Source organism: Crinia signifera, chromosome 2, assembly GCF_055691185.1.
Source record: "Crinia signifera chromosome 2, ASM5569118v1, whole genome shotgun sequence".
In the NCBI taxonomy this organism is placed as follows: domain Eukaryota; kingdom Metazoa; phylum Chordata; class Amphibia; order Anura; family Myobatrachidae; genus Crinia; species Crinia signifera.
In genome coordinates, this window is record NC_139218.1 from 90,327,142 (window position 1) to 90,399,230 (window position 72,089).

Below are 72,089 nucleotides of genomic sequence, written 5' to 3' on the forward strand. Positions count from 1 at the left end.
AGCTGCATCGGAGAAAGCCGGTTGTCCCCGCTGTCAGTGCAGGGGTAGCCGGCTCTGCTGCAGAAGGGAGACCAGCACTGGATCCTGCATCGGTGAGTATGTGGTTGTAAAAGTGAGGTGTGTGTGTGTATGTAATAAAGTTTTACTTTTCTGTGTGTGTGCTTTATTTTAACATTCTTTTTACAGGTTGACTACAAGTCCCAGCGGGCCCATTAATGCCCTGCATGCTGGGACTTGTGGTTCTCCAAGTCCCAGCATGCGGGGGAGGTCTGCTGGCACTTGTATTTCTCCTGTGTCAAGCAATGTTAGGAATGTGAATTTAACACTATCAGGCCGGCGTCCAATGGCCAGGGACGCCGGTGACAGCCCCGGGCTTCAGCCCTGGATGGGTGAAGCCTGGGGGGGACCCCTTTATTGGGGGGTCCCCACTCCTCCAGGTACCCCGTCCAAGGCTGACCAGCCACGGTGCTCACGGTATGGCCGGGGGACCTTGTGTAAAAAGTGTCCCCCGGCTGTGGCATGACACTGCGGGCTGTTGGAGCCCGGTGCTGGTTTCAAAATACGGGGGACCCCCAGATTTTTTGTCCCCCGTATTTTTGGAACCAGGACCGGTCCATGAGTCCGGGGCTGGTTTCAGAAATACGGGGGACCCCTACGCTTTTTGTCCCCCGTATTTTTGGAACCAGGTCCGGCTCAATGAGCCCGGGGCTGGTTATGTACAGGAGGGGGGACCCCACACCGTTTTTTTTTTTTTTTTTTACTTTTACACATATTTTACCAAAGAACCATACACAGATCACAATGATCTGTGCATGGTTCTGACAAAATCGCCATGTTTCAGACAAAATCGCTAGTCAGGATCAGGTCTATTTTTCTTTGGCTGTTTAGACCATTTTTTGGGGCGATTTCCAAATTCGCATCTCATTAAAAATGCGAATTGTATATTTTTCAATGGGGAAAACATCTGGATGCGAATTCCGGAGTTAAAAAAAATCGCACTTTCAGAAAGTGCGATCTCGCGGCAAAAAGTGCGATTTATGCCGCAAATCGTCACCCATTATGTAGTCGATTTGGGGAAAAAAACCGTCCGTTTTTGCGATAAAAATCGCCAAAAACCCAACATCGATCTCTAATAAATGTCACCCATGGAGTGCTCTGTTCATTCCTAGAAACAGTCTTGCTGCTTACAGATCACATGACCATAGTGGCTAATCAGCATTCAGTTCTCTCCTGCTACTCCCCTGCTTGCCAAGACGCTGTGCTATTAAATGAGGCCCATTTGCCCAGTACAGGCATCTGAACAACAGCACATTTTCAGTTGTTTGCAGCGCTATCAAGTCTTCACTTGCTAGAGTTTTGGCTGGGATACAGTAAATTTTCAACCCGACTTAGGTCGACAGTCATTAGGTCGACACCGTTGGGTCAACAGGCAACAAGGTCGACAGGGTTCTAGGTCGACATGGGACAATGTCGACATGGTTTTATGTCGACAAATGTGTTAGGTTGACATGGGTTAGGTCGAAATGTCGCGAGGTCGACATGGCTTTTTTCCACTGGTTTATGAGCCGACATGTGCTGACAGGCAGTATTTAATGCCCTACCATCCACTAGGGCATGGTGGGAGAATAAAATAGTGTGCTGAGCGCAGCGAGGCACCGTGCCTGAAGCATCGTGAGCGAACTGAGGGGCTGCGGTTGACTTCCAACTGTGTCCATGTTGACTGTGTTGACATTCAGGTAAAAAAAACAGTGAAAAAAACATGTCAACCTTGCTCATGCCGACCTAACGCATTTGTCGACCTAAACTCATGTTGACCTTGTCCCATGTTGACCTTGTCCCATGTCGACCTTCGCCCATGTCGACCTAGAACCCTGTTGACCTTGCTGTCTGTAGACTCAACGGTGTCGACCTAATGACTGTCGACCTAAGTCAGGTCGACAATACGATCCACACCCTTTTGGCTTCCTAAGTCAGTGGCGTAATTAGGGCTCCGCAGCCATAGCGGTGGCGGGGGGGTGGATTTCCCACTAGAGAAGGCAGGCTGTGACCAGACAGCCGCCGCCAGCAAGGCAGGCAGAAGTGGCAGCCAGCTAGGTGTTTGGACATGCTGTGCTGAGCTCCTGCAGTCTTCTTTACCTTGTGCCTGTGCTGGCTGCCCTGCGACCCAGGTGTGCGTCGTGGAGCCAGGGGACTGCTTGTCCAGTCCCTGCAGGGTGCAGCCTACCCTCCGATCAGAGGTCAGGACCTGGAATGTTTTGCGGAGAGCGCTGGAGCCGTCTGCGGTAGTTCACTCCCCTCTGCACTGGTCCTCCGCCCATGGAAGCTCTCTTCTCCCCCTCACTGGTGCAATTCTCGCCTGCCTGAGCGGGGAGGACACTGTGGATAGTGTATGGCGGCAGCCAACTTGGCTGCAAGTACCAAGGACAGACATGTTGCCAGGGTGTCGCACCGGTGCTGGAGACTGTGGGATTTGTCGGCCTGTCATTTACCCGCAGAGGACATCAGGAGCAACCCTACTGAGATGCCCAGCCTCAGGTAGGCACCGAGACATCAAGCATCCGCCCTGCTTCTATTTGAAATCCGGCCCTGCCTGCACCCCAGTGACACTGGGGTGTCAGCAATAGAAGTGTGGGGGACGTGAGGCAGGCAGGGGCCCCTGCACGCAGAGCCGGATTTCACACTAGGGCAGGCAGGCCGGCAGAAGTGAAAGCCAGGCAGAGAGTGGTGGCCTGCCCATCTGTCCCCAGAGCAGGTTCGCTAAGCTCCGATTGACTTGCGAGTCGGCATGAAATTTCAGATAGCCGAAAACCTGCTCTGGGGACAGCCAGGCAGGCCACCGCTCTCTGCCCTGCTGTCACTGGTGTCAATTCTGCCCAGCCGATGTAGGGTGTACAAGTTCTGCCAGGTTCTGTGCTGGATAGTGATGCTTGTTGTGTACAACAGCCCCCTAGAAGACGTGCAGCGCTCAGGTGGGGAGAGCCGGGGGGTGTAGATGGATCGTCATGCTAGCCTGATCTTCCTGTGGCTTCAACTAGGGCTCTGCACTATGGCAATGCTTCTCACAAGGTACTTCGTGGGAAAGACGTGTATTCTACTTCACATGTAATGTTGCTATGTGCAACCAATCAGACCCTGTCTACTATCTTCTAGACCAGGGCTGGGCAACACCGAACTACACATCCCAGGATGCTTTGCATGAGTTTTGCTTTGTGGCCATGCTGAAACTGATGCAAGGCATGCTGGGATGTGTAGTTCATCAACATCTGGAGGGCCGGTGTTGCCCAGCCCTGTTCTATACTCTAGAACAGTGGTAGCCAACCCTAGCCCTCGAGAGCTACCAACAGTTCACATTTTCCAGACAACCTAGCTGCTGCACAGCTGCACTCATTAATCACTGACACATTTTAAAAGATACACAGGTGGAGCTAATTAGCTCACTTGTGATTCTGTGAGGAGACATGCAAAACATGCACTGTTGGTAGCTCTCGAGGACCAGGGTAGGATACCCCAGCTCTAGAAGATAGTAGACAGGGTCTGATTGGTTGCCCATAGCAACATCACATGTGAAGTAGAATACACATCTTAGTAAATTTCCCCCTTCATGTACAGTATGTCATGCCATTATGTGTTATCCAGAGTTATCGTACAGTACACCTGGGCTGCAGCAATATGAAGATCGCAAGTTATGCACTACATACCCTCCAACATGACCCATTCCATTAGGTAGAAAATGCTCTGTCCCTGGACTTCCCTCTTAATGTATGATTACCATCACCTGTGTTGAACTAGTTACATAGGGGCAGATGTACAAAGCAGCGTTAAGTGCTTAAGTAGCACGTAACGCCACTAAATGTACTTTTTAACGTTTTGGGGAAATGTATGAAGGGGGCTTCTAACGTCCCCCTGAGGCAGCCCTGAACTTAACGTTCAGGCGCTGTCCTCCTGCTTTGAGTTATAAGCTTTAATGTCGCAGGCAATGTATTATTGCCTTCCCCGACGTTAAGCCAGATTTTTCTCTTCGCCAGCCTCAGGCTGGCGTTAGGTGTTATTTTTTTTTTTTAACTCCTTCCCCCCCCTCCGATCCCGCCGGCATGCTGACACCTGCCTCTCCTATCAGCATGCTGGCGCCGCCGCCTGCCCTGCTCGAATCCCCCCCCCCCCTTCTAATTTTTTTTTTTGTTGGGTCCCTGCTGCTTTAATAAAGCTCTCCGGCACGCAATATAGGCAGGTGGATATATTTAATTAATTAAAGTGCTCTGTAGGGACCCCGCAGGGTTCCCAAGAGAGCGGGGACGCTGCGGGAGAGTAGACAGAAATAAAATGTAAAAGTCCGGGCGGGCATGCTGTGCTGTCTCTACAGCGGAGAGGAGAGCCGGAGACGCGGCGGGAGAGTTGTGAGAAATCAAAAGACCGGGCGGCTGATGATTGGCTGAGAGCTCAGCCAATCAGCGGTCGCCCGGTCTTTTGTATAGCGGGGACGCAGCGGGAGAGTTGTGATAATTCATATTCAAAAGACCGGGCGGCTCTCCCGCCGCGTCTCCGGCTCTCCTCTCCGCTGTAGAGACAGCACAGCATGCCCGCCCGGACTTTTACATTTTATTTCTGTCTACTCTCCCGCAGCGTCCCCGCTCTCTTGGGAACCCTGCGTGGTCCCTACAGAGCACTTCAATTAATTAAATATATCCGCATGCCGGAGAGCTTTATTAAAGCAGCAGGGACCCAATGGAAAAAAAAAATTAAAAGGGGGGGTGGGATTCGAGCAGGGCAGGTGGCGGCGCCAGCATGCTGATAGGAGAGGCAGGTGTCAGCATGTTGGCGGGATCGGAGGGGGGGGGGGGAGGTATGTAGCTCCCTGTTCCTGTCTCCTGCTTTCCCTCTTCTCTGTTTGATGCTTCCAGTTTGCAGGTGAAAGCAGGAGGGAGCTCATTTTAATAAAAAAACACCATAAATAAAACTCACAAAAAAATGGGGACATATGCTGTGTAGCAGGCGGCGTATGCAGCAAGAGGGGGGAGCAAACTGGCAGCATCAGAGAAGAGGGAAAGCAGGAGACAGGAACAGGGAGCTACATAATAAAAAAAAACATACTTTAAAAAATTAAGAATCGGAACATGACCTGTGCAGAGGCCAGCTATCAGCAGTGCACAGAGAAGGGAAGAGGAGCAGGGAGCTTACATCGGAGGGGGGAGGACATGCGCAGTGAAGACAGACCAAGACGAAAAACTGGGATCGTAAAAAAAAAATGATTACAGAGAACAGGTGAGTTAACGATTAACGTTACTCACTAGCGCCATCTTCATACATTAGGGTAAAATCAGTCCCTGCTTCTGAGCGTTATGCCAGGAGAAGTGGCAAACGTTAAAATACAAACGTTAAGGGGAGATTGATACATCTGCCCCATAGTTACATAGTCGGTGAGGCTGAATAAAGACTTGCGCCCATCTAGTTCAACCTATGGTTACAATAGTTTATCCCTTTTTGTATAGTACTGTATGTTCCAATAATTTAAAGAAAGATTGTTACTTATTCGTACCCGTGGATATTTTTAACCAATAAATGTTTATCCAACCTTATTTTAAGTTTAACTCTTCTGACTGTAAATAATTTTTTTCTTCTAGATGAACAAAATCTTTTTTCTTCTAATCTCAACTTATGCTCTCTCAACCTAGATTCCTGTCTAGCAGAAAAAAGGGTGTTTGACAGTTCCTTATATTGGCCCCTAATGTATTTACACATATTGAGCATGTCCCCCCTTAAAAGTCTCTTCTCTAGTGTAAATAGTCCCAGGTTGCTTAATCTTTCCTCGTAGCTTAAATTCTCCATCCCCCTAATAAGCTTTGTTGCTCTTCTTTGGATTTTTTCTAATTCTATGATGTCCTTTTTATAGAGTGGGGCCCAGAATTGTACTCCGTATTCGAGGTGCGGTCTAACCACTGATTTGTACAGAGCCATAATTACTTTTGAGTCCCTAGTTTCCATGCCCCTTTTAATACATGCTAGAGTTTTGTTGGCCTTTTTTGTTGCTATATTACATTGAGCACTACACCCTAGTTTGTTGTCTATTTGGACTCCTAGATCCTTTTTGAGTACTGAATTACCCAATGTCTCCCCGCTTAGGTTATAACTAGCACACTGGTTATGTCTTCCAAGGTGCATGACCTTGCATTTGTCCACTTTGAACCTTATCTTCCAGTTTTTTTGCCCACTCATCTAGATTGTCAAGATCATTTTGAAGCGTGGTGACATCTTCTGATGATTTAATAACTCTGCTCAGTTTTGTATCGTCCGCAAAGATGGATACATTGCTGAGTAACCCTATCCCAATATCGTTAATAAAAATGTTAAATAAAAGTTCATTTACAAGAAAGGTGTGTGTCAACACAGGTGACAGCAATCATATAAGTAAGAGGGTAATACTGTAAAACAGAGCATTGTGTACCTAATGGAATAGGTCATGTTGAAAGGTATGGCACTACAGGTCCCAGTATGCACTGTCCCCAAGGGCTGACTGATACCATGTTCTTACTGCCGCAAAAACCTGGGTATTTGCCGGGGAAAGCAGTAATTTCCTGTGTCTTGTCTCAGTGTGAAAGGGTCTTTGTGAAATTCCCGGGTGTTATGCCCTGGGAATTAGACACTGTTTTTTTGCAGGGTTTTTCCTGGGTAATACATGGGTGTATGGCAGTGTGAACAGCACAGACCCAGGTTTTTTCTACAAAATGCAAAAAAGCAAGTTCATTGGGGGATGTAATCATGTGATATGTGACAGCCAGCCAATAAAAGCTGTTTTTTTTTAAAAACTCTTTATTAAGACATGTAGAGCTAAGCGAACATTTTACATGTTAGAACAATGATAGCTATACGCAGATAGCTCAAACGTTTTGATACAACAGTTGTACGGACAAAGAAGACAGAGGGGGGGAAGGAGAAGGGGGGAGGGGGAGGGTCAGGTCGTGAATGAAAGCAATAAGTAGGTTATGATGAATTCGTAGGTGCCAGAAAGCTCGAGAGCAGTGCTGAGTAGCAAAATACGAATAGGACTGAGGATTTCAAATGAGAAGACATACAAACGTTATAATAACCATATCAACAGGGACATAGTGGCAGGAGGAGGATCCGAGGGCAGGACATCAAAAGGGCATCGACAGCTCTCATGTGGCCTGATAGACACGGGTAGAGCAGAGGCGTAACTACTTTTTTTGCGCCCCCCCGCCGGACATTTCGGGCGCCCCCCCCCCCCCCCGAAATATTAACCCCCTCCTTACCCGTCCCCATTGCCGCCGGCGCTTCTGCCTCTAACCCGACACGCAGATCTGTGTCGGGTGACGGGCGGTCCCCGGCTCCGGCTGCAGTGCTAATATAATAACAGACACTCGGAAAATGGCTGCCCCCATACAGCATTATGGGGGCAGCCATTTTCCGAGTGTCTCTTATTATATTAGCACTGCAGCCGGAGCCGGGGACCGCCCGTCACCCGACACAGATCTGCGTGTCGGGTTAGAGGCAGCGGCGCCGGCAGCAATGGGGTAAGGAGGGGGAGGGCAGGAGTCGGGAGCGGGACCAGGTGGTAACTATAGTCCCGCAGACCCCCCAGGCGCCCACACCTGCCTAGCGCCTCCCCGCCACCGCGGGGGCTGCGGGACTATAGTTACGCTACTGGGGTAGAGGTAGGGTGGTTTGCTAGTAACCAGGGATTCCAGATTAGGGCTAATTTATGGGGTCAGTCGTGGAGGTAATAGCTGATCTTTTCCATATTTGCTATATATCCAATATAGTTATTTAGTGCCTGTAGGGTAGGGGGAGAGGGTGATTTCCAGTTTTTTGCTACAAGTGATTTTGCAGCGGCTAACACATGAGAGAACAGTTTATTCCTGTGAGGGTCTAGGTTCTAAAAGGGACGGGCTAGTAAAAAGGACCATGGGTCCAGGGTAATTGTAATGCCAGAAAGAGACCTCAACAGGTCTAGAACCTGGGACCAAAAGATGACTATGACAGGGCATGTCCACCAGATATGGTAGGGAGTTCCTCTTCTCCCGCTGCCCCGCCAACAGACCGGAGTAGCCTAAGGAAAGATTTTGGACAACCTATCAGGGGTATAATACCACCTATAATATAGTTTACAGGAGGTTTCTTTTATGCGTGTGGAAATTGAGCTTTTGGCAATTCCCTCTCTCACCTCGCCCCAGCACAAATCATCTGGGGGGGACTACCAAGATCCCTCTCCCACTCCAACTCATGGCGGGTCCGCTTGGGAGCTGTAGTTTCTATCAAGATAGAGTATATTCGGGAGATCATCCCCCTGCCCATTGGGTTCACGATACATTCCCGTTCAAATAGGGTAGGAGCTACAATCGGTCTGGTGTGGTAAATTTAATTGACAAAGTGGCGGATTTGAAAATACTCATAAAAGAGGGGTGACAGTGAAGGGTACTTAGTTTTAAGGGCATCTAGAGAAACCAGCGAGTTCTTAACATAGAGGTCTGATACCTATCTGATACCCACTTTAGACCACGATTTAAATTGGTTAGGTGCACATCCCTGTGGGAACTCTGGGTTTTCCCAGAGGGGGGTGATGGGGGAGGGGAGGAAGAGAGGCTAAATTTGGGGAAGGAGTAGTTCCAGAGATTGATGGTGAATCTAAGGGAAGGAAGCAGGCACCTGATGGGCTGTCTTGAGGTTTTTGATAGGCCCCAGATGGAGGCGAGGGAGCGGATCCCCAACACTGAGGATTCTAAGTCTAACCATGCTAGTGTACCCGTTGGCGCGAATGAAGCAGCTATTTGGCTTAAGTGGCTTGCTAAGTAGTATGACTTGACATCAGGTAATCCTCGACCATCTGCTGCTCTGGGAAGTTTAAGAGTGTTAAAAGCCAGCCTAGGGGGTTTATCGTTCCAAATAAATCTGGATGAGGATGCTTGAATTTCCCACAATACTTTCTCTGGGACTTTTACTGGGAGTGTCTGAAATAGATAGAGAAGTTGGGGGAGAATAGTCATTTTTGTAGTAATAATCCTACCTAGCCATGAGATAATATAGGTTTTCCAGAGAGCAACATCTTTTTGAGTTTATTTAAGAGACGTGGGTAGTTTTCAGCATATAGAAATTCGTAACCTGAGGTTATAAAGACTCCCAGGTACTTAATTTTACGAGGTTGCCATTTAAATTGGAATGTAGTGGCGAGGGAGATTTTTAATTCTTGGGGGATATGTAGAGACAGAGCTTCGGATTTAGAGAAGTTGATCTTATAGCCAGAGAGGTGGCCATATTTGTTTATAATGGAATATAGAGCAGGCAGGTAAGATTGGGGGTGGGTGAGTGATAATAAGACATCGTTTGCAAAAAGCAAGATTTTAAAGTCATGGGATCCAACCTCAACCCCGCGAATATCTTTTGACATTCTGATTATGGCGGCAAGAGGCTCAATAACCAAGGCAAACATGAGAGGGGATAACGGGCATCCCTGTCTTGTGCCGTTGGTTAGTGGAAATGGGTCTGATAGGGTACCATTTGTCAAAACTCTCGCTGTTGGGGAGGAGTATAGAGCTGATATTGCTGAGAAAAATTCCGCTTTTATGCCAAAAGATTGTAGGGTTTTGAATAAGAATGGCCATGAGATGCGATCAAACGCATTCTCAGCGTCAAGGGCTAGGACTAGCGAGGGGGACTGTCTATGATTTAGAATTTGAATGAGATCTATTGTTCACCTTATGTTATCTCTGGCCTGTCTTCCAGGAATGAAACCGACCTGGTCATAGTGGATCAGACCTGGAAGAACGCCATTCAGACGAGACAAGATTTTGGCATATATCTTAATGTCGACATTCAGCAGTGAGATTGGTCTGTAGCTTGCACAATCTTGGTAATCTTTACCTTCTTTGTGGATGATAATTATTTTAGCTTCTAGCATGGATTGGGGGAATTGAGAGCCATGTAATACAGTGTTAAACAGGGTCCTAAGGCGGGGCGATAAAATGTGGGCACATTTCTTATAGTAGGACGCTGAGAAGCCGTCGGGGCCTGGGGCCTTTGACGGCTTCAGAGACTTCAGGACATTTGCTATCTCATCCTCAGAGATATCTTTGTTTAATCGGAGGGACGCCTGTTCAGGGAGGCAGGGGAGGTTGGCTTTCCAAAGAAATTTGTCAATGGCTCCATCAGTGTGACTGATATCTGCTGTGTTCTTGTGCAGGTTGTAGAGATTTGAGTAGACTGTTTGGAATTCCTTATTTATAGTGTTGGGGGAATAGGATAATTCTCCTGTTCCATTTTTAATTGCTAGGATATTATTTTGTGAGTTTTTAGTTCTAAGCCTGGAGGCAAGTAGCTTATCGGCCTTGTCCCCTTTTTCATAGAATACCTGATTTAGTTTCTGTAGGGATTTGGCTGTGCGTTCTGAGAGAAACGTAGAAAGATCTAATTTGACCCTGTTTAACAACTCCAGAAGGGACTGGGATGGGGATAACTTATGTTGCAGTTTAAGGGAGTGTAGTTTAGTCGTTAATGAGGTCAGGTGGGTTTCAATGAGTTTTCTATGTCTAGAAGCGATACTAATGAGGTGTCCTCGGAGGACTGCCTTGTGGGCCTCCCATAGAGTCTGCGGTGATATGTCGGGAGAGTCATTAAGTTGGAAATAATCTAGTAAACAGGTCTTAATTTGGTCTGTGTATACAGGATTATGTAGGAGTGAATTGTTTATTCTCCAAGCTGTTGAGGGAGGGCGTGCAGCAATCGAAGCTAGTTCAGCAGTAATAGGATTGTGGTCCGACCATATCATGGTATGTATGTCAGCTGAGGTAATTTTAAGCGAGAGATCTCTACTTAGCAGGATCATATCGATCCTAGAGTAGGTTTTATGCATCGAGGAGAAGTATGTGTAGTCCCTTGCTGAGGAGTCGATAAGTCTAAAGGAGTCAAATTGTAGGTGACGCTTGAGGAGGGAAAGTAAGGTCCTTGAGGCTGGGGATATAGATTTTGGTGCTGTCTTGTCAGGGGTAGAGGAGCGGTCTATACTATTATCTAATACTTCATTAAAGTCACCTGCCATAATTATGGCCCCTTGAGCGTATTTAGATAGTAAGGCGTCTACTTTTTTTTAAAAACGTGCTTGGTTTTGGTTAGGGGCATAAATATTAACTAGCGTGCATAAGGTTTAGTTTAGCTTCCATGTCAAACTAAGCCAGCGACCCTCTTTATCTGCATATATGTTATCTTGGACAAATGTTAGATGGGAGGCTAGCAGGATCGAGACCCCTCGTTTCTTCTGGGAGGAATCACATGCATGGAGAGTAAGTGGGTATAGTTTAGATTTTAATTCTGGGTGTAAGGATTTCTTGAAATTAGTTTCCTGTAGAAAAACTAGATCGCTCCTAGAGCGTTTGAGTGACATGTAAAGTTTAGTACGTTTGGAGGGGCAGTTCAAACCTTTGACGTTTTGAGAGTATATTCTAAAGGTCATAGTTGAGGTTGTTGTGGTCCGCCTCGGATCCTCCTCTAAGACATCCTGCTGCACCTAAGGAGCAAGGGGAGAAATATGCAACATATACAAACAAGCCTATACAATATAACATGATGGAGGTGACCCTGAGTCTAGGGAAAGGGGAAGAGGGAGAAAGACAAAAATAAACAACCAGGGGTAGTAAGGGGTCTAGGGGAAGTGGAAGATCAGGAAGAGGGGCTACTGGTCTAGATTGCCGGTCAGGGGAGACGGGGGGGCGGTCACTATGTGACTGAGACAGGTCATGGGCAAATAGCCCATCTAAGGGGGCATGGCCTGGAGTGTCCAAACTGTTAGGCCAGAAAATCCAGTTCCGGCCCGGAGCCAATAATAAGTTATAAGTAGTATATATGTAACAAGAACATATAGTAAAGTTGAATTATATATTTATATGTATAACAACTCTATTTCCACCATTGCATAAGGTATTTCCCTATGGGAAGGACTAACTAGTGAAGGGGATTAACTTCTTACAGTAGCTAACAAGAATTGTAGCAAATATTTAGCCAAACCTTAGCTATATGTAGTAGTCCGAAAGCCACCGAACATGGCTGCTGGCCAATGCTAAGTCTAGTGCTGTAACGGAGAGCACAGTAAATGCTAACATTCTAATGTTAGGGCAGTGCCATAGGGGCAAACAACATATCTAATAAACCTTCATGTCCGACTGACATTGTGCAGGTTCTTCCGGACAGAGTAACTTCGGAACACTCAATCGCTGGTCCACAGTTCAAGGTGGAGGTCCAGAAGAGGCGGATAACCTTGAAGAGGGGATGTGTGACCAATTCCGGTTCAGGGACTTCCTAGGGGTATTGGTCGGGGCAGATGCATTGGAAGACTGACTTTCGGGGATGATATCGTGGGATGATATTGTTGGTTGAGGAAGGCATGGATAGTCCCATGGATGTCAAGAGGTGCTGGGCCTCCTCCAGGGACCTGGCGGGGAGGAATTTGTTTTGATGCCATATTAGGATGCGGAAGGGGAATCCCCATCTGTACCGGATATTTTTCCCTCTTAGGAGTGTGGTAATTGGTTTCAATTCTTTGCGTTTGAGCAGGGTGGCGGGTGCGATATCTTGATAGAGTTGGAGGGAGTGGCCCTGGAACGACACATTTGGCAGCTTACTGGATTCCCTAAGGATGTCCTCTTTGTGATTTTATTGTGTGTTTTTTATATATTTTCATATGATATATTATAATAAATTGTAATACCCAATTGGTGAAATACAATTTTTATTAGCGCTCCACCACCCCTTTCTTTTTCCAGGATGTCCTCTTTGGCCTGAAAGTAGTGACAGTGTAATATGACGTCCCTTGGTTGGGAGGAGTCCTGTGAGCGAGGTCGAAGTGCTCTGTGGGCCCTGTCTAGGAGTAGGTGATCCTCTGGGGTAGAGGGAGATAGGTGTGTAAAGAGTTTCTTGAGGTAGTCGTCCAATGTTGAGGAGTCTATTTCTTCGGGGATGCCTCTAATCCGGAGATTATTACGACGTGCTCTGTTCTCCTTTTTTTCCTGGCGCTCTTGTAAGATTTGCATTTCTTGTTTTAGGTTATGAAGGTCTGTGGAGAGGTCTGATTGGGCTGAGACGACATCGTCCATTTTGGCCTCCAAGTGCTCTGTCCTGTCTCCGAGGTCGTTGAGATCAGTCTTGAGAGTGTTAACTGCTTCTCGTACTTCGGCTTGGTCTGCCTGGACAGAGCATCTTGTCTCCTGAACCTCACGGAGTAGAGAACGAAGGTCGCCTCTAGTGAGAGGGGAATTGTTGGATTCATCTGAGTCCGACTGCTCATGATTTGATGAAGTAGAGCTTTTCTGTGTTTTGTCCGCTGAGAATGCGAATCTTCTTATACTCTGAGCGGAATCTGAGTTCCCCTGTTTGCGTTGGTCTTTAGGCATGGTAGATGCCGAGATGGGGGTGTTATGAGCTGTCAGAATAAATCGGTTGTAAGACTGTCGGGGTTGTGGTAGGACAAAGGGTTAATTATTGCGTTTTGCTGGAAAATATTAACAAGGCTCCGGGCCTAAGGACATCATCAGGAAATCACATATTGAGGGGTCAACTGCTCAGGAGCATGCATACTGCCCCTGTAGGTAATTACGATGAAGGGTTTATGGAGGGGATAGTAGAATGCATAGGCGTGCGCAGCCCATTTTCTTAGGGGATGCACCATTGGAGGGGCGTGGCCATCACTACCTGCTGGGCGTGTCCATCAGCGCCTATTATTACACATAATGCAACACACTAATGCCCAAATATAATGCCACGCACAATAATGCCCATCACAAATGTCATACACCGTAATGCCCATTATACATAATGTCAGGGCTTAAAGAAATATTAGTAAAACAGGGACAATAGGGACTGTGCGCGTCGAAGGCGCGCGCCAAAAATTTACACCGTAATGCATATTACACATCACATAGCCACCACATTCCATAATGCCCATTACACGTTACGCCTCACACCGTGATGCCCATTACACGTTACGCCTCACACCGTGATGCCCATTACACGTTACGCCTCACACCGTGATGCCCATTACACGTTACGCCTCACACCGTGATGCCCATTACACGTTACGCCTCACACCGTGATGCCCATTACACGTTACGCCTCACACCGTGATGCCAATTACAGGTTACTCCTCACACCGTGATGCCCATTACACGTTACGCCTCACACCGTAATGCCCATTACAGGTTACGCCTCACACGTGATGCCCATTACACGTTACGCCTCACACCGTGATGCCCATTACAGGTTACCCCTCACACCGTGATGCCTATTACACGTTACGCCTCACACCGTGATGCCCATTACACGTTACGCCTCACACCGTGATGCCCATTACAGGTTACCCCTCACACCGTGATGCCTATTACACGTTACGCCTCACACCGTGATGCCCATTACACGTTACGCCTCACACCGTGATGCCCATTACAGGTTGCCCCTCACACCGTGATGCCCATTACAGGTTACGCCTCACATCGTGATGCACACACACACACATACATACAAAGACCCCCCAACACATATGCACAGCCCCCCTTTGCGCACCCATATATACACACACAGCCTGCACACATACAGATGTAGTATACACATACACAGCCCCCACACACATAGTATACATATATATATATAGCCCCCCCTACAGTATGCACACAAAATATATACTATATATACATACATATACATACACACAGCCCCTCAATACACACACACAGTATACATAGGCACAGATATACACAGCCCATACATATATATACACACATAGTATACATACAGGCACAGCATGCACACACACACAATGTACTGTAGTATACACAGTGCCCCCTCCCACACACATAGTATACATATACACAGCCCCCCTATATATATACACACAGTATACTTACAAAAAGCTGATAAACACACACCTTTATGACATAAAAGCAGCCAGCATTATTACACCAATAAAAACACAACATTTTATACCATCCCCCCTCTCCCTCTAAAACAAAGTCATAGCCTGCTCATATAACATAACCCCCCCCCCCCTATTCTAGCTCACCTGCAGCACATTTCATATACCAGGAAGTCCAGGCTCAGCCTCACTCTTCACCCGGCCAGCACTATTCAGTAAGGCCTGAGAGGAGCTGTCTGTGCACTTCAGCTCCCCCTACAGGCAGCCGGCTCCAGGAAAAAAAAATGCTTTTCTGTGCTGTCGGACCTTACTGCAATCGTGCGTGCGGGGGTGCTTGTCATTAGGAGGTGCCTGTGCACCCCCGGCACCCCCTGTGCACACACCTATGGTAGAATGTAGTAAGTTGATGGTAGCCGTATCCACTAAGCTTGTGGGGAGCCGTCAGGCCGAGCATCCAAAACCAGTATGACTGTGCAGGGGATAAACAGGTGCTGGATAACAGAGCAGGTAGGGGAAAAAAAACTTACTGTGTTATCCTGCTAGCCCCAGCAGCTAGGCTGGTGAGGTGGTGCAGGGGGAGAGATAGGAGGGGGGTCCCCATGGCTGCAGGTTCCCCACACAAGCAGTACAGATGTAGCCTTGCCTGTGGATCCAGAGGGCCACGGTGCCGTATTGATGGTCTCGGGGAAAGCTGCACTTCCACCTCGGCCCCAGGCACCCACAACGAGGGATGGGGGGACAGGAGCCACAGGGGAACCAGGGCAATCTCTCTGTCACCCGATGCCCCAAAGGTATAGAGGAGGCTAGGGGTAGTTGTAGTCAGTGGGGGGCAGCAAGAATGGTGTGCTTACTGTGGGAAGGTAGGCTCACTGTGTTACCTAGTCAGGGGACACCAAGATGGCCGCCGATCACAGGGATTCGTCCATCCCCACTCCACAGCTCCACAGCATGCAGGGGAGGCAGTTCTCTTGTGGCACAGGGCCAGCGGGAGGTCTCCCAGGCAGGTACAGCGCTGCAGACAGGAGCTCAGGAGGCAGGGACGCTCCTCCGTCCACGGCTGGGGCCTCCAAGATGGCCACCGGCTGTATGGAGATGGGCACCAAGCAGCGTCAGGCTCCAGGTGCCTGAGATGAGGCGAGCGGGACCCTGCAGGAGAGGTGCAGGTGAGCGCTGGGTCTCCGGGAGGCAGGCAGCTCCCCACGCTACACAGGACAGCCAATCACAGTTTTTTAAATACCCAATCAAATTCCACACACTTGTTGGAAGGCAGAACATGGAAATCAGTGTGAAAAGGGCAGACACGGGAAATTCCCAGGTCTGAGGTGCAGTATGAAGGGGGTCTGTTGAGCTGAGAAGCTCTGTGTCCTGCCAAAAATCCGGCAAGAAAAACCCGGGATTTTTCAGGGGCAGCAATGAGAAAGCAGCATGAGTCAGACTTTTAGTGGCACAAATCCTGCATACTGTAGGGAAGGGGGGTGCCAGATTTGTTTTGGCAGGGGGAGCTGCATTTCTAGTTACACCACTGAGTGAAGTAATTAGCTCCACCTGTGGATCTTTTAAAAGGTGTTAGTGAGTAACGAGTGCACCTTTGCAACAGCCAGGTTGTCTGGAAAATGTGAACTGTTGGTAGCTCTTGAGGACTGGAGTTGGCTACCAATGTCCTAAGTCCACTACCCAGCTCGGCACACTCCTTTGGAACCAAACCCGGTATTCCCCTGAGACACATACCTCCCAACATGACCCATGCCAGGAGGGACACTATGCTCTGCTCCTGGACATTTCTCTTCATGTCTGATTGCCATCAGCTGTTTTTGAACAGATTAACTCAGTGTTTTTCAACCAGTGTGCCGCGGCCAGTTCTCAGGTGTGACGTGGGACAGCGTGTCACGGTGACTCACCAGGGAGGACAATGGGGAGGCAGGCGGATCGTCCTCCTTGGCACTGTGTGTGTGCACGCGCATTGCTGACTTATGGAGCTGACGCCGGGACGTGCCTGTGCGCATTAGGTCATCCTATGCGTTGCAGGCACCAGGCGCGTCCTGGCGCATGCGCAGAAGGCCGCCACTGACGGGAGTCACAAGACCGGAGCCATTTCACAAGTGCGCACTGTATGTTTTTTGAATACCTGTCCTAGAGGTAGGGGCATTTGTGTGTGGCATTTTTAAGGGGAGCAGGTGCCAGTATATGAATTACTGTATTTTTTGAATACTCACACTTTTGTTGTCCTCTCTTCTACCCTTTTCTTCACACTCCCTCTCATTCCCAGATTATAGTAGCAACTCCTTGCAATGTCCCACGGCAACAAGGGGTCGCATACATTCTAACAGGGGACAGCAGAAGAGTGTAATTATTCTTAACGATACTTATGTATTATCTGGGCTCCCATGTTAAATACACCCCATTTTTTCATACCCCTACTATCCAAATACGCATGGAGTTGATTTTATATAGTGTGGCGAGCGCAGCGAGCCACCGTGCCCGAAGCGTGGCGAGCGCAGCGCGCCCCGCGAGGGGAGGCGGTCTCATAAGAAAAACGGGAGCCCAGATATTACATAAGTACCTTCTTAACTATTCTGCTCACCTTCTCTCTCATCCCCGAATTGCTGTGTGAGCCCTTGCAATGTTCTGACACAACAGGGAATCACACTGGCTCTAACAGGGACAGCAGAAGGGTGTCTTATGCCCCTTTCCCACTGCAGCCTTAAAACGGTATATTGCCGATTTTTGAGGGCAAAATACCGTTTAAGGCTGCAGTGGGAAAGCGCCAGAGTTGAAATACCGTTTAAAGTTAAACGGTATTTCAACCCGTTTTAAAAGCAGTGTTTTAAACGGTAATCTACCATTTAAGAGGCAATGGGAATGCATCTTAAACGGTATTCTTTGGTTTTATAAGCACGTCTGGCGATGAAGGCTCATATTTGAGCCATCATCGCCAGGTGTGTATGGCAGCCGGGCTGTGTGCCCCCCCCGCCGTCCACACCCCCCGTCGCCCCCACTGGTGCATATACTCACCCCGCCGCCGTGCCCACGCTGCCGCTCATCGGATCTGCTGCGTCTCCCCGGCCAGGCCACACAGCCCGGCAGAACGCCCCGCACCTGGCTGCCTGCTCTGCTAGTGGACTCGGAGCATGTAAACTTCACTGGCCACCAATGCGTTTTTTAAGCAAGTAATATATAGATTGCTGGCATATGCCAGCAATCTATATATTACTGATACCACTGGGCACCAATGTATATATATAAGCCATTAATATATACATTGCTGGCACATGCCAGCAATGTATATAATCACTGGCACCAATGTGTTTTTTTAAGCCAGTAATATATAGATTGCTGGCACATGCCAGCAATCTATATATTACTGATACCACTGGGCACCAATGTAATATATTTAAGCCAGTACATATATACATTGCTGGCACAGACCAGCAATGTATATATTATTGGCACCACTGCCCACCAATGTTTATATTTTGATATGCCCACTGCCACCAATGTAGTGAATATATACTGTATATACTGGCTAGCACCAACTATATAAATATATATATATATATATATAGGCAGTTTGCATTTAAATATACATTGGTGGCAGTGGGCATATAAATATAATAAGCAATCAGGGCCGGCACTTGGGAGCAGGTCAGTGTGGTGGAGCAAGGTGACTGGCACCCGCACCCCGTCCCCCCTAAAGCCAGTTGAGCCACACTGCACCACAGCTGACTTGCTCCGGCGCCCGCACCCCCCCACCCGTGGACCGTTCACCGTGCCACGCTGTCGGAGCGGCGTGGCTGCACACACATCACCCCGCCCCCCCCCCCCCTCTGTGGAACTACTCGCTGGCGGCCGCATACTCCCCAACCCCGTGTCGCTGCCAGTAATGTAAATATGGAACCAATGGAATTCAAACCCAGCCCATTATGTAAATAGCCTTTTATAATGAAAGATTTTCAGCAAAGTCTTTCACCTCCTGAAAATCTCTTGCTCTTTGGGGAAAATAGCTCAGTGTGTACGCACTACTTTGGTGAAAGATATATGTATCAGAGATTTTGGCACATTAAAGCCCATTAAAGTCACAGGCACTCATTTGTGCTGTAAAAACGTTTTGAAGAGCTAAAACGTTTTACCTGCAATGGGAATGGGACTTAAATGGCATTTAAAACTGTAATCTGCTGCAGTGGGAATGCTAAATACCGTTTAAGATTACCTGTAACTTAAAACGGGTCTGCAGTGGGAAAGCAGCATAATTTAAGTAAGTTTATCTATCCCTGGTAAATGGTTACATTTTAGTCTGATTGCGATGTCCTAACTGATACAAACATGACAAAGTAACAAATGAGTCTATTAATGGATGTGCCTGTATCTGACAAGCAGCTCTATGTCTGAGAATGAGGTTTTGATTTAGTGCTAGAAATGAATTGATTCAAAAAACAGAACTGTTACTTAAATAAACCAGCATCTCACCAAACAGCATTTCAGGGTCCTAGTGCAATCTAGCCAATAGGGAACCCATACGATTATATCTATATTTAATACTATTTTAATATTAACATCATTTGACATTTGAAGGGAACTATCGAAACTACCTGCATATGTGGTTGCCTGTCTCCGGTTTATGACTGCTTTATTTGTTTGTATGTCCATTTCTATATACTTGTTGTATACCAGAACTTAAATCATACTGTACACCTTTATTGGGGATGCTGATATGTATAGCGTTATTATGTTTAATGTTTACTTGTATGTAAAAAAAACACCACAGGACAAATGTCGGTACTTATGTAGTTTCACGGCGGCAGTTACGTAGTTAGCGTAGCTTCCCTGTCAGAATCAGCACAGTGTTCCCACGGCCAGCGTAGTCAGCATCCCTGTCAGTATCAGCATCGTGTTCCCGCCCGTTTGTGGCCAGCCAAAGCTTACATAGTTAGAGTAATCAGTCAGCGCTTATTACATTGTGTGGGAACCATTGACCATTTTAACCTGCCTGACATGACAGGTGTGAAATTGGCATTTACTAATATTCTATGTTTTAAGAAAATCACACAGAACAGCTCTAGCGGCCAGATGTATCAAGCTTCAAAAGTGATAAAATAGAGAGTGATAAACAGCCAGCCAATCAGCTCCTAACTGTCATGTCACAGGTTGGGTTTGAAAAATGACAGGTAGGAGCTGATTGACTGGCTGATTATCACTCTCCATTTTATCACTTTTGAAGCTTGATACATCTGGCCCTTAGACCCAAAGTCATATCTGCACATTCATCATCTGACACAAAGAACACCAAGATTTGCAAATTCGCCACTGGCGCCCTGTGCTCTTCACAGATGAAAGCGGGTTTACACTGAGCATGTGACAGGTGTGACAGTCTGGAGACGCCAAGGAGAACTTTCTGCTGCCTGCAACATCCTCCAGCATGACCGGTTTGGCAGTGGTTCAGTAATGGTGTGGCGAGCCCTCCATGTGCTCGCCAGAGGTAGCCTAACTGCTATTAGGTACCGAGATGAGATCCTCAGACCCCTTGTGAGACCATGGGCCTTATTCTAGTTCACTCTTTCTGACAAAATCCTTCTTAGATGGACAAAACCATGTGCACTGCAGGTGGGGCAGATGTTACTTGTGCAGAGAATTAGATTTGGATGGGGTTTTACTTCAAAGTGAGATCTATACTGCATTGTACAAATAAAGCATTTTCCCTGCACAGAAACAAAATAACTCACCCAAATCTAATTCTCTCTGCACATTTTACATCTGCCCCCCCCCCCCCCCCCCTGCAGTGCACATGGTTTTGTCCATCTAAGAAGGATTTTGTCAGAAAGAGTGAACTAGAATAAGGCCCCATGTGCTGGTGCGGTTTGCCCTGGGTTCCTCCTAATGCAAGACCATGCTAGACCTCATGTGGCTGGCGTGTGTCAGCAGTTCCTGCAAGATGAAGGCATTGATGCTATGAATTGGCCTGTCCGTTCCCCAGACTTGAATCGAATTGAGCACATCTGGGACATCATGTCTCGCTCCATCCACCAATGCCACATTGCACCACAGACTATCCAGGAGTTGGCGGATGCTTTAGTCCAGGTCTGGGAGGAGATCCCTCAGGAGACCATCCACCACCTCATCAGGAGCATGGCCAGGCGTTGTAGGGAGGTCATATAGGCATTTAGAAGCCACAAACACTGCTGAGCCTCATTTTGACTTGTTTAAAGCACATTACATTAAAGTTGGATCAGCCTGTAGTGTGTTTTTCCACTTTAATTTTGAGTGTGACTACAAATCCAGACCTCCATGGGTTAATAAATTTGATTTCCATTGATAATTTTGTGGGGTTTTGTTGTCAGCACATTCAACTATGTAAAGAACAAAGTATTTAAAAAGAATATTTCATTCATTCAGATCTAGGATGTTTTATGTTAGTGTTCCCTTTTTTGAGCTGTGTATTTATTTATTTATTAACAGTTTCTTACTGTACAGTTTATTTAGCACATACATGTCCTGGCGCGCTTTACAGAGTATAGTTGAACATTCACATCAGTCCCTGCCCCAGTGGAGCTTACAATCTATATTCCCTACCACATATACATGCACACATAGACATTCTAGGGTTCATTTTGTTGGGAGCCAATTAACCTACCAGTATATTTTTGGATTGTGGGAGGAAACCGGAGTACCCGGAGGAAACCCACGCAAGTACGGGGAGAATATACAAACTCCGCACAGTTTATATTACTGTGTATATAATATAAGGTTGTGTGTGTGTGTAAGGAGGGGCACCAATATATATCATGACTCCAGGCAACAAGAAAAAATTCCGCCACTGATATGTGCTCTGCAAAATACCTTTTGGAGGTCTGGACACTTATTTAACCTGCACCTTGGACCATGTATTCAGATATCCTATACATCTTAACAATAGAAGTTAAAACAGTTACTCATTTTCTAGAATATTTAAAAAAAATGCAGTCATTAAAATTCAGTTTAAAATTATTCTGTGTGATGTCTGCCCAAAGTACAAAACTGCAACTACAGATGTGTCCACACTCACCTATATTCCGAGCTGCTGTGAACACTACTGTGAACAGTGTTGTACACTAATAGGAATGCATGCCGGTTCTAGTCACGCAGTCTGCGGGTAATCTCTGTGTGACGCAGCACGCAAAAACCCACAAGCTGCAGAATGACACTGATCTGTATATGATATATCAGTATAGGACACATCAATTGCGAGATTATAGGCATGTTGTTATGGGGTCAAATGTATCTTAATCTACACTAAACGGTTTAAATGTCGTTGAAAATGTTTGACAATAATACAATCAAAAAGTCTGTAGCATTCACACAGTGGCGTAAGTTACCCCATGCAGCCCGGAGGCAAGATAAAAGTTAGTGCCCCCCCGAGAGAGAGAGAGAGAGAGAGAGAGAATGAATGAATGAATGAATGAAGGAGAAATAGAGAAAGAAGTGTCAGAGAAAGAAAGAATGTTAGGGAGAGAGAGGATGTCACAGACTCACCGTCTGCCGCTGCAGCGCCTCCCACTCAGTTTCCTGCTCTTAGTTTGCGCGTGGACTCCCAGCTCTTCATCACTGTCCCACAGTGACATTGTTGGCAGGCTGGCTGGCTTGCTCGCTCAGCCTCAGGCAGGCCGACTTCCGCCCCAGCTAAGTGACAGGGTGGAGTGGTGACGTTGCCGCGGCCGCATACACGCAATGGTACAGGGGAGGGGGCGGGGCCGCCAGCACACACGCACCACTATCTACCACTGCACACAAGGTTACGGGGAGGGGGCCGCACGTCCGCACCACTGCGCACAAGGCTACGGAGGAGGGGGTGCTGCATATGCATAATATAGCCGCATGTCGCTGAATAAGATAAGTGCGACAGGCGGCAGTTATGCAACACAGCGCGGGCCCCCCCTCCCCGTAGCCTTGTGCGCAGTGCCCCCCAATGTAATCAGGGCAGAACATCGGAGGCAGTGGAGCCACTGCCCCCTTTAAGCCTTGCGCCCGGCGGCAGATGACTCTATTGCCTCCGGGTGTTCCGCCACTGCATTCACACACGCACAACTGTGTTAACATGTTTGTGTTGTGTTTAATTTAGTGCACAAATGAGCAAAATAATGTTATCAGTAACACAGTTATACCTTCCAAATATACAATATATTTATCTACTGAAATAACACATGACAGGCATTAGCTGAAAATTAATAGTTAGCAATGTGGTGGACAACAAGACTTTCAGGCACTCCAATCTCAATCTTTGGTGTAACACACTACACATTTTACAATTTGTGATTAGGACACAAGCGGGATGCCACCATACGTTTGCATCACAATCCCGCTACAATTAGCTGTTGTACAGTATGCAGCAAAACTGTAGCAAGACACATCTGTACAATGTAGTTTCAATAAGGAGAGAATACAAAGGACTCGCACACTCCCTCCCTCATCCTGCATGTTCTGACAAGGGAAGTCTTCATTAATGAATGCCATACTGCGGCTGCAGTATGGCCCCGCCCCCCTTTACTACTTTCCCCACCGGCATCAGCAAGTGTATATGCCAGTGGTTCCCAAACTGTGTGCCTAGGCACCCTGGGGTGCCTCGGGACACTTGCAGGGGTGCCTTGGGTTGGTGGACCAGGATCAATTCATATTATTTATGGTAAATGTACCAGGCAAAACCAGTGCTGGTGGCTGCCAATCATAATATATGTGGAGAAACAAAAGCAAATCCTGTCCTATCCTGAAAGACCAGATTGTTTAATATAGCAACATTAAGAAAATAATATCCAAATGTATTATACAAGTAGAATACAATAGTTTATTTAACAGTGCTTATTAAAAAAAACCACATGCTACATTATTTGACATTGTTACCTTGTGTTTATTTGTAAGTGATTAATTGGTCTCATCTTTATTGCACCAACAAAGTGGAAAGATTCCACAGCACGGCTGTAGCCTAGGATCCCACATATTGTTTCTGCCATACAATTGTTGAGTTACAGGATACAGCGTTGAGTTATGGTGTGAGACGGCCTGCTCTATGGTCTGCAGCACTTCATTATATAGCGCCAAGTCACTGGGAAGAGGATTGTTTTCGGAGGGATCATTGGTGAGATTGAAAAGTAATGGTGGCACATGGTAGATGACTTTATCTCCAGAACATGGACACAGCTTTGAACCATAACATGCTCCTTCTCCTGGTCTGAACTTTGGAGAGAAGTAATGGACCTTCCAGATGGTATCACCTAATAAAAAGTAAAACAAAGCACACAGACGGGGGATTTATGTCTACACAAAGAAAACTGATCGGGTGCAAATATTGACCAAATAATTATAAATTAGTTAGAAATTAAAATTAATAATCAATTTATATGGATTGGATGAAAACTAATGGTGGCTTACCTCTATGCATATACCTCAGAGAGCGCCACACAATTGGATGGATAATTAATATAAAATGTATTATTGATTAATTAGCTTGTATAAGCAATGTCAATTACTTAAAAATAATAAACATACATTAAAATACATTTTAATGTAAACATGCAAATTCATACATGCCCAGAAATTTTGGTTATAACCTGGAGTTGGAGCAGTTTCCATTTCCATCTGCACTTTTTGCACAGCTGGGGCTCTCAGCACCGAATTAACATCATAGGATTTCTGTCCAAGACTCCAGGTTATAACCAAACTTTCTATACCATGGGGCATGTATGAATTTGCATGTTTAAATTTTAATTTATTTTAGTGTATGTGTATTATTTTTATGTAATTTACATTGCTTATACATGCTCATTAATAAATAATACATTTTATATTAATTATCCATCTAATTGTGTGGCGCTCTCTGAGGTATATGCATAGAGGTAAGATTTATGCCTACTGTTAATGATCAAAGAGTCAAAAAATTAAATATATACAATTAGGGTGGCCAATCCCGGGATCGTCGGGATCCCAGGATTTGGCCCCCCAAACACCGGGATTTCGGGATTAGACTGCGCATGCACGCAGTCTAATGCCGGGCAGTGTCTGAGCATCACTCAGACGCTGCCCGACTTCTCCCGGTACCTGGCAGAGCAGCACTGCGCAGCGTGACCTCTCAGCGTGACGAGATCAGAGGTCACTGCGCAGGCAGAGGTCACGCCCGGCAGTATGATGCCACGCCGCCCGCCCACCCAGCCAGCGCGCCAGCCCACCCACCGAGCCCACCCAGCCAGTGTGCAAGCAGCATGGACGACCCATCCCCCCACCCAGCAACCGGGCTCCTGGCTCCCGGCATTATGAAGCTGACGGTGAGAAGTGGATCGGATCTTTCCCAAAGCAGTGATATCCAATTTAAAGCAGAACCAGTTAGCAGAGAGACTGTATACGCTATCTTGGTCCTAGCTGTAGGAAAATTCTGTGGCTGGAGCTCGAATTGAACATCGCACTGATTGAGAAAGCCTCTACATGACTTGGGGTTGCCATCATATTTATTGGGAGCAGGAAGCTGAAGATGAGAGACGAATGTTGGGGCATGAGTAAGAGACTTATTGGGTACCACTTGAGGAGGTTACCAGAGAGACTGCCGGAGGGTATCCAGACGAGTGGCCACTTCCTGTAATCCATTGGCCCCCCAAACACCAGGATTTTGGGATTAGACTGCGCATGCACGCAGTCTAATGCCGGGCAGCGTCTGAGCATCACTCAGACGCTGCCCGACTTCTCCCGGTACCTGGCAGAGCAGCACTGCGCAGCGTGACCTCTCAGCGTGACGAGATCAGAGGTCACTTTGCGCAGGCAGAGGTCACGCCCGGCAGTATGATGCCACGCCGCCCGCCCACCCACCCAACCCTGCTGCACCTGCAAATGTAAGTAAATGCGGAGCAGCCAGGGCGTCTTTTTGTTAGGAAAGCCAATCCCGGGATCCCGGGAATCCCGGGATTGAGCATTTTTCAATCCTGAATCCCGGGATTGCAAAAATGCCCCGGGATTCCCTATATACAATGTTACATTTAAAAAGGACAGTTATGCATTGAAAATCAAGTACCTAAGGTGTCAAAACAGAGAGTACTGTTTTTGCCTGTCAAACTGTGTCTTACAAGAGTAAGTGTCCGCTTCTATACTTACTAGAGGTTTGTTGCCATCGCACTGCATGTAAGTACTCATCACAATAATGATACATGAACTTGTGCTCAGAGTCCGGTACAAGCCCTCGCACGAGAGGCATAAGGTCCTTGCCGTCAACTATTCTAAGGCGAAAACAATCAGTCATAATACTAGCAACCAGCAATCACTAGCAACCACCATGTCAAAGTGGATATCAAACCCTTTATAGTACTGCACACCGATCATTTAAACAGGAATACACACAAAAAACATTGGGCCTTATTTAGTTGATTGCAAAAGCAAAATAATTTTCTAATGAGCAAAACCATGCTGCACTGCAGGTGGGGCAGATGTAACGTGCAGTGAGGGTTAGATTTGGACCGGGTGTGTTCAAGCTGAAATCTAAATTGCAGTGTAAACATATAGCAGCCAATATTTACCCTGCACAGAGACAAAATAATTCACCCAAATTTAACTCTGCATATGTTACATCTGCCTCACGTACAATGCAGCACGGTTTTGCCCATAAGAAAGATTTTTCTTTGCAATCCATGCTGAATTAGGCCCATAGCATCAATGTTTTTGCAGAATAAGGTAGTTTGATCTATTAAGTATAATAAAGTATAAAGTATATTATTGTGGTTTCCCTTATAGTATCACTTTGGGGAATGGAACTCTATTTCATAATCAGAAGATCTGATTGGCACAGAGTATTTATCGATTGTTTGGGATTTTTTTTATTATTATTGCTTACTATTCAATACATATGTCTTGTGCAGTGCTGTATTCAACAGACCTTATTCCCTATACTTTATATCTTGTGCAGTGCTGTATTCAACAGACCTTATTCCCTATACTTTATACATTGTGCATTGCTGTATTCAACAGACCTTATTCCCTATACTTTATATCTTGTGCAGTGCTGTATTCAACAGACCTTATTCCCTATATCCATATTAAAGTTGTATGGTTTTGGCATTATTGAAGTTCTTATGACTTAAGCTGGGTACACCCTATATGATAAGCTCTACGAGTGGTATCGTTAATGATATCGCTAGAGCTCCCGGGGAAACGATATAATACATACAAACTGAACGATATCACTAACGATATCTTTCATTGCTTTCACCCAGCAATGGGGCGGCAACCGATTGTTGTGGAGGGGAAGTGCTTCACAAAAACTACAACTCAAACTACTGAATCAGGCCCATAATCCTGACATAGACATAATGTCCCATAATATCATTAACTATACAGTTATTGGGCATATAATTTATAATATCTTTTAGTGTTTACGCACCTTTGGTCATTATTGATAGTTTCAATTTCTGCTGCTGTTTTTCATTTTTCAGTATATCGAGTGTGCACATTCTTGAATATATTTAGCCAGATCTGTCACTCATCCCATGTGTAGCTAACGTTCCCACCCAGCAGCATACACAAACCCACCCCCCCCTAGGGAAAAGACCAGTGTTTTCTGTGTACAGTATAACTTTTTCATGTGTATAACGTTCCACCCCCTTGACATCACCTCCCCCCAGCCAGGGCTAGAGTACATGCCCACAATCCACCATTACTCCACAGCCACCATCCACCATTACTCCTGCACCCCCCCTCTGCCAGCACCCCCCAAACCCCCGCGACTCCGCTCCCGTGATTCGCGGGACCCCCGCAAACCCCCCTCCCGCGATTCGCGGGACCCCTGCGACCCCCCTCCTGCGATTCGCGGGACCCCCCCTCCTGCGATTCCCGGGACACCCACGACCCCCCTGCGACCCCCCCTCCTGCGATTTGCGACCCCCCCTCCCACAATTTGCACCCCCCCTCTCGCAATTGTAGCCCACCCCCCGCAATTTGCGGACCCCCGCCCCCACCCGCGAATCACGGAACCCCCCGAAGCACCCCCCTCCCGCGATTCGGGGGACCCCCGTGACCCCCCGCGATTTGCGGGACCCCCGTGAACCCCCCCTCCTCCCGCGATTCCCGGGACACCCGCGTCCCCCCCTCCCGCGATTCGCGGGACCCCCGCCACCCCCCCTCCCGCGATTTGTGGACCACCGCCCCCTCCCACGATTCACAGCACCCCCCCTCCTGCGATTTGCGACCCCCCCTCCCACAATTCGCACCCCCCCGCCCCCACCCGCAATTCACAGAACCCCCCCATAGCATCCCCCTCCAGCGATTCATGCCCCCTCCCGCGATTCACAGACCCCTGCGCCACCCCCCCTGCGGCCCCCCTCCCTTGATTCACGGCACCCACCCCGCGCCCCTCCCGTGATTCACGGACCTCCACAACCCCCCCTCCCGTAATTCACTGACCCCGACAACCCCTCTCCCGCAATTTGCGGACCCCCCTTCCCACGATTCAAGCCACCCGTCGCCCCATCCCACGATTTGCGGGCCCCCTCCCGCTTATCGCGGATCCCCGCACACCCCCCCTCCCGCAATTTGCAGACCACCCTGACCCATTTCCGGCAATTCCACCCCCAGTGGACCCTCGTGACCCTGCTCCCGCATTTCACGTACCCCGTGACAATGGGGGATCCTGTACCATCACAAGCAGGTGCCACCCCTAGGTGGGAAATCCGGCCCTGGCTGCCGCGCTGCAGGTTCCCCCACTGCCAGAAGTGAATCCACGGTCCTCTGCACCAGCGCCACAACTTTTATCAATGTCTTGCCCACATACCACTATTATACAGCCTCCTGCTCTCATGCATGCTCACTCCCTCCCAGTGGGAGGAGACGCTTACCCACTGTTGGGAGCTGCATACTGTCCCCCACCCTCCTCCAGTTCTAGGGATGCCCATCGACCATCAATGATTTCAAATAATTGATGGTTTATGGCCGATGTTGAATACTTTTGCCATCGATGTGGGAGGACCAGATGGTTTCCCTACATCAATGGCAAAGGAGAACCGATCAAGTTTCACATTTTTTTAAGGTGCCGGGACACGGAGCATAGCTCCGCCCCCCACACCCGGAAGTCCTGCCACCAAGTTCTGATTGACCCACAGCCTATTCAGTCAGATATAATGGATGACCATCGATAGCTACAACAATCGATGGTTATCCAAGTAATATGTTACTTCTATCGTTGGCAGGGTGAAAAATCACCATCAATGCCAACCATCGATGGCGTCTGCACCAATGCCTATCCCTACTCAGCAACAGCCAAAAACCATTACTACCCCTCATGCCCACATACCTCTATCACTGCCCTGCCTCCTGTTCTCCTGCCCCGTAACTTCCGCCAGTGGGGACCCGCTCACCCTGTGTTGCCCACATTCCTCTGTCATGATTTACCACCCAGCCTCCTGCTCTCATGCACTCTAACTCCCACCCAGTAGGAGGAGACACTGACTCAGGGGCACCATCCTGTACTCCTGTCCTGCCACCCTGGACCCTCACCCACTGGCAGAAGCTGCAGTGTCCCCCACCCTCCTCTTTAGTCCCCCGCATGCCCACACACCCCTATCACTACCAGCTTCCTGCTTTCCTGAACTGTAACTTCCACCACTGGGGAGTCGCTGACGCTGTGTTGCCCACATACCCCTATCATGCCTTATAGCCCTGCCTCCTGCTCTCATACACCCTAACTCCCACCCAGTAGGAAGAGACACTGACTCAGGGCCACCGTCCTGTACTCCTGTGCTGCCACGCTGGACTCTCACCCACTGGCAGAAGCTGCACAGTGTCCCCCACCCTCCTCTTTAGTCCCCCTTATGCCCACACACCCATATCACTACCCAGCCTCCTGTATTTCTGTGTCGTGAACTCCGCCAGTGGGGAGCCGCTGACTCAAAAACACCCTACTATACTATTACACACACACACATCGCAACACGCAAGCACACCCCCCCCACACCCACAAATGTCATTGTACCCTCCACACTATCAATGTACATCTTACTCTGTAACCACTTTTTAATTAAACAAAAAAATACACACCCCCTTCCAAATCATATGCTCTCTATTTAACACATGTCACCTATAACTCAAGTTTCATAAAATTCTAACCATATTTCACACAATACAAACGTTCACAAATTAAGGGGGCGCAGCACTCTACGCCTGTGTGAAGAGCGCCCGTAAGGCACGATGAATCACCTAGTTCTTGAATAAGTCTATATTTTTACATTATTTGCTGCTGATATTGTGTTATTTGAAGCTAAAAACTAGTCACTCTTTCCTACAGTCTTGGTTAATAATACCCCTTTCAGACCGCAAATGCCAGGTTGCACATGGGATTGGGACATGGGTCCATCCTGGGAGCGACCCGGCATTTACAGTCTGAAAGCTCCTGCAGCGACCCGGCTTATTGGTGGGTAGCTGACGTCACATGGGGGCAGATCGGCGGCACTTCATCGGTTGTGGGAGAGAAGGCAGCACTTGGAGCTGATGCTGCCTCCTTCCTAAAGTGTGAACAGGACCTGGGTTGCTCTACCTAGGTTTCCCGTTCAAACTGCACCTAGACCTGGGTCAGAGCCGTGTTCAACCCTGGTTGTGACCAGGGTTGAAATGCCGGGTTACTCAACCTGGGAAATGGTGGTGTGGTCATTTCAGACCGCAGATCAACCCAGGTTAACACGGCAATAACCCAAGTTTATTTGGTGGTCTGAAAGGGGTGTAAATGTAACAGGGTGGTTTTAGAAGCAAACCTGGCATGTTCCATATTCACTGAGAATTAGGGTTGCGCGAGAAGAGGTTTCCATCACTTCCCAGAAGTCCAGTGAAAAAAAGGTGAGGTAATCATTTGTTATGTTATCACCACTACTACACAGTGCTCACAGGTATGAAAGGGGTGTTACATAGGCAATTATTTATTTTTCACAATTTGCTTCTGAAATCTATGAGACTTAAGAAACGCCAGTGTTATAACTTGCCAGAAGTGTAGTTATGCACTGTAAAGCCAGAAAATGACTCATGCACTCCAACCCCAGCATCTGTATTCCATCTCAAGTGATACAGTGAATGAAGGTGGATACTTCTTAGCTCATTTCTGTGTCTCATTTTAACAGATGCAATCTCACAGGAACAAAAGAATACTGTGCAAAATATTTGATTCACAAGATTTTCTTTTAGAAAACATATGCTGTGTAATGTCAGCTCAGGGGTCTGCTGTGTTCCCGGCTGTGACCGTGGTGGACCAGTGGAGGGCGCTGTGTAGCGGAATACAGGTGGTTTAATGAATGACATGCACCAGAGGGTTAGCGGAGACCAGAGACAGGGGCGCAGAGTCTAACCTGCCAGCGGTGTTCACCAGGGAGTCCCGCAAGGGACTTTGGACTTAGCTGCGTCTGACAGGCAGGTTGCGGCCCCCTGCCCTGGTCCTCTGGATGCAGGCTGGGACTCGGGAGACTGGACCCTGGAACGGACTTGGGAGACCGGGGTGACTGGAGGCAGTCTGAGAACTGCAGGAGGGACGACAGGAAGTGTCGACACGGATGGTGTACACAGGTGTGCTGACTGGATAGTTTCTGTGGAGCACAGTAGCCGATAGTCAACCCAGGTGTTGACGGGGACTGTCGACAGGATCAGGACAAGATGTAAAAAGTCTCTGATAGTGATAGCTGGCTTAAGAGCCAGGCAGGTGCTCAGCGAGACACCTGTTACTCGACTGCAGAGATGGTATAGCAGGAGTCTTCTGGAGATGTAATAATCAGGTAATCAACAGCAGCTGGAGAAATGCTGGAAGCAGGGACACAGGTAAGCCTGAATATCCTGGAGCCTTGGAACTTTCTCTGGACACAGGAGAACTCTGGAACAGGTAAAGCAATTGTTCAAGGCAAGGAGGACTCTGGGAAGCTGGCTTATATCCCCCTTGCCGAACTGTGATTGGCTGCCCTGCGCAGAACCACTCAAGGCTTGTGCAAAGGTACACACACCTGCTAGCTGTGCAGGTGTGCATGGGTCAGAGTTCAGGGTAGTGGCTAGCGGATTGGTCAGACAGGTCAGGTGGACAGAAGTGTCATGGCGGCGTCCACGCCGTCCGGAGCCGGCATGTCAACATGTCGGCGACATGAGACATCGCCGGACACCTGAGGCGCCCAGGGTACATCACGCCACACACCAGTGCTGGCCGAGGACCTTACCCGCAATGCAGACCATCGAGAAGGTAATGCCCGCGGTCTTAACCGCTGATGTTTACTGGGGTTTGTGACAGTACCCCCCCCTTTTAGGGTGGGCACCGAACACCCTTTTGGCTTGGATGGATTTTCTTGATGGAATTTTTCTATTAAACGAGGAGCGTGAGCATCTTTGGCATTGATCCAACTTCTCTCCTCAGGACCATAACCCTTCCAATCTATGAGGTATTGGAGATGTCCATATCTGTGACGGGAGTCAATGATTTTATTTACCTCGAACTCCACTCCACGAGTGGTCCGGACTTTGGGGAGTACTGGAGGAGATGGTTGGAAACGATTAAGCACCAGAGGACGTAGGAGAGAGATGTGGAATGAGTTGGGAATGCGCAAAGACCTGGGTAGCTTTAATTTGTATGCAACAGAATTGATTTTTTGTTTGACAAGGTATGGACCAATGAATCTGGGTGCAAACTTCATGGAAGGAACTTTTAAACGGAGGTTTCTAGTGGAAAGCCATACTTTGTCACCTGGACGGAGTTCTGGACCAGTGCGCCGTTTACGGTCTGCGAAGAATTTGTAACGTACAGAAGACTTCTTGAGATTTACATGAACCTCTTTCCAAATCTGCGAGAAGTGTTTTAAAGCTGCAGTGGCTGCGGGAACTTCTGTCACTGGTAATTCTTCAAAAGAAGGTGGCCGGGGATGCTGACCATAAACGACATAAAAGGGAGAGTGTCCTGTGGAAGAATGATACCTGAAATTATGAGCAAACTCTGCCCATGGAAGAAGTTTGGCCCAGTCATCCTGAGAAGATGAGATGTACAGACGTAAGAAGGTCTCCAAATCTTGGTTAACTCTTTCTGTCTGGCCGTTTGACTGAGGATGATAAGCCGATGAAAACTTTAATTTGATTTGAAGAGCTGCCGATAATGCTCTCCAGAAGCGAGCCACGAACTGCACTCCCCGGTCTGAGACAATCTCCGTTGGTAGGCCATGTAACTTGAAAATATGTTGTACAAAGAGTTGAGCCAAACTGGGAGCAGAGGGTAACCCGGCCAGAGGAATGAATCGAGCCATTTTGGAGAATCGATCGATAATTACCCAAATGGTATTGAATTCTTGGGATTTTGGTAGCTCAGAGATAAAGTCCATTGAGATGTGAGTCCATGGACGTGTCGGAATGGACAGAGGATGCAGTTTACCAGCGGGAGTTTGACGTGGAATTTTATGTTGAGCACATACAGGACAGGAGGCCACAAATTCTTTAACGTCTTTTCTGATTTGCGGCCACCAGTAAGACCGTTGCAAGATTTCAAGTGTGCTTGAGACACCGGGATGCCCAGAAAATAATGACTTGTGAGCCCACGACAGTAATTTTGGGCGAAGGTCAGGGGACACAAAGGTTTTGCCAGGAGGAGGCATAGGAGTGTTTCTAGAAGAAGACACAGGAGATACCTGAGTCGGAGCAAACGCGATGGGGTCAATTATGGGATGATTCTCTTGTGTCGACTGACCCTCTTCCATTGACCGGGACAAGGCATCAGCCTTCACATTTTGAGTGCCAGGACGATACAGGATCTTGAAAGAGAACCTAGAAAAAAATAAAGACCATCGTGCTTGCCGAGGATTCATACACTGAGCTGACTGAAGATACAACAAGTTCTTGTGGTCGGTGTAGATGGTTACTGGGAATTTAGCTCCTTCCAAGAGGTACCTCCATTCCTCGAGTGCTAATTTAATGGCAAGTAACTCCTGGTCACCTATGGAGTAATTTCTTTCTGCTGGCAGAAACTTGCGAGAGAAGAATGCACAAGGATGTTGTTTCCCATCACTGGAAGTCTGGGACAATACTGCACCTACTCCAATGTTGGAGGCATCCACTTCTAAGATGAAGGGTGAATCCATGTCAGGTTGTCGCAGGATTGGAGCAGTGATGAAGGATTGCTTCAGGAGTTGGAAGGCGGAGATAGCCTCAGACGACCATACAGCTGGATTGGCACCCTTCCGGGTGAGGGCTGTAATTGGAGCAATCAGCGTAGAAAAACCTCGAATGAATTTTCGATAATAGTTGGCAAAGCCGATGAAACGCTGGATCGCTTTCAGTGTAGTGGGTTGCGACCAACCAGTTATGGCTTCCAACTTTTCGGGATCCATGGCTAACTCGGAGCCGGAAATAATGTACCCCAGAAAGGGAACTGAGGGTACCTCGAATGTACACTTGGAGATTTTGCCATAGAGTTTATTCTGCCGGAGACGGGATAAGACCTCTTTGACTTGAGACCGGTGAGAAGGCAGATCCTTGGAAAAGATCAGGATGTCGTCCAAGTATACCACAAGACAGACGTACAACATGTCTCTGAAGATCTCATTTACAAATTGTTGGAATACAGCTGGGGCATTGCAGAGGCCGAATGGCATTACTAGATACTCGTAGTGACCGTCTCTAGTATTAAATGCCGTTTTCCATTCGTCACCCTCTCGAATTCTTATCAGGTTGTATGCACCGCGTAGATCCAATTTGGTGAAGACTTTGGACCCTTTCACACGGTCGAATAACTCAGTGATTAATGGGAGAGGATAACTGTTTTTCACAGTGATGTTATTCAAGCCACGGTAGTCAATACACGGTCGCAGACCTCCATCTTTCTTCTTTACAAAGAAAAAGCCTGCGCCAGCTGGAGACTTAGAGGGGCGGATGAACCCCTTTTGCAGGTTTTCTTGGATGTAAAATGACATAGCTTGAGTCTCGGGAAAAGACAATGGGTATGTTCGCCCCTTAGGAGGAGATGTCCCGGGGAGAAGATCAATAGGACAATCCCACTTGCGATGGGGTGGCAGAGTATCCGCAGATTGTTCACAGAAGACATCAGAAAAGTCTTTGTAGACCTCCGGTAAACCGGGCACAGAAGAAGTCTTGGCAGAGCGCATGGGTATGACAGGTTTGATGCAGTGCTGGTGACAATGGGGACTCCATTGCTCCACTTGTAGGTTTACCCAGTTAATACTGGGATTATGTTGTTTAAGCCAGGGGAGGCCCAGCACAATGTCATATGATGCCTTGGGAATGATGAGAAGCTCAATCAGTTCCTGATGCAATATACCCACCCTCAGGTGAACTGGTCTGGTACGGGAATGTACTTCACTGCCTGGAATCTTGCTACCATCCACTGCGGTGACCGCAAGATGGGGATTTATGGAAGTCACTGGAATTCGCAGTTTGGAGACAAGACCTTGGGATATGAAATTCCCTGCTGATCCGGAATCAATAAGGGCCATACTTGAGACACCCCCATCTGAGGTTGTCAGAGATACTGGAAGAACAAAGTCGGTACTGGAAGGAGATTTTGCTACGTGACCTAACCTGACTCCTCCGTTACAGGTTAGGCCCTGGAGTTTCCCGACCGCTCGGGACATTCATTAATGAAATGGCCGGGTGCAGCACAATAGATGCAGAGTCGATTGCGCTGCCGACGGGTGCGTTCCTCGGGAGACAAACGTGATCTACCAATCTGCATTGGTTCTTCACGAGCAGGAGACTCAGAACGTACTCTAGAGATAGTCTTGGGAATTAACTTCTTTTGTTTCTCTACTCCTCTCTCTCTGAGGCGTAGGTCAATCTTGACGCATAGGGAGATTAGATCTTCCATACGATCTGGGAGATCACGGGTTGCTAATTCATCTTTAATGCGGTCAGAGACGCCAAGCCAGAACGCTGCTGTCAGGGCTTCATTATTCCACTGTAGTTCGGATGCCAGGGTTTGAAACTGGATCACATATTGTCCCATGGATCGGGAACCTTGCTTGAGTCGCAAAATGTCAGTGGATGCTGAAGCTGAGCGTCCTGGGGTGTCAAATATGCGGCGAAAGGTGTCAATGAACTTCTCATAATCTGCCAGCAAGGGATCGGATTTCTCCCATAATGGTGATACCCAAGCGAGGGCGGAACCAGTCAATAGAGAAACGATGTAAGCTATCTTCACTCTGGCTGTTGGGAAGTTATGGGGCAGAAGTTCAAATTGAATCTGGCATTGGTTTATGAACCCTCTGCAATTCTTTGGATCGCCGTCATACTTGCTAGGCACAGGTAGTTGGAGACGGGAAGAAGAGGCTGGCGGCGAGGTGTTCCTCTGGACAGTTGACACAGGTGTCGACAGGGCTTGCTGTAGATTATCCAGCCGATGTGATACATCCTGGAGGAATTTTATAACCTGCTGCTGGGTGGCCTCTTGACTCTCCATCCTAGCGGTGACATTCTGAATAGCCGCTGGTCCCACACTGGGGTCTTGAGCCGAGTCCATGGGCCTTGAACAAACTGTCAGCTCAGGGGTCTGCTGTGTTCCCGGCTGTGACCGTGGTGGACCAGTGGAGGGCGCTGTGTAGCGGAATACAGGTGGTTTAATGAATGACATGCACCAGAGGGTTAGCGGAGACCAGAGACAGGGGCGCAGAGTCTAACCTGCCAGCGGTGTTCACCAGGGAGTCCCGCAAGGGACTTTGGACTTAGCTGCGTCTGACAGGCAGGTTGCGGCCCCCTGCCCTGGTCCTCTGGATGCAGGCTGGGACTCGGGAGACTGGACCCTGGAACGGACTTGGGAGACCGGGGTGACTGGAGGCAGTCTGAGAACTGCAGGAGGGACGACAGGAAGTGTCGACACGGATGGTGTACACAGGTGTGCTGACTGGATAGTTTCTGTGGAGCACAGTAGCCGATAGTCAACCCAGGTGTTGACGGGGACTGTCGACAGGATCAGGACAAGATGTAAAAAGTCTCTGATAGTGATAGCTGGCTTAAGAGCCAGGCAGGTGCTCAGCGAGACACCTGTTACTCGACTGCAGAGATGGTATAGCAGGAGTCTTCTGGAGATGTAATAATCAGGTAATCAACAGCAGCTGGAGAAATGCTGGAAGCAGGGACACAGGTAAGCCTGAATATCCTGGAGCCTTGGAACTTTCTCTGGACACAGGAGAACTCTGGAACAGGTAAAGCAATTGTTCAAGGCAAGGAGGACTCTGGGAAGCTGGCTTATATCCCCCTTGCCGAACTGTGATTGGCTGCCCTGCGCAGAACCACTCAAGGCTTGTGCAAAGGTACACACACCTGCTAGCTGTGCAGGTGTGCATGGGTCAGAGTTCAGGGTAGTGGCTAGCGGATTGGTCAGACAGGTCAGGTGGACAGAAGTGTCATGGCGGCGTCCACGCCGTCCGGAGCCGGCATGTCAACATGTCGGCGACATGAGACATCGCCGGACACCTGAGGCGCCCAGGGTACATCACGCCACACACCAGTGCTGGCCGAGGACCTTACCCGCAATGCAGACCATCGAGAAGGTAATGCCCGCGGTCTTAACCGCTGATGTTTACTGGGGTTTGTGACATGTAATCTCTATTTGTATATTACTATATTTACCCATAGCAGAGTTACATACCTGTCCTGTGGTAGTACGCCTCCTCCAAGCTTAGTGACTGTAGTAAATATATCCATGAGACTTGTTGGCTTATCAATAGCTGTATTAGCAGGAATAACGCCTGGCCAGCGTAGTATTCCCGGCACTCGTATCCCACCTTCTAGTCCTCCCATGCCTTTACCGCCTACAGTGTGCAGATCAAAGAGTTTGGGTACAGACAGTGAGGAAGGGAACAAACTGTGAGTGTAAGCAGTGAAAATGGTTTTATTTTGAGTACTTTTTCTTGTCTATGCCTTTTCACTTTTTTGAGTTGGCAGTCTTGTGTTTTCGACCCCCCTTTCAGCTGAGGAAGCCGGAGGTACATTATCCAGGGAAACGCGTTGAGCCTGCTAATATCCAGCTGACCTTGTCCATCCTATGTGACCAGTTCACTCTCCCACTGGCGTCTCAAACTTTCTGGACCACCAAGTGATGAGATATCTGCATGGTCCCGAATTTCTCCAGTTTACAGAGGAAACATCTAAATGGGAGGCTTGAGCTCTTGAAATTATAGAGCATTCCAGGACTGCTGTGTCACCCCATGAACTCTGGATACAAATTATATACCAGAAGATCATTTTGCATGGTAATATAAACTCTTACATGTCAGCCATCTCTTTTCTGGAGACTCATACACCACGTCAACTATCCCTGTGATATATTGTTTTTAATATTTCATATTACAAGTCTTAATTGACAATTTTTCCACCCCATTATTTTAGCTAATACAGATGGAGCACCCCTTGTTCAGGCAGGGGCTCCCACCCGGGGGCGCTCATGCACCCCGTGGCGACGGAGCTCCCCCTGGGTCCCCACGGCCTCGCCGCCCAGTTCAGAGGCTTCCCCCTACCTCCCCACATCCCACCCTAATCCTGCCCGTCTCCCTGAAGCGGAGACGGACAGGGTCCCGGCGCACAGCTGCCGAGAGACTGGGATGCCCGTGCGCGTCCCAGTTTAATGGAGTCCCTGTCCGCCGGCGCTCGCCACAGGGAGCATTCTGGCGGGCGCAGGGCAAGGACAAGGGGTGCTCCATCTGTGAGTTACTATTTTAATTTTAAGAACCGTCTTGAGTAGGTTTATTGGTACAGGAAGCGCTGGCACATTTCTTTTATTTTAAGAAGAAAGGTATTCCGAGGAATAATCCAAGGGACGTGCAGGAGCTTGACAAGATATGTCTCTCTAAGGTTAGCTGCTGCTCAAAGAGGGGGGATAGTCAGTCCCCACCAAGAAAAACCAACAACACCAATCACGCTCAAGGCGTGGGAGCAGCGCTAAAAATACAATGGCACACAATTGTTTACTGTACTGTAAGAATTTTACTGTTTAAAATCAAGAATCATAAACCTGAAATAAAACATAAGCATAAAATACAATCACAATGTAAAGACAATTGCCGGCTGACATGAAAAGGAGTTCCTCACATCACAGAATTGATATGATTTTGGATGGGCCCAAATTAATGTGAATGGATGAAAAATAGGGGGGGGGGGGAGAAAAAAAGTCACTGATGAGTGCACTTTACCAATTTGGGTATGAGGTTAGTATCCCATGGTTTCCTACTCAGATGATGATGAGATCCTCACGAGATTGAACGGCACTTAATTAGCCGTTGGAGGTGAGTCGGCTTCCGCTTCAAAGTGATACCCCTCGTCTGTTTGGGACCAGAGGGGAGAAGGGGTGTGGGTGTGGTCCCAAACAGACGAGGGGTATCACTTTGAAGCGGAAGCCGACTCACCTCCAACGGCTAATTAAGTGCCGTTCAATCTCTTGAGGATCTCATCATCTTCTGAGTAGGAAACCATGGGATACTAACCTCATACCCAAATTGGTAAAGTGCACTCATCAGTGACTTTTTTTCTCCCCCCCCCCCCCTATTTTTCATCCATTCACATTCATTTGGGCCCATCCAAAATCATATCAATCCTGTGATGTGAGGAACTCCTTTTCATGGCAGCCGGCAATTGTCTTTACATTGTGATTGTATTTTATGCTTATGTTTTATTTCAGGTTTATGATTCTTGATTTTAAACAGTAAAATTCTTACAGTACAGTAAACATTTCTTTTATTTTAGTTTACCATTTCAGTACTATACCCCTTTTTCTAACCCTCTAATCAGGCGTAAGCTCCAGAGTGTCCCCATGATGGATGACAAGAACAGATTCTTTTTATGGTGCGAACATACAATATCCAATTTTCCATCACAGTCTGAATACTCATGGTCTACCCAATGGCCTCTGTATGTCAATAGTATAGTCTAGTATACCATATTGAATAAACTCATAGAAAGAATAATAGATTGCATGTCCTCACCCCTGTATATGCCATTGCTGCCTTTCAGATGACGACTTCCCACCATGCCTTCCAACAATGCACCGTGGTCAGAAGCAAAGTAGGTAAATGTGTTATTAACCAATCCTTCCTGATCAATAGCATCCAGTATTTCTCCTGTAATAACAAAAAAGAAACGACTTAAAGAGTGGCATCTACAAGAGATTGGAAACTACACTGATCATTATTATTGGGTAGCAATTGTGTATTCAGCAGCAGCAGAGATTATTTAGGGCCAATATCTGCCATTAGTGCAGTGGGATTTACACAGTTGGTTAATGCACTGTGTTCCTGGTCTTCCTGGTCTTCATGGTTATTTCATTGTGATTTATAATTTACCACAGCACCCCAGTACAGCACCTGTGTCCCACAGTGTCCATATCATAGTCAAGTGTGTCTTCACAGTTAATTAATAAGCAGTTTAAAATTTACTACAGCCCCTAGTACAGAAGAACCCCTTTACAGCTTACGGGAGAACCCCTTCATTTTAATGGAGTGAGCACATAGGGCAGTGCACATCCCCACAGCACATTGGATAACCCCTTAATTTTAATGGAGTGAGCACACAGGATAATGCACCCCTAAGCACACAGGAGAACCCCTTAATGGAGTGAGCACACAGGGCAACACACCTCAACAGCACACCCGAGAACCACTGCATTTATTTAGAGCACACAGTGCAGTGCCCCTTTACAGCAAAGGACAACACAGGTCAGTGGCACCCCTTAACAGCACATAGCAGCACCCCTTTTTTATTACTGGACACAGCAGCACCCACCTATGTAGCAGACAGGACAGTAGTACAGCCTTGGTACTGGCAGCATAGGACACATCAGGATTAATACTGCAGCCCCAGCACCGTGTACATTTGTGCAGGCTGGCTGCACAGGACAGAACTACAGTACACCCCACACAGGAGTACACTACACACCACCCTCCACTAGGACAGATGCCATACACTTCCGTCCTGCCCCCTTTGCCAATATTGGAATGAAGATGGCACAGAGACTCGTGGATTTATATAGGGTCCGCATCTCACAAGAATCAGACAGCGGGATGATGATGTTTTGCCTCATTCTGGGATCCGAGTCTAGCGGAAAAGCTGTGCTCGGATAACTCCTCGGATCGAGAAGCTCGGGGACGAGGTGTATCGGATCTCTCGGAGATCTGAACCCTCTCATCCCTAGAATTTATATTATATATTATTTCATATATAGTTTGGATCCCCCTCCTCCACCCCAACCAACACGACAGTGGATGACAAGGAGAGGCAGTGGGTGACAGGGAAAGGCAGAGTGTGACAGGGAAAAAAGTGGGTGACAGGGGCAGCAGTGGTCCCCTTATTTCTCAGGGCCCACAGTGCACTGCACCTACTGCACAAATGGTAGTTCAGCCTCTGGGTGATGCCAGTCATACTGTATATTAAGAGGGAAGTATAGAAAAAAAAGCATTTTATCCCTCCTGGAATGGGTGCATTTATTATTCAGACACATTTAAAAAAATCCACAGGGGGAGCTAATTATTTAATTTGTGATTCTGTGTGAAGACCTGGAAAACATGTATGTTGGGGGTACTTTAGGACCAGGGTTGGTGCACTGATCTAGAAGATAACAGATAGAATGTGATAGAATGCAAAATCACATCTTCAATAGAACTCCCATCTTCGTACATATACCCCTAATAATCTCATCACTTACATTATTCCTTTAATATTTTAATTACATCTATCACTTCTGTATCACTTGTTTGTACTTATTAATACGTATTTCCCACTGTTGTGCTGCTCTGGTCTTTCTGGATTATGCTACTTTATTGGGGTGCCATGTCCCGCACCTACAGTACGTATATATCAATAGGAACCCCCAATACCAGGGGCATAGCTAAAACTTGTTGGGCCCCATAGAAAAATATAATATGCCACCCCTTCCCCCTGGACTTTTGTAAATACAATGCCTAAGGGGAGTGAGAGGCAAAGATGGTGCTTGGGAAAGAGAGAGGTGTGAGAGGGTGGTCAGGGGAGAGGGGGAGGAGCAAGAGAGAAAGGGAGGGGTATTATCAGGGGTGAGAGAAAATGTCAGGGAGGGAGGAAGAGAGTCTGGGAGAGACAGTGCCAGGTAGGAACACAACGGGAGAGGGGTAAAGGGGGGAAAGAGTGAGGGGGAAAGGAAGGAAGAGAGAGGGAAAAGGAAGAAAGTGAGAGGGGGAAAAGGATAAAAGAGAGAGGGGGAAGGGAGGAAAGAGAGAGAGGGGGAAGCGTGGGGAAAGAGGTGTGGAGGAGAAAGTTAACGAGGAGAGAAAGAGACTAGGGGCAGAGCGATGGAGCAGGGGGAATGAGACAGTAGGGGAGATAGAAAGAGGAGAGTTAGTGGGGCAGGGGGAGAAAGAGAAAGAGGAAAAATGTGAGAAAGGGGAGGGTAAGTGAGGTGATGGCTGAGGGGAGACAAAAGTGGGGAAAACAGTGAGGGGTATGGGACATGAGAGAGAAGTGAGGAGAGAGAGAGAAAGAACAAGAGGGGGTATCAGGGAAAGAAAGGAGAGTGAGAGACAGTGCAAAAAAGAGAGGAGAAAGAGGTGAGACAGAGGGAAAAAGTGAGAGAGGAGGGAAAGAAAGGACAGGAGAAAGAAAAGAAAGAAAAAAGAGGAGAGAGAACTACAGGAAAGAGATGGGAGCTGATGGAGGGAGCAAGAAAGAAAAAATAGGAGAGAGGGGGAGATGGGGAGATATGTGTGTGTGTGTGTGTGTGTGGGGGGGGGGGGGGGGAAGCAAGAGTTTCAAAGAATTGAGATAATCATCACTTAATGTCCTCATAATCCAACCCATCCTACCTCTAGCAGTGGTGGCGGGTCTCCACAGCTCCTCCTCCCAGGTCTCCTTTTGCAGCATTGGGTCTCCTAAGCAGTGCTGGGACATGGGTCATCAGCACTGCCAGCCCCGGATCTTCCTGTCCCCAGCCCTTGGTCTCCTGCACAATGCTTGCAACATCTCTTCCATTTTTGCACTAAGGCTGGTCATCAGATAGTGACATTGATCCCCACAGCCTCAGAGAGAGGTAGGATAAGGGCAGAGCAGAGACTGGATTAGCTGGACCGTCTCCTCCCCTTTCATTGAGCAAACCATAGTTGTTGGTGGGGAGGGGGACAATGGGAGAAGAGGTACAGGACGGCGCAGCTGCCAAGCCACTACTTAAAAAATTGTATATAAAGGGTGCAGGAGATTGTCTACTGAGCCCTCTGTCCCCCCCAAAGGCACAGGCCCCATACAGTTGCATTCCCTGGACCCTCAATAGTTACAGCACTGATCAAAACTCAAAAAAGCCTTGACACGTGGCTTCAGGGCTTACTCATGTATTTGCAAATTCATTTTACCAAGAATTCTGAATCTACTTCAATGCATGCCTCACAATTTTTTGTGACTGTTCCGCATCCCACTCACTGCCAGCTTTGTTAGGAGGTATGCCATGTGGTTTTTACATCTGGTTACTAATATCATTCAGTGTTCTGGGGGAAACCAATTTGGTTTTCTTACTCTAAGCTCCCCTGCCTTAAGAGCCGTGGGCCCATCCAAGCCTTATTCCAGCCCCGCATGCAATAGTGCATCAACCTTAGAGTGTTAGGAATCACCACTGGTGTTACAGCATGCACAAGCACAAAAATGGGTGTATTACTGCATGCACATTCTGGAACACTCTAGTTTCTAATTATACTACGATAGTGCAGTAATAATATGTAACTTACCAATCATCCAGTCCACTTCTTCTACATTGTCTCCATACAAATCATGCTTGCTCCTTCCTCTAAACTTCTTTGTAGTGTAGAGAGGAGTGTGGATATGCAGAAAAGATACAAAGAGAAGAAAAGGTCCATCTTTGTTCCTGAGATACACATAGGATACAGAGGGGTACATATTTATCTTTTGTGATTACAGTGTTAAATAAAACTGGAAAATATGATGTATAACGAGTATATCCATTAATGAATCTCTTGGATCTGCATGTTGAAATTGTTTTTATCAGGGGTTCCTCCCTTTCAGTCATCATCAATGTTGCCACCTAAAATTATATAGTTTATTCTCGATGCCGCTGATGCTGTATATATGAGATATGTAGTAGTGTACAGAGAGAGTACGCACAAAGGCATTATTATAAACAAGATGCATGGGGGAAATGAGGTCTTGGAAAAGTGATGTGGGAATTCCAGTGCGGTCACTGCTGGGAGGTGGCTTGGCACAGGCACAGAGATGGTCCATCTTATGGGGATATATTCATGGAAGTGTCATGGGCATTCATACACATACTGTATGTTCAACCACTCACATAGGCAGGGTCAGTTTTAGGCATACATTTGGTACGCAGCTGAGTAGGGCACCACATACGGCTCAGCTTACTCAGGAGCAAGCTACATGGTCTGTCCCTGGGTAGTTCCTGCATGGCCTTGGAAATGGGCACAGCAGCCAGGAACTGTTATTAGCTCCTTTGTCCGGCATTGCACCACATTTCAAAGTAATAAACTACAGCTCCCAGAAGCCATTTCTGATAGGCAGCAAAGGCTGATAGAAGCTGTAGCTTATTTTGCGTTGCTTTACTGAACTGTGTAGTACCTTGTCTGAAAGCATGCTCCGATAACACTTACTGGCTGCTGTGCGCATCTCTGGTTACTTTAGAACTTGAGATCACTGGTCACCTGGTACCTGGTAATTTACAGCGGGATAATTGATCCCCCATGGATATTTATTTCTCCCCAATTCTGGCAGCAGAGATGGCTCTACCAATAGGGTGCCAGGATCTGGAAGGGACACTACTGAGTTGGCCTCTCACAAAACTAAAGATGTCTACATGGAATACATCCTTGTTGCACTTAATGCAAATGGTGGTTGGGGAACTTATAAGACACCACCTACACATTTTCAATTGAGGGGCTAGAAAGTAGGTATTGTTGGCAGTGTGTGATTGTGGCAGTAGGTTGAAGTTTTGCCTAGGCTGAAAAGAAGCCAGTGTGCATCTCAAGCGTTGCACATGATTAAGTAATAAAATCAACCTGTCTCTGACTCCTGTCTCTGGCAAAAGAAAATGTTAAAATTATTCTCTATGTGGAATGTATCTATTTAATTATTTGGAGAGAATAATAATCCTTGGAAAGGACAAGGTTTTGGTCTAATATATTGTCAGTCATGTTAATTTACACTCTTCTGTTTTACAACAAGTGATACAGTACAATAGATACCAATAACAACGTTACATGATTTAATAAACGCATTTTCGCTGTCTAGATCAGTGGTAGCCAACTCCAGTCCTCGAGAGCTACCAACAGTTCCTGTTTCCAGCTCACCTCACAGATACACAGGTGCACTCAGTACTGACTAACACATTTTAAAAGATCCACAAGTGGAGTTAAATACTTCACTTGTGATTCTGTGAGGAGACATGGAAAACGATAACTGTTGGTAGCTCTCGAGGACTGGAGTTGGCTACCCCTGGTCTAGGTTGACTTGCAAAAGCGATGTTTTTTTGTAGGTTTCTCATGTGTTTTTTTTAACTTGTAGCACATGAACCCCCAATTAGCATACCACATCCAAAAGTCAAAAAAAATGTAGACCATGTGACCTTTTGACCATGTGACCCTTTTGACCATGTTGACCTTATACATGTTGATCAATAGTGGTCAACCAATTGACTGTCAGTCCTACGGACTGTAGTCCTAAGGTCCGGATACCATATTTCCAGGTATAAAACAACAACAGCTGATTTTTTGGATTGCAGGTTATAGTATACAGCACATGTCTTCAACCTGTGGCCCTCCAGATGTTGTAGAACTACATGTCCCAGCATGCCCTGACAGTTTTGGAATGCTCTCATAGGAAAAAATGGGGCAATGCATGTTGGAACATGTAGTTTCACAACATCTGGAGGGCCACAGGTTGAAGACCCATGGTATACAGTAACTGTATCTACTACATATTACTGAATATTTAATATTATATTAAGACTGTTATAGCTATATGAGAATGTAATATATCTGAAACAATCATATATTTAAGGTTCTTGATAACCGAGTTTGTGTCATACTAATAGAATTATGGTGTTGATTCTGTGTTGGGAGCAAAGCAAAAAAACAAGTACCGTCAACTTGTATCTGGACAACCCATATTGCAATGGGGAGAAAACAGTGGCATAAAAATGCCACCATAGGCCAAGCCACAGCGATGGGGAGGGGGCGCCGGATCTCTGCAGATTCTATGCGGTTGACAGGGAATCTGCAAAAACGTCCTTCCAAAAATGGCCCCTTTCATCTAGGAGACAGATGATAGAGGTCCTACTAGACCTCTAGCCAGGATTGGATTAGCAAAATAAGCCACAGGGGAGAGCCCAGATGGGCCAATGGATATGTAGGGCTGTCTGTGGCTAGCATTGTAGGTGTGTGAAGGGGCCTTCATTTGGACATTTTTCCAGGGTCACTTTATATTCACAATCTGCCCATGATACCAGGGAAGGGCATTGCAGTGAAAGAACATCGCAGGTAAAACTGCAGGAAAAAAAACACAAGGACAGGCGTAACTATGTCCAACTCAGACTTGGACCCTATGAGGAGTTCCTCCGGAGACCTGCAGATGCACAATACCCACCAGTGCAGCACTAGAGTCCCCTAGTGATCCTAGTGTGTAGACTCTAGTCCAGAGGAGAGAGGGCCAAGTTGGGGACTGCACATATGCACGCCCCTTCATTATGTGCGTCTGATGTTATTTGCTTTGATCTCAAATGAGAATAAGCTTGTATACAGTGGGCGGTATTCAATGAGCCTGATTCGCCATGTTTTTATGGCGAATTTGTGCTGTTTGGCGAATTTTTGTCAAAAACGGTGAATCACCCTATTCAATGACCACATGGCGAATACATTTGAAGGTTTTTTTCGCCATGATTCACCGAGTAGCAATCGCTATCTTTTTATGGTGAAGTGGAATGTGAACTTTTAAAATAAAGTGTTTTGTTTTTTACATTTGGTGTCAAAAAATCAGGAATTTTATTTTGAGGAGGGGCATGCTATTTTTATTCATGTGCTGTAATATATATGTATATTTTTTTTTGACACAGCAGCCAGCAGGGGGCGCCGGAGCCGAGCCGCTCATTACATATTCATATATTCACTGCACCCGATCGTTACGATCGGGTATAGTGAATATACGTCCCCTGCTGGCACCCCCGGGGGGCAGCCTGTGCTGCCTGGCACCCGGGGAGCCCACCTACCCCCCACAAAGTTCTGGGGCAGGCAGAGAGACTTCCATCTCTTTGCCTGCCACCGTCCTCAGGCTCCCTGCGGCAATCGCCGCAGGAGCTCATATTCGCCAGTCAGGGGCAGCGAGCCCCTGACACAGTGAATACTGGAGCCCGCCGGCTCCGGAACGTGGCGAATGTGCAGCGAATCCTAAAAAGGATTCGCTGCACCTCGCAGGTATTCTCATTGAATACCGCCCAGTGTGTTTAATAGATCCACACAGACACACTATTGTATATCCAATATACAGTACAGCTTTTGAGAATTTAAATATAAATTATAATATTAGGTGCCAACACATTCCAAATATTAAGCCATGGAATAGAAAGACTAGTAGCATTGGATATTATTTTTATATACACAAACTTATTTTTCTTATATAAAAAAAATATCAAGTTTCTATGCAAGGAGAGCACATTGATATTGTTTCTCTGCAGGGTAAATACTGGCTGCTTTTGTATGTAGCCCACAGATGATAGACAGCTTTATTTTTACACTGCAAAAAAGATTTCAGTTTGAACACACTCCAACCAAATTTAAATATCTGCACGTCACATCTGTCTCACCTGCAGTGCAACATGGTTTTGCCCATTTGCTTGCTTTTTTACTTTGCTAACACAGCTGAATATGACCCATAGAGTGCTATCAGAGAGATGTCCCTATTTTTAGCCACAGTGGGGAATGGCCATGCCCCCTGTGCTCTCTCCCAGTGAATAGACGCTATGTGCACAGCATCTATTCACTGTTGAGAAGCAAGTGGCAGGGGGGGGGGGGGGGGGCTCCCAACTGCCCTCACTGTGGGACAATGCTGTTCATGGGTGGGATGCAGGAGAGTCACAAAAATTTTGGCCGTCCTGCAAAAATCTGAACAGTTGAGAGATATTTTTCTGTAATAATGTTTAAAGCTTAGTTTATCATTGTGTAATAGAATTAAATTTTTACCTTTTTTTAATCAAAAGTTTATTTTATAAAGCATTATTTTAATATAGGTTAAAATCTTGGGTAGATAGTGACATCTTTTTTAAGACTGTATTTTTATGTTAAATATATGTATATTATATGAACTAAAATTCATCTAATAAATAAGGTTTTTGTAGTAATATTCTTGTGTTATTGCATGTTAGTGCATGTGACTTATTACATATTTCATATATAGCAAAATGTTCTAGAGAGAATTACATTTTAACCTCTAGTACTTTGTCCCAAAATGGCAAGGTACATTTGTTACCTGTTAATGAATGCCTTGGTTTCTCTAACTATTTGACCAGCTTTTATTTTAAGATCCATTGGTTGTTCAAGAATTTCATTGTTCTTCATCCATATGCAGTCCCAGTATATTTTGAAGGCATAGGCTACATACCAGTACATAAAGAAAACTGAACCAAAAAGGGAGAAAGCAAAAATAATTTTCCAGGGAACATTGAAAAAATGCCATAAGTTGCCAGCTACAATTGTGAGCAGCGTAATAGCAAAAATCTGTGCATAAAACCATAATGCTTTTTTAAAAGGCACTTGGAAATCACTTGATCTTGAGACTTCACAATCATTAAAAAGAGTGAAAGGAGTGCCATAGAAATAATCAAAACCATGATTTAATGGATGGTGGCAAAAGTCATTTCTTGATTCACAGTTTACCCCTAGGTGCCATTTTCCTATAAAGAAAAAGAAGGGAAAATTATATACATTTATTTATTTATTATAATAAATTTTTTTACAGCACTGATGTTAAAGAAAAGTGTACCCTGAGGAGAGGTTAAACACATACACCATACTTGCCTACTTTCAAAGTCTCCTCTCCGGGCTTCTTACTGCAAATAGCAGTAATTTAATGCTGTGGCTGGGGAGATGTGAAGGTCCTACGGAATCCTGTAGGATTGCCCACCTTTTCGGCACCCTGCAGGCCAATCCGCAAGTGTAGGCAACCCTGACATACACACACCTCCCAAATTTAAATAGTCACATTTAAGAGTCACATTTAATAGGGACACATTCGCATACCTCCGGCGCATGCTTAATAGTGCTTTGTGCGGCTGGAGCGGGGGTGACACTTCCTGTGAGTCCACGCCCCCATTTTTGCCACTATATGGGCATGCCCAGCACTCGCATTGTCTATTCCTCACTGCTTGCTGAGAAGTGCAACGAGTGAGAGAAGGGCTTCAAACCCCAACACACACTCACCACGGGACAATGTGACCCACAATTGGGACAGAAAAGATGTGACTCTCAAAAAATTGGTGACTGCTGCCAATATTCGAACAGCTGGGAGATCTATCTCTCTATCTATCTATCTATCTATCTATCTATCTATCTATCTATCTATCTATCTATCTTTCTATAAAGTATAAATATACTCTCTGTCTGCATTAAAATACTTTATGATGTCAAAGAATCTCAAGAGATAAAGCAAAACGTATTGCTACTACTGAAATCTAGATGGATCTTTAAATTAGATACTATCTCCCCCAAAGGGTTAAACGAAAAGAGCTATTGGAATGCTTTGGTGTAATTTTCTCTCTCATAGGGCCAGATGTATCAAGCTTCAAAAAGTGATAAAATGGAGAGTGATAAACAGCCAGCCAATCAGCTTCTACCTTTCATGTTACAGGCTGGGTTTGAAAAATAACAGGTATGAGCTCATTGGCTGGTTGTTTATCACTCTCCGTTTTATCACTTTTGCAGCTTGATACATCTGGCCCATATGCTGCTGTCTTTTTTAGTGCTGTTTCATTTATTTTTGCACTATATTTTTGTATGTTTGTCCATGAGTGTATGTAATTATATACCACAGGTTATAGTGTAATAATGTACTTTCTCCTCCCTCCTGCCTGCAGGGCCACACTGCTGATGCAGGAAGTCAGTTGTTAGAGATCTTCCTGGAGTGTGGAATGCCAGCTAGTACCCGGAAGTGATGTGAGCAGGGACTTCTGGTTCCAGGGGGGGGCAGCCTGCAGTGTAGTGAGTGTTTGGAGAACAAGTCAGCCACCGCCTCCTCTAGCATCCTCAAAAACTGTCTGCTGTAAGGGGGTGGCCATTTTGTGAGGGACAATTTTCATAAGGAGGCTGAGCAAGGAGGAGCGCTGGGATGCAGGATAGTAAATCAGTGACTCCTGACTCCCAGCCGGGATGCAGTTAAAATCCCGGCGGTCGGGATCCCGGCATTCAGAATCCCGACGCCGGAATCCCGACTGCCGAAACCCAGACACATTCTCCCTCCGTGGGTGTCCACGACACCCCTGGAGGGAGAATAAATTAGTGTGCCGAGCGTAGCGAGGCACCGGGCCCGCTGCGTGGCGAGCGCAGCGAGCCCGCAAGGGGGGGCGATCCACATCCCCCCCTTGTCGGGATTTTGGCTGTCGGGATTCCGGCGTCGGGATTCTGAACGCCGGGATCCCGACCGCCGGGATTCAGTACTGAATCCCTCCCAGCCACAGTAGATGTGGCGGCAGATGCACCGCAACATTAGAGCCCACAGACCCCCGGCACCCACACTTAGTCTGCGCCTCCTGTGGCGCTATAGTTACGCCACTAACCCAGATTCCAGAGCCAAATTCCAGAGCCCCCAGATAACAGAGCTATCCCTCCCCCAGGCATCAACAAATACCTTCAGTTGCATTCGTTGCCTTACCCGGCTTGTGCAGAGTGCAGCTCAGTAATGCCGGAGGAGGAGCTGTGCATTGGAGCTCCCCCTACAGGCAGCCCAGCGGCCTCACTTAGTTTGTGTAAGCCAGGCTCCTGCTCTGCTCCCTCTGAAAAAATGAAAAAAACAAAATCCCAGTGAACTGCGCCGATAGATCGGCGGGCAGGGGGGATTTCCAGGTACTCGGAACCCCCCCCTCTACATGCGCACATGAGCGCAGCAAGTTCCTTAGTGCTTTACAATTGGAAACAGGGATAATATAAACTGGGTAGTTACAGACAGTAAAGGGAAATAGACAATGATACACAAGGAGTGTCATCTATTGCATAGTAGTCCACCAGATTGCAAAGGTTCTTGGTGGGCTGAATGATACGGTGACCCAGCAATGTTGGCCTGGGGTCAGGAGGATGGAAAGGTGAGAGAGAAAATAAATGACCATGTTTTGCTGTACAGTGGGGATGTAATTGGATAAATTCAAATAGCACTTCCTAGTATGTATATAAAAGATTTTAAAATCTGTTTGAGTTAATGCTTACCTATGATCGCTGTGGAATAACCTTGCTTCTTTAATATTTTTGCAAATGTCGTTTCATTTGTAGGAAGCCCTCCAGACACAGCATTCCAGAATAGAACTTTTCCACGCTTATAACCAGTCATGCCTAAATAGAATAATAAAACAAGTGTCAGGGCTTACAAATAAGAAATGCAATATACCAGCAATAGATTTGGCATAATAAGAGTCATCATTCATGTACGTGTGTAGTGGAGAGTGGACCACGTTTTTATTTTTTTGCTAGTACAAAATCCATAGAGGTGAATTCACTAAAAGCCGTTTTTTGTTAATTTCATGATCTTCTACGATTTACCATCAATTATGCAAATCAGAGATTTAATAAAAGAACATGTGATTGGAAATCACAGATGTAACACTCTAATAGATGGCAAATACAAATTCTAGGTTTACTAGCATGTCTGCTACTGCAAATTTGTGGTAAGGGGGGAGAATAGTGTGGGGACCCCCCAGTTTTCCAGTAATCAGCACTAAGTTGAACCAGCCCAAGGACTTACACCATAGCAGTGAAATACACATTATGGGGGTCCAGCTTACACCCCCAAACTAGGAAAGACCAGGCCTGGAATCCCCACCATGACCACCACCAATAAAGGGTGACTTGGGTGTGGCTCAAAGGTCGACAGTTAAAAGGTCGACAAACACAAGCTTGACATGGACAAAAGGTCAACATGGAAAAGGTCCAATTGGCAAAATGTTGACAAATGTTGCCAACAGGGAAAAGGTAGACACATGAAAAGGTCAACATAATGATTTTTGCATTTTTTGGTGGCAATGTCAACACATGTCCCAGTTAGTGTATCACTTTTGCTGGCCATGCTTGGGGCATTGTGCCTTGCTCCTCTGCACCTGGCATACTTTACTATTCTCAATTGTAGGCCACGTGGATCGTATAGCATGAAAAAGTCCAACGAAAGATGAACATCTCACATTGACCTTTTCTTGTGTCGACCATGACCATGTCGACATTTTGCTTACATCAACCTTTTGTCAATGCCAACATAGTGTGCACCAATCATTTGGGGTTGACTTATTGACTGTTGACCTAGACACTGTCAACCCTTCATCCGGATACCCCCTGGAATGCTGTCACCTGTAGAGCCATACGTGTTAGCATTCCTAGACATTGAGAGCCTGCTGTTACCTGTAGTCCCACTTTAAATCAAATATTTATATAATGACAGTACTTACATGCTGATTGTTTTAACCTTACACAAATAGTAATTGGGTCATCCTGAATACACCTTGGAGCATACTGTAAGTACACATTACCTGCTCTGATGGGATATCGGCAGGTCAAAAAGGCAGATCTACTTGGGGAACATAAAGGAGCTGCAGCAATGTGCTGTGTAAGCTTTACACCTTCTCTTGCTAATCTATCAATGTTTGGAGTCCTGAAAAGACAACATGGCTTTAATTAATATGACCCTAAAGCAGTCTAGTAATGCATTAGACCCAGTGCCATATGTATGCTTTTACATTTGGTTACATTCTCTAGTAGTTACCTGTATCTAAAGATTAAACCCTGCAAAGGTTAGAATCACATGCAGTACTCATCATACTCCTGCCATCAACAAAACAGGACAGACTTCAGATTCAGATAGTTCAGGGGCCCCTTACTCAGAGGTGTAGTGTGGAGCCATGGCACCCGGAGCAAGCTCTTGTCATGGTGCCCCGCACAAGGATGGGGTGTGGCCACACAATAGTACCCCCATTTCAAATTACGCCACACAGTAGCACAATCTTATTTACAATACACAGAACGTAGTGCCTCCTATTCACATTACACTACACCAATGATTTCCAAACTGTCTGCCGTGGCACTCTGGGGTGCCTTGGGGCACTTGCAGGGGTGCCCTGGTTTGGTGGTCCAGGACCAATTCAAGATATTTATGTCCAATATAATAGTTCAATTGTGGACAAACAGCAGTGGACAATCCTATGTGACCTGAGAGTCACTTAGATATGCGTGCACCTTCGCCAACATTCAATGGTCGCGACCATCAAATGATGGGGGTGGATCCCCTTATCCTGCGAATGGATGTTTATGTTACACATCCATTTGCAGCCAGTGTGGGTGAACTCACGCTGTAAGGGGGGCGGGTGGCCCAGCATACGCCAGGCCTTGTGAGTCAACCAGAATAACCCCCATAATGCCCACAGTCGTAGCAACACTTACAACACACACAATACCCACAGTAGTTGCGTTGCTTATATAAATAATGCCCACAATAGTAATACCCCTTATACATAATTCCCACAGTAGTAATACTGATTACTCATATAATACTCATAGTATAGCCACTTATACACATAATACCATAGTAGTAGTGCTGCTTATACTGTACATATATAACACCCTAATTCCAAACATACTGAGAGGAGCTACCATGCTGAGACTAAGGGGGGTATGCAAATCTCCACTGCTATTCCCGACAGGGGAAATAGCGGTGGGGCCCTATTCAATGCTGTCATTGCCAACAGCATTGAAGAGGGATCACGGCAGAACGAGCCTGACTTTAGAAGCTGTAGGGCCCGTTCTGCCAATAACGGCCATGGATAGTCGCGATCCACGGCCATTTACGTGGACAAGCTCACTTTTCGCCAATCGGCAGGCGGGTCATTGAATCCCCCCTGCCGATTTGCTGTCGGGCAAAATGCAAACAGGCCTGGATCACGGCTGTTGGGAGGGATCGACAGCCATGATCTGTTATTGCATACCCCCCTTTGTTTCGTACAGATGGAAGAAAATTTCAGGTGCGCACCCCAGGCACCAAGCACTGTTTATAACAATAATATTACACTCTGCAATTCAACATACAGTAGAGCAAAAATAATTTGCTTTGAAAAATATATGGTCCTACCCACATCGTCAAAGTGACCTCTCCAAAAAAACGCCACTGTGAGAGGTTAAAGTGATAATAAGAATAATGCTATCATACTGCAAACTTCAACTAAAATAAGCTGCAGAATATGTCCCTATGCTTTACGGACAATTTATAATAATGCACAATGTTAATAATGACAATTTATAATAATGTAAAATGTTAATAATGAGGTACTGTATATTTTCTTTAGATCCTTTTAGCATTATGTGCTGGTAATTAATATAAATTATTGCTATGATCTATTACTGTTTTCTTACAGCAAAGATGGTCCGCACAAATAAAACAATCAGCCTTTACACTGGAAATGAATGAAATACTAAAAATTGCTAATTAAATGACGATTTTTACATTTTGTAACTCTATGATCTATACCAGGCATGTCCAACCTGCGGCCCTCCAGATGTGCTAAAACTACACATCCCAGCATGCCTTGCCACAATTTGGCTATTAGGGAATGCTAGAATGATGGCAATGCATGCTGGGATGTGTAGTTTTAGCACATCTGGAGGGCTGCAGGTTGGACATGCCTGATCTATACAATTATTGGAGCAGCACAGTGCCCAGCAGATACCTACCTTACATAATAAATTGTTACCTTATAGTAGTATTCCCATAGCATCCAATATCCCCAATTCCAAGATCATCCACAAGGAGCAGTAATATATTTGGCTTCTGAGCGTTTGCTTCATTTATTGGATATAAACAAAAGAGCAGCAGTAGAAATTGTAACATCGCCATGAGATTACTGCAATAAAATACATAATTTAATAATGAGAATAATATAATTATCTAGAGATCAGCAATAGATTATTATTTAAACATTGTAGTGTTTATACTTATTAGTGATCATATAATGATGTTGCTTTAGTTGTAAATTCTAAACTGTAATTTTAAGTTTAGTGTGCGATATCGGAATCCTGACTGTTTAAATGCCCGACAGTTGGGGTCCACAAACCCCATATAGGGAGGAATAGAAAATGGCAGTCAGGATTCCGATGTCAGGAAACCTGACAGTCAGGGCCCCATACCACCCCCCCCCCCCCCCCCCCAGTTAGTACTTGGATCAGCTTTTGCCCTTAATACTGCTTGAATTCATGCAGGTAATGGTGCTGAGAGGAGGGAAGCGGGTACATTTACCCTGGTCTGGCCCCCCTCCTCCCCTGTTGTAAAGAACTGGGCAGGGAGAAAGAGAACTGACTGCTGCCAAAGCAGCATCTCTTCACAGCGAAGAAGAGTGCTGTGTGCTGGTTAGAGAGGCAGCTGTAGCCTATCTTCTCTCTGAAACCAGTGCCCCCCCCCCCCCCCTGTGCGACACGTGCGTCCTCAGAACTGTCATTTTCCTTTTTTTTTTTAAGATCTGGCCATGCCCCCTCCATTGACCATATTCCCTTAATTTTACTGGGGCCCGACAGAACTGTCAGCACCCCCACTCGCAGGCTTTTATTCTACTATCAGTATGTTTTATGATAAATATTAGCCTAAATGTGATACTGCATCTCCATAATGTTGCCTCCACCAGCCTGAACGTAAGAAGAATCCATGTTTTCATGCTGTTCCCGCCATATACTCATCCTACCATCTGTATGGTGTTAATTAAATCTATAAGGTTAGTTGTTGTGTACACACACTTGTACACTTGGATAACTGCAGATGATGTGTATTTGCTACAACATCAAATAAATTGTACATTTTTTCCTTATACTTTTTTATATATTTGTGTATAAGCGCCCCAATTGTGACACTATTGTATAGTGTCCATTTCCCTTTCCTTTTAATGAAATCGATAATCTGGTGCAGGCTATTTTTGTGCATCTGTGGGACTAAACAAATCTGCCAACTCCCCATTCAGCTCATACAAAAATTGGGAGGCCATCCTGCACCCCCCCCCGTGTAGGTAGCCAAATTTCAAGGATGTTCCCGTAACGCCCATTTACCCCATTCCATCTGAGGTAAATTATGTAATTTGGGGGTCTTTGGAGACTGGGCTGGTTTAAAATGATGTAATTTACTGAATTTTGCATTATTTTAGCCCGCCCTTTACCCAAAGACCCATGAATGGAGGCATTTGTATGTTACAGGGGTGGGGTTTGGTGACATCACCTTGCCCCCAAACCACCAACAGGAGAATCTAGCAAACAACACCAGCTCATTCAGAGGGAGTCTACTCTATGTATCAATGGCATCCCTATGAGGCATACCACTGACAACCTCTTTGAAAAATTAAAGGATGTCATGGCAAAATGACTTACACCGCTTGGACTTTCCTCAGTTTTATGATTTCTGATAATGCCATGAATATTGTGAAAGCATTACATTACAGCTGAGTGAATTCCAACACATCCCTTGTGTTTTTCCCACGTAATTATTTAATGGTATAAGGTTTTTTTTAAGATATTACAGGAGCAGGAACAATATGTTTTGTGTCACCCGAAAAATGTTGGGACATTTTTGGAATTCAGCAGCTGCATACAGAAAATTGCAGCACATGCAGGAACAGTTAATTATGAAAAGAAGCAATTTTTCAAAGTAGGTCAGACTAGTATATCAAGTCCTTTATTTGCTTTGCCTGCTGGTCCTCAATATCCTAAAATCAGATCACTTAAATTTTGTAAATGTGTTTAATTACAGGTTTAATTTGTATGTCATGTCTTTCTTTCTAACTGAAACAGAGCTTAACCCTTTGAGTGCCAAGTGATTTTGTCAAAATTGGTGTAAAAATTGGCAAGCAAACATTTTTATTAATACTAGTGACCTGCAATGTTTATCTTATATAGAAAATAGAAATCTTTTATCACACACATTTAATTTAAATTTATATAACAAATGTGAGCTACGCTGGCATTTTTTAGTGGATATTTTGTGCATCACAGAGATGTAGGCACTCAAAGGGTTAAGAGAGCAGCAGCTCCCTACCCCAGTCCCCTGGAGCTCTCCAGCTTCTGCTACCTGTGTCCCTGACAACCCTACTTCTGCCCCACAGTGTCCGGTGCAGGCAGGGAGGCTTCCATCTCCCTGCCTGCCGCCGACTCCCTGCAGCATTTGCCGCAGGGGTTAAAATTCACCGTCAGGGGCAGCGGGCCCCTGCGGCATTGAATACAGCGAACGCTTCAGCCCTCCGGAACATGGCAACTGTGCAGCAAATCCTAAACAGGATTCGCTGCACATGCCGAAAAACCTCATACTGCCCTAAGTCGAATGCCTTCTCCGCATCCAATGCAAGCACCATGTTTGGCATCCCATCTGATGCAGAGAAGGCATCCGACTGCTGAATAGCTGCCAACACTCTGCCTACATTAACCACTACATGTCTGCCTGAGACAAAGATCTTTATGATTTATCTCAGGCAGAATGGGTTTCAATCTCTCTGCTAATATCTTAGTAAAAATCTTGTAATCAACATTAAGCAGAGAGATTGGCCTATATGACCCCGGCAAACTCAGATCGCAACCCGGTTTAGGAAGAACTTTTATAATTGCATCTGAGAAATACGCAGGCATATTACCTGTCTTTATTATACAGTTAAAGCAATCAGCAAAAGGTTGGAGAATGTTCATGTCCATGACCTTTTAAAATTCATTGGAATAGCCATCTGGGCCTGGAGCTTTGGCCAATTTCAGTTTGCCTATTGCCCACTTAATTTATTCTGCTGATATTGGATTTGTTAAATTATGCAACATTGAACTAGGAATTTGAGGTAATTCCAAATAATTTCAGAATATAGAAGAAAAAGGAGGGATTGTTGTGTTCGGACGGGGTAAATCAGTCGTCGACTCGTCCGAGGATATTCCGAGGTGAGGAGTATAATGTTTCATAATACTGTCTCATTACCTCAACTATTTGTATGTCAGAGCTCGCCATGGTCCCATCTGCCTTTTGCAGAGGGTGTATAGTGCTAGATGATCTTGGGCCCTTTATAAATTAGTTAAAAGTTTTCCAACTTTATTTGCAAATTTGAAAAATTTGGAATCTATGTTAAAAAGATAATTATCACCATGTAGTTGCAGGTATTCGTGAAAAAGTACTTTGGCAGAGAGATAGTTATTCTTATTTAATGGTGATGGGTCGGATTTAAATAGCTGATAGGTAAGTGTTAATTTTGTTTGTAGGTCTACATAATGTGAATTATGTTGTTTTTTAAGTTTTGTGACATAAGCTATCAGCTCGCCATTAACAGCTTTAGCTGCTTTCCAGTATGTATCGGGTCTTGATTGTTTGAAGGGGGCATTAGCAGTACAATAATCATTCCAAACTTCAGATAATTTATTTTTAAAATCTTGTGATTGGGATACAGTAGATGAGAGGGAAATCTCCAATGTGGATTATCAGTATGTTGGTGATCTATGTTTAATGTCAGGGTGATTAATTCATGGTCAGAAAGGATAGGGGGTAGGATTCTAGTAGCCATAATATTTGTGAATAATGATTCTGTTAGCAAAATATAGTCAATTCTTGACCAAGTTTTGTGTGTCAAAGACAAGCATGTAAAATCAGTATCTATCGGGTTCAAGACCCTCCATGTATCTACAACCTTTAGTGTCTTTATTATGTATGGTACCCCTATTTCTGGAAGTGGTGTCTGGTGTGTCGGTGGAGGATATCTATCTAATCTATGGGATGAAATCAAATTAAAGTCTCCACAGAGCATCAAGGTAGGTGGGTCATAAGTATGTAGTAGGGATAGTAAACTAGTAAAAAAATGATTTTTTTAATATTGTGTTGGGGCATATAAATGTGTGCTGCTGAGTTCTTCAGTCCTATCTCCTTCACTGTTTAGTGGCTGGGTCCATTTAAGGGATCTGGACCGGATGCAAATTTTCTACATTTTATTTCACGAATGTACATAATAGTTAATTTATTTGCATAGAAAGGCATAATTCTGCGTTGTATGCAATTTCCAATGTGTTATCTAAACCACAAGCAAAATATGACAAGCATAATGTACTTACAATTTGTATAAAGACATCCCTTCAATTCTGTACAGATGTTGGTATGGCCTTGGCTGTACTGTGTGTATTTATGAGTGTTTAAAGGAGAATTCTTATCAAACAACCAGAAGTGTAATAAAACATTTTGGTAGCAATCCAAGAGGTCAAAGATAAGTTCTCCTGGTATGTTATTTTTTTTACAGATTGCTTAACTATTGTTCAGAATGTCTGCCTTGTGCAATGGAATGGCTTACCATTTTAAACACAAATAGATTATTTGTGAAGTCGTTAGCTACCTTCCGCTCAAATGTCTGGGCACACCAGCATCTTCCCTGACACTCTCAGACAGCGTCCAGTTAATACCAACCCAAATGCCGGCTTTCTGTCAATCACCTTGCGAATGGCCAGTGACTAAAAAAAGTAGCAGGATTTTAGCACATGCACATTCTATGGGCCATATGGATGCGCAGTCTATTGATAATCGCCCGGTCAGCGAATTCACATTGTGCAATCAGGTCTGAATTATGCCCTATGTCTGCAGACGTTTTACTGTATGCCTGTAACTCTGAATGTATCAAAGATTATTAAAAAGATTATGGTGTAAAAGAGCAATGATAATACAATGTGGCTGCCAACAGCAGTATAATAAAAACATACAAACATTGGGCCTGGTTCATGTGTGTAAATAAAGCAAAAAGCAAGCAGCTTCCAATGCAAGAGGGGCAAATGTAATGGGCCTTACACACGGAGCGATATGCAGACATTTTCTGAGCGATTTTACATAATTTTACTAAATCACTCAGAAAATGGATAAATATCGGTGTGTGTGTAGCCCACACAGTGTTTCAAATATAGGTATATACATTGAATGATGCGCCTATATAGATATAGGCGCATCATTCGAAGGTTGCCGTGGAGGCCAAACATCATTACCCAGTGCGAACACGTGGGTGAGCGAACAGACGTGAATATGGTCCTATATCACCAACGCTTTTATGGTTTCCTTTTTTTTGGGGGGGGGGGGCACTATATACCAATGCTGTTTATATGTTCATTTTTAATTCCTCTAAAGTCACACTCCAGAGAGATTGGAAATCTCTCATGCTGAATCTCCCATTATGAATGTCTGGCACAAATATGTGTAGGGCACTTAACATTCAAAGAGATTTAGATATGGGTGGGGTGTGTTTGAGCTGAAATCTAAATTGCAGTGTAAAAATAAAGCATTTGTGGGCTACATGCTAAAGCAGACAGTATTTACCCTGCACAGAAAAAATATAAATGTATTTGCACCCTGTGCAGTGCAACATAGTTTGTTCCAGACACAAACTTCCTTTTTTTTTTTTTCTTGCAGGCCCATATTTCCTTTAACTCAATATCAGACACCCATAAAAAAATCTTGTACTTTCAACATTTTTGTATTGTCCTTACATTCTCCTTTCACATCACACCTTGGACCTGGGTTATTGCTGGGTTGGTGATGTATGGATCTGAGTTGAGGTGCAGTGTGAAAGCACAATGCCTTATAACTAGGGATGTGCGCGTTCAGATTGGGGGAATCTGGACACCCCCAATCTGAACCCGCACTCCAAGCCTGTTCGGTAATTCCTACCCAGACTCGGAGTGCGGATATCCCAACCTCGCGATGTCCCACCGTCCAACTCATTAAAGGGGTGGGTGGCCAGATGCCTTCTTCATTACAGTCTAGTAGAGTGAAGAGGAAGCGTGTGTCCAGGCCGCTTGCCCATCCGCCATCCCGCTGATACTTAGTAGTTATTGCTACTAGTACAGTGAGGATAGTGATACTGCTGTTGTCCATTCCAGTGATTGTCCAGTCCAGTGATGGACAGCCCTCAGTGCTGTAGTGTATATAGGCCAGTCCAGTTATAGTGTTGTATAGGCCAGTCCAGTGATAGTTACTGCTGTTAAGTCCAGTGGTATTGCCGTTAAGTCCTGTGGTACTGTTGTTAAGTCCAATTTTGCCGTTAAATCCAGTACTGCTTTAAAGTCCAATGGTACTGCCGTTAAGTCCAGTAGTATAGCCGCATAAGTACAGTGGTACAGCCGCATAAGTCCAGTGATACTGCCGTATGAGTACATTGGTACAACCATATAAGTCCAGTGGTACTGCTAGTCCAGTGGTACAGCCGCATAAGTCCAGTGGTACAGCCGCATAAGTCCAGTGGTACAACCGTATAAGTCCAGTGGTACTGCCGTTAAGGTCAGTAGTACTGCCATTAAGTCCAGTGGCACAGCCATATAGGTCCAATGGCACTGCCATATAAGTCCAGTGGTACTGCTGTATAAGTCCAGTGGTACTGCCGTTGAGTCCAGTGATACTGCCGTATAAATCCAGTGGTACTGCCATATAAATCCAGTATCACTGCCATATAAGTCCAATGTTACTGCCATTAAGTCCAGTGGTACTGCCATAGAGTCCCGTGGTACTGCCATGTAAATCCAGTGGTATGCCGTTAAGTCCAGTGGCACTGCCATATAAGTCTGGTAGTACTGCCTTTAAGTCCTGCGGTACTGTTGTTAAGCCCAGTGGTACTGCCGTTAAGTCCAATGGTACTGCCGTAAAAAGTCCCGTTGAACTGCCATATAAGTCCAGTGGTACTGCCGTATAAGTCCAGTGGTACTGCCATTGAGTCCAGTGGTACTGCCATGTAAATCCAGTGGTACTGCCGTTAAGTCCAGTGGCACTGCCATATAAGTCCAGTCAGTGGCAGAACTATGGGAGGCAATGGAGTCATCTGCCGCCGGGCTCCTGCTCCCAAGGGGGCACCTCTCCGCCCCTGTGAGTTTGAGTCAGTTAATTGAAAGCCATTGATATTGTTTTTGTGGCTTCTCCTCTTCCTAGCAGGACCATAGCTGTCCCACTCTCTTTAATCTAAACATTATATTCATAACATACATACATACATACATACATATATTATTTATATAATTCGGTGTGTGTGTGTGTTGGGGGGGGGGGGGGCACCAATATTTATCTTGCCTCCGGGCAACTGGGAAGAACTTATGCCACTGAGTCCAGTGGTACTGCCTTTAAGTCCTGTGGTACTGTTGTTAAGTCCAGTGGTACTGCCGTTAAGTTCAACGGTACTGCCGTATAAGTCCAGTTGTACTGCCGTATAAGTCCAGTGGTACTGTCGTTAAGGTCAGTTGTAAGTTCAACGGTACAGCCATATAGGTCCAGTGGCACTGCCATATAAGTCCAGTGGTATTGCAGTTAAGTCCAGCGTTACAGCAATATAAGTCCAATGTTACTGCCGTTAAGTCCAGTGGTACTGCTGTATAAGTCCAGTGGTACTGCCATTGAGTCCAGTGGTACTGCCATTGAGTCCAGTGGTACTGCCATTAAGTCCAGTGGTACTGTCGTTAAGTCCAGTGGTACAGCCACGCCTGTGGGTTTTGTGAACCCATTTGTGACCAGGGTGGACAGTGGAGGTTACTAGAAAGTCCTGTAGGTATACAGTGAGGTGGTAATGTAAATTATTATAGCTTGCTCACAGGCTCTGGACTGGAGTAAACAGCCACAGAAGCTGGATAGCTGGAGTCTGGATGACCAGGACTGGATGCCTGAATATATGGCCAGTGGCAGAATCTGAGGAAGGCTAAATATTTATATATCTTAAACAACCAAGGAACGCCTCCTGGGCGAAGCTCAACCTGGACTTATATTTGCCCAGCAGCGAGTCAATAAACTAAACAATAATAACCCGTGGACCAGATAACAGAGACCGGAATTGCCTTCTTGGCAAATAAGTAAATAATGACTGCTTATCAGGCAGGGTACTGTGACAAGCCAGCAGAAGATCATTGGAAGTGAATATTGGCTGGTTAGCTGGAGGTGGCTGGTTGGCAAAGTCATTGAGAGCCAAACAGCGGAGACGTAGCCAGGTTCATGACAAAGTGGAAGCAGGGTGTTGGTAGATTTTCAATGCAAGGAAAAGGAATACTCGTTATAAGTCAACCAGGCTTTGTGTGTTCTCGATCCATCCACAGCATGTAAGGGCTGAATAGGCCTTCAATATAATCTTACTCTAAGGGCAGGTTCTTCACCTTTTATTGACCATTGTACAGGGCTGTCACTTTTATCAACTTATATGCACTCTGGTATAGGTCATCTGGCCTCCAACTTTTTTCAGCCTCTCAGTCAATGTCCTGCAAAGAAAGTCTTCAGGAGTAGCAGTACTACGTAAGGTGGCATCCTCTGTGGTTATGAATGCCATTGCCAGGTAAATGTCATTGTATGCCAACAAGGTTTATGCAGTTCTTTGTTATGTGGTTTTATGTTTTGGTCAACAGTGACCGAATGAGGACTGCACCTGGGACCATAACTCAATTGTAAGTCATGATCTTGTTTAGTTGTTCTTGTGCATGTACATGGAATTCTGAACAGTGGATGAAGTGGCCTTTTAGCAACATTGTCAATTTCATTTAATACATTTCATTTAGTACTTCTCTTCTAGGATTATAGTATTTTGAACATTTCTGAATTGTACATAGTTTACCTATTAACCTTTCCGTGTATTTCTGGAACATTCACAAGAGATTGTAATTTATTACAAAACGTGTGATACCGCTTGGCTAATTCCTATTAACACATTCCCATTTACAGGAATCTACTTTTTTTTTTATAAAAATGAATTCGGTCCTAAAAAGTAATTGACTATGGGTTGAAGACTGTTAGGGGTAAATTTAATAAAGCTTCTAACAATGAAAAGAGGTGATGTTAAACATAGCAACCAATCAGAGTTTGTCTTTAATTTCTATATTGCATCCTAGAAAATGATAGAGAGAATGTGATTGCGGTTGCTATGGGCAAAAGCACCTATTTTCATTTATAGAAGTTTTAATAAATTTACACTTTACAAGCACCACTGTGGAATCTCTATTTTTACTACTGTTTAACATCATGTAAGGGTCAGTACCATGTCCCTGTACTGTATGTAAACATAATTAGGATGTTAGGGAGCTATTTATGATTCAGTCTTTTTACACAATTTCATCATTTTAAAAATATAACAATTTTGGGGACATTTTTGAAAAGCAATTAGTTTTATACAGTTAAACAGGGAGCAAGAATTTTCTCGCTCCCTGTTTAACGCAGGGCGGCCTAAGATTGCCCAATTTCAAAGCATATACCATCTCAGTATTGTTTAGATACGCAAGGGACTGGCTGATGGAACAATCTTTGTATACAGATTTAAATCTAGATAGAGCCATTTTCCACCCCTATTCTCCTTCTGCCCTGCTGCACCTGAAGTCTACTGATATCCCAAAAGGAATTTATTCTAATGTAAAGTTCCAGGATACTTACTATAGTTGGATAAGCCTCTATAAAAATTAAATAGAGATTTTATATCCTCTCCTTACATCCCTTTGTGGGGGAATACTAACTTTGTACCATCACTTCTATCAACCCCCCTCCTGACCTGGAGGCAGAAAGGACTGTCACTTGTGTCAAAGGTCTTTGACCCAGGTGGAATTGAAACTCTAAAGCAGAATTACCTCATACCAGACACACAATTTTATGTATATCTTCAAGTTAGACACTATGCTCAATCATTACCCCCCCCCCTCCTACCCCCAACACAGTTCTTCACCCAATCCTCAAACTACTACAACTTAGTAGCACCAAGACTTACAAACTTCGCCTCCTATACCCCTTATTAGTTGAATCAAAACTAACTACATCTAGCTGTTCAACAGCTCTTCTATCTAAATTATTGCTTATATGCCAAATACCTAGAATCAGCTTATCTACAAGAAACCCACATAAAGTTTTTTCAGAAAGCCTTTATGTCACCTGCCCAGCGCAAATATATGATTCCAACTGACGTGGGCCGCTGCAACAAATGCTCTATGACAAATGCTAAGTTCCTGTTTCTGGGAATGCTGTAAAATATGCAAAGTTTGGAACAAGGTAGTTGGTTATACGAAGTGTCCTTAACATCTCAATGCCTTTTTCGTTGGATGCATGTTTACTTTGTATATTTGACAGAACAACTTTAGATAGCCATGATTCAACCTATATACCTTTATTAGTAACCATCTTTACTATGGCTAAGAAACTGATTTTATGTCATTGGACCTCAAAAACGGGACCTACTATCCAAGAACTGAAACTGAAGTCATTGAGCCTTTTGTATTATGACTTAAGAGCTATTATTTATCAGGACACTCTACAGACCTGCTCCTTCCACAAAAAGTGGGATCCTTATATTCAATCCTTGGATGACAACTCAAGACACACCATTTTAACCTACTTCGAAACTCGCCATTGGACAAAGGTTAATCCATACATAAAAGTGAAGCCTCTATTAAACCTTACTACCCATAAGGTTAAGAAATACGGAACTTTAAATATAGCAGGACTAACCTTCATCTTTTCCTATATCAGCAAATTGATCCAAGACAAAGCACCTGCATACTAACAGGTAAAAAGGTTGTAGACTTCTGAACCTGCTGGGACCTAAGAAGTAACCATCCACAAACACCCCCCCCCCCTCCCACCCTTACAGACCTAGACAAAAAGGCTCACTTTGGATTAGAGATGTGCAGACTCGGATTCCAGAGATCCGAGCCCCCACAAACGTCATCATTCCGAGCCCGGTTCCGAGCAGCGCTCGGAGATTCCCACCTGACTCGGGTCCGTCCGCGTGGTCAGAAAGTAATCTCCCGGCGCCGGATTTCGCGAGGCTTTAAAAGTGGCTACTGCACCGGCCATCTTCACTCCAGTCTAGTAGTGGGTTGGGAGAGGGTGTGTTGGTGCTGCTGCTCTGGCTTAAACTTGAGCTTGACCTTGAACGCAATATTTTTTATTCGCTGGGGCTGTCTCTCAGTGCTGCTGTGTAGTCTAATTGTGTACTTGTAGTACTACTGTCTCCTCTGTGCGGTCTACCTCTGGTGTGCTGTGCTGTAATTACTGAATCTGCCAGTATTATTTAGTTACTCAGTCCACTGTTGCCACTGGCAGTGCTACTGCCTACCTAGTGTACCTACCTAGTACATACTAGGCTGCTATATATAATTTAATTAAAAAATAATACTTGTGCTGCGTGGGACTGTAAAAAATAATTCCATGCTGCTGGTGCACTCACGTGTGCGACTGAGTGCCACTGCCAAGCAGTACCTATAATAAAATGAATTATTATTATAAATTCTGCTGGTGCACTGCATAAAGCTACTGGTGATGTATAACTACCTTTTGTGTTGACCACTGGCAGTGCTACTGCCTACCTACCTAGTAGTTTATTTTCTCTACCTACTAGGATGCTATATTATTAATAATTAATTGAATTAAATATAGTCCACTGGTGCTGCCTGCACTGAATACTGTGAATAGAGGTTGCCAGTATTATTTACTCAGTCCACTGTTTCCACTGGCAGTGTTACTGCCTAAGTGTACCTACCTGTTTCCAATTTTGTTTAGCACGATTTGGTGATACCAGTAATGATAACCACCCTTTCACAGGACATGTGACAAGGGGGTACAACAAAGGAAAAGGAGATTGCAAATTATCATTTAAAACATATATGTTTTTAATAAAATAATAATTTTGGGTTGCAATAGTATGACCAGTAATCTGTCGGCCTTTATCGATTATTTCCTTCAACCACTGGTATGTGAAACAAAAGCATACCTAAAGGATACTATTGATATGTTAAGGAAATTGTCGAATGTTACATGGCAGGATGGATATATATTAGGGTCAGCTGATGTTAGCACCCTATATACGGTGATTACTAATGAAAAAGGCTTGGAAGCTGTCTCCTTTTTTTTGAACAAAAGCAACTTGAAGGAACCACTCAAAGAATTTATATTGGAAAGCATTTTGTTTATTTTAACAAATAATCATTTTTTTCATGAGGGGAGTTATTATTTACAGTGCGTTGGGACGGCGATGGGCACCAGATTCGCCCCCAGCTACGCCAATTTATTCATGGCGTTCTGGGAAGAACAAACCATCTGGCCAGGTGGCGAGCTGGTGGCGGATCTGGTGTCCTGGCACCGTTTCATAGATGATGTTTTTTTTAATTTGGCATGGGGGTGTTTCTGAATAGATTTCTTTTACTAATTTACTTAATTTAAACACATTTTCAATTAATTTAAGTTTTATTTGGAGTCAAGAATCAATATCGTTTTTGGATTTGGTAATTTATGTTGATAATAACATCATTAAGACAAAAACGTATCGAAAACACACAGACTCCAACAGCTTTATCGATATAAATAGTGAGCACCACTGTAATTGGCTTAATGCTATTCCATTCAGCCAATACACTAGGGTAACGCAACTGTACAGATCCTGAGATCTGTGATAAACAATTAGATGAAGTAACGGAGAGATTAACAGTAAAAGGCTACCCAGAGTAGTCTTTACAAAAATCAAGACTAAGACTAACAGAAATAGATAGATCTGAATTGTTAAAAGTTAAACCAAAAAACAAGGACGAAGGAAATAGTCTTCATAAGTTTGCGTTTATTAGTCAGTACAACTCCCGCCACAAAGAAATAGAAAAAGTATTCAGAGACAATTGGAAGTTGCTCCACAAAGATCCGGTTTTATCCAAAATGCTACCTGAAAGACCGAATTTCATTTACAGGAGAGCACCCACTCTACGTAACCATTTAGTAAAGAGTTCATCAGAAACAGCAATGCGGAAAAGCACAAGGACAAACGGCTTTCACCGTTGCGGTACTTGCTTGATGTGCAAAACCGTAAAATCTGATGAAAGAAAATAGATTGATTTTACAATAGATGGTAAAACTTTTAAAATTAATAATTTTATCACCTGTCACTCCAAAGGAGTGATATATGCTTTGCAATGTGAGTGCGGATTAACATATGTCGGGAAAACGTCCCGGCAGATGAAGATCCACCTTGCAGAGCATATATATATATATATATATATATATATATATATAATATATATAATATCAAGAAGGGTTTATTAACCCACACAGTATCCACTCATTTTAAAGATCACCATGGATCTAATCCATGTAAATTAAAAAGTTTTTGGGGCATAGAACAGGTGCTTCCCAGTTGGAGATATAGTGATATGGAAGCGAGACTTTCCAAAACCGAGATGAAGTGGATTCACCGTTTGAGAACCCTGGTACCACAGGGACTCAAAGGTGAATACGAACTTAAACCATTCCTGTTGTAAGCTAGGTCGCACCACTATTCCTGCCTCTTTCTTTATGTTTTTTTTATGTGTATGTTTTAACATGTTGTTTATAACTATTGACACATATTTTTTCTCTTTTTCTTTAGAAATTTTCAATTGATGTATGTATAAAAATCTGTATCCAGAAGCAAGATGGCCGTAGCATCTTTTTCCAACACGGAGCTGCAAGGAGACTCTTGCAGTAAGTACTTAGAGGTACTTAACAAACTACATGGTTTCATACTTACCAAAGACTGATTACCTGTGATGTAGAGAGTCCAGTATTCACCATCAGTATGGAATTAAAGCAGTCAGATACTTCCTCAGTATATATAGAGAGAACAATTGACATGAACTCATCATACAACTGCTGAAGTTCATTCTCACTAAGAACTACTTCATGTGTAACAAGAGCTTCTACCTCCAGGTACGGGGGAACGCTATGGGGAACACGTGTGCCCCCACGTATGCGAAACTGTACCTGGGATGGTGGGAGCGTGAGATTGTCTTCAGAGAGGAAAATGAAAAATGGACGGAACACATACTTTTGTGGCTTCGCTATATAGACGATCTCTTGATTATCTGGGAGGGTGAAGCAAATCTATTCATAAAATTGATGGACAGACCTCAATTTCCATATGACCTATGAGATGAGTCAAAAAGACGTAAACTACTTAGACTTATATCTCACAGTGGAAGAGGATGGATATATCTCGACTGGCGTTTTTCTAAAAAAAAACTGCAACCAACTCAATATTACATCACAGCAGTTCCCACTTTCCCCCAGTCCTGAAAGGACTACCCAAGGGAGAATTCCTTAGAACAAAATGTAATTGTTCAGCTTATGTGATGTTCAAGAAGAGAGAAAAGGAACTTAAGGACCGTCTAAAGGATAGAGGCTACAGTAACAAAACTATCAAAAAAGCTTACAAAGACACACAGGAATGCAACAGTGAACAGCTTTTGGTCCCTTAGGTGAGAAAACCTGACTGTCAAAAGAACACTGTACGCTTTGTAGGAACATATTGTCAAGAATGGCAGAAGATACAAGCCATTTTGAATAGACATATGGGAGTCCTCAAAACAGACCATGATCTGGCCAATATCCTGGATGACAAAATTCAAATCAGCTGGTGGTGAAGCAACAATCTCTGTGACATCCTTGTACATAGCCATTGGAGAAATTAAAAAAAAACCCTGATAATTAAGACAGGCTCCTACAAATGTGGCAGTTGCAGACCATGCACCGTCATGACTTCACAGAAAACTTACTGTGACAAATATGGAAAAATCTGGAAAATCAATGACTATATCAGCTGTGACACAGCAGGGGTAGTTTATCATCTACAATGCCCCTGCAACAAGTCTTACATTGGCAAAACAATAACGCCCCTCAAAAAAAGACGACTGGAACATCTGTCAAGCATTAAAAATGCTGGCAGAGACAAAAAAGACATGAATGCTTACTCCTGTGGCCAGACACTTTTATAAATTCCATCACGGCAAATCACAAGGATTACAGGCCTTGGTATGTTAAAAGTAGATATGGGCATTAGGAGAGGAGATCTGGACACCAAACTGTTAAAACAAGAAACTAGACTGATCTTCCTTATGGACACCCTGTCTCTAAAGGGTTTAAATGAAGAGAACAGCTACATAGCATTTTTAGAATCAAACTGATCACTGTTCTGCCAACTAGAAGAAATACATTTTAGAAATGGATGGAGAAGAGACTATAATTTATCCATATCACTTTAGGGAATCTATGATCAATAGAGATGAGAGAGAATTCTATTGGTTCAATGAGACCTAACTACATCGATGAAGACCACATAAATATATACATGGATATATTTCGACTCACATTCCTCATTATTTTGGGTAAATTGTGCATTATTATAGTTTAAAAAATTATTATTATTTTTTTTAACCTTCATTCATATTTTTATTGAATTATCATAATAATAATAATGATAGTTTCTCATATATTCTTTGAGGCTACTCTATTTGCATTCACATCTGCACCTTATCATATCGATACTGACACACCATATGATTATGTTCAATGTTAATTCACGCAAACACCCGACACTAGGATAATCACATTGCAACGCCATGATATCGCTATAATATTCCACCAATTATTATATGCTTGATACTCACTTTTTCTATCTATATCACATGTTTGCTGTTGTTTGTTTTTTATCACATTTGCACAGATCCTGCACCTCACCTATTATTGATGGACATTGAAATTGACAATAATCTCAGCACCATTTTTTATTAGGGATAACACTACAAGAATATATTATAATTGTATTATCCTCAAAACACATGGAGGTATCATCCCCCTTTCCTGTTTTCACTTTATGTTCAATCCTAGGGTCACTCTCTTCCATTACTTATTCACTAATAGAACAATGAACGGCCACTCATCACAATATACTCATCACACTATACGGACTCATCACAATATATTTTTACAGGTACTTATATTGTAGTCATTATAATAAAGATAAAAAAATCGAAATAGATCAATTATGCTTTCAATTTATACATGAAATTATTATCATTCCCTCACTGTATAAATGTATTTATTCAATTTTCTTTTTATCATCAGGGATACTGTATCTCCTGTAATTATATATCATATTTATTTTCTAAAACTGTGTACAGAATAACCTTTTCCCGCACCGCCTTTTTTGCTCTCTTACACCAGTGTCAATCTATAATAATTTAGAATCACACCACCAGAGTGATTCTTATAGTTATTTTTATACCTTTAATAATGTCAGATAATGTATATATTATCTATACTCTAATATATGGCCCAAGTGCATGATTTTGCATGCCAAAAAATGCAAAATCATGCACTTGGGTTGCAAAAATCCAAAGACTAAATATAGTATAAATGGCACTATAATGGAAACTACTGAGGAAGAGAGGGATCTAGGTGTCACTATTTCAGGGGACTTAAAGGCAGGTAGGCAATGTAACAAAGCAATGAAGAAGGCAAGTCAGATGCTTGGTTGCATAGGGAGAGGTATCAGCAGTAGAAAGAAATAAGTAATAATGCCACTGTATAGGTCATTGGTACAACCTCATCTAGAGTATTGTGTTCAGTTCTGGAGGCCATATCTCCAGAAGGATATAAATACATTAGAGACTGTACAAAGAAGGGCAACTAAAATGGTGCATGGCCTACATCACAAAACGTACCAGGAAAGACTAAAAGATCTTAATATGTATACTTTAGAGCAGAGAAGGGAAAGGGGGGACATGATAGAAACTTTCAAATATATCAAGGGTTTTAACAAGGTACGGGTGGGAGACATTCTTCACAGGAAGAGGAGCAGCAGAACACGAGGACATGCACTGAAACTAGAGGGAGGAAGATTCAGGGGAAATTTGAGGAAGAATTACTTCACAGAAAGAATTGTAGATAAGTGGAATAGCCTCCCATCAGAGGTGGTAGAGGCAAATACAGTAGTACAATTTAAACATGCTTGGGATAGGCATATTGATATCCTTACAAAAAAATAAGGATCAAATATGGTTTGAGGTAACATGTTTAAAAAACGGGCAGACTAGATGGGTCAAGTGGTTCTTATCTGCCGTCAAATTCTATGTTTCTATGTTTCTATGGCAATTCATATGACTATAAATGTATCTCTGGTTATGAAAGAAGTATTGTTATTAAACACATCAGAAACTTTGAAACACCTAAGACAGTAATGCCTGTTACTCAGTACAAATGAGGTTATGAATTGTACCTG

General features: G+C 45.0%; 1 protein-coding gene across 1 annotated transcript; it reads right to left on the reverse strand.

Annotated features, from left to right (window-relative positions):
• Positions 1–23,788: 23,788 nt before the first annotated feature.
• LOC146058419 (arylsulfatase H-like) lies at positions 23,789–54,940 on the reverse strand. The gene is made up of 9 exons (XM_083170701.1): positions 54,798–54,940; positions 52,587–52,708; positions 51,280–51,402; positions 48,335–48,758; positions 43,576–43,712; positions 39,823–39,957; positions 37,494–37,656; positions 26,003–26,124; positions 23,789–24,138 (listed from the first exon to the last, which is right to left on the reverse strand). Exons 1-9 carry the CDS (start codon positions 54,938–54,940, stop codon positions 23,789–23,791), a joined length of 1,719 nt encoding a protein of 572 aa, XP_083026827.1.
• Between the last annotated feature and the right edge of the window lie 17,149 nt (positions 54,941–72,089).

Bases quoted from the DNA above. Each gene is read 5' to 3' on its own strand.
- LOC146058419 (XM_083170701.1), bottom strand. From the start codon at position 54,940: ATGGCGATGTTACAATTTCTACTGCTGCTCTTTTGTTTATATCCAATA. The intron at 52,709-54,797 runs GTAACAATTTAT...TTGTCTTTTCAG, and splicing joins TATGGGAATACTACTATAAG to GACTCCAAACATTGATAGAT. The intron at 39,958-43,575 runs GTAAGTTACATA...TTGTTATTACAG, and splicing joins AGAAGTGGACTGGATGATTG to GAGAAATACTGGATGCTATT.